The sequence below is a fragment of the Cajanus cajan genome, chromosome 5 (assembly GCF_000230855.2).
Source record: "Cajanus cajan strain Asha chromosome 5, NIPB_CcT2T_4, whole genome shotgun sequence".
Lineage (NCBI taxonomy): Eukaryota > Viridiplantae > Streptophyta > Magnoliopsida > Fabales > Fabaceae > Cajanus > Cajanus cajan.
This window is the reverse complement of record NC_138521.1, coordinates 71,986,845-72,056,987: the sequence shown is the minus strand read 5'-3', so window position 1 is coordinate 72,056,987 and position 70,143 is coordinate 71,986,845. Positions and strand designations below refer to the sequence as shown.

Sequence of the window (70,143 nt, the reverse complement as noted above, 5' to 3'; positions counted from 1 at the left end):
AATGCTTTCACATCCAAGCAGCTCTTGAAGCTTTGCATCACATAATATCACCATTGCGTTTAAAGGATCCTACAAATAAAATGGAGCAATTGTAGGAAAAACAATTATGGACGCCATGAAAAGAACTTGCTTAATGAGAAGAACAAATATTCCTTATTATTAAACTTTAATTTCTTCTTGTTTGCTGCTTCAATCACAGATTTAATTTCAAGATTTTTAATTGTTTATGCAACATTTTAAAATCCACCAGAAAAACCCATGATCTTAATTCTTATTTAAGTGTAGGAATCTTAAACTGAAGGTTGGAGCATGCAAGACTGGAGAAAGAAGCATCGCTACACACCTCCAAATGATGAAGCTTGATGTACTCCCAAACAAGTCTTATGGCTTCAGATTGTTGCATCACTCTTCCCTCAGTTCCCAAAAATTTGGCAAGCGCTTCAGATATTACCATGGTAGATGAAGTAGGTTCAGCACTTTCAATTTTAATTTCAGTATCCACCTTCACTCGTTTAGCTTGTGATTCCTCTGGAGCGACAAAATTAAAAGAATTTTAAGATTAATTAAAGAACCAACGAAACCCCTGGTAAAAAAGATAGAAACACAGTATCCTCATTATATTTAGGCTCTAATTATACAAACTCTCAATAACTACTAATAAGGGAAGGAAATAATGTATATGAATAATGTATATGAATTAAGTTTTTCTCATAAGTTAAAATAAGGTTTTAGAAAAGTTAAGCAAAAAAACTTTTATAAAAGTTGAAGTGCATAAGTTGTTTTTATTTTATAGGAGAAAATTAATTTATTTTGTCTTTTTATTTTTTATTCATGTGAGTGGTTTCCGAAAAGTTTATCCAAATAAGAAATTAGCTATTTACCACTTACTTGTAGGTCCAAGTGGGGTAATGTGTTTAGCTAGCAACTGATTCATCTTGAACATGTCAGTGCAATCTGTCTCAAATACCAAACGCAGTGCATCATCACAAATTATCTTTCTTTTGTTACCGGGATCTTGGAGGTTGTTTTTCTTTATGTATGCCCACAACTGCCTCACAATCTGGATTGAGAATATTAAAATGAACATTCATGGCTTTACAATGAAAGTAAGAGAGGTTCTAAGTCAGTTTGGTAAAAGAAAAGTACCTCAGTTCTTGGCAATGTGGGCTCACCAACAACTGCTTGAAGTTCAGGAGAAACACCACAAACTCTGTTTAGACCACCAGGACCGCCTCTTCTTTTGCCTCCAGCTTGAACACGGCTAAATCATTCATAAAGAATACCAACATACCATCTCATAAATTAATCCATAACACTATTCTTATTAGAATAGAGACGGGTTGGAGAAAATATTGCATATTCAAAGCTAATCAGAACAAGATTAGCACATGTATTGATCCCCTACCTTCAAATTAACTTAATATCCAATTCTCTAGCAACATGAATGAACCATCAATTTCATCCTTAAAATATTATCTCTCTTCTAATGTGACAAAATTATACAAGTGATCTCTCAAGTGTTAAAAAAAATGTTATATAGTCCTTCAAATGTTAAAAGATTCTTCAAAAGTTATTCCTAAACGTTAGGAAAATATGTTAAGTCAGAGACCAAACTAAACTGATGAATATTTAATACTCTAAAAGTTAATGGTCGTGTGTGTTGGATTTGGATCTCAAGCCTAGGGCTTAAATAGGGAAGAATTTCACAATATAACATTGGCTAGCATAACGCTAGTTAGGGTTCATGTATATATAAAATAGATATGTGTGTGTATATATAAATAGAGAGAGAGGAGGAATTCTTTTACTCTAGGAGTAAGTTTACCTGGACTTACTTCGTTCAATAACTCATGTTCTACATCAAATTTCAACGATCCAACCGTTCAATTTAAAAATTTTAATGCATAGATCAAATCTACAAATTTTTAGAAAATTTGAAAATCATTTGATACTTCGTTACATTAATTTAAATCAATGTATAAAATGATTTTATGATTATCTGTCAATTTGAATTAATGAAATGAAGTATCAAATAATTTTTAAATTTTTTATAAATTTTCAGATTTGATCTATGCATTAAGAACTTTAAATTAAACAGTTGGATCGTTAAAATTTAATGTAAAACATGAGTTATTAAACGGAATAAGCCTAGGTAAACTTATCCCAGAGTAAAAAGATCCCTCCTCGTATATATATAATTGGACAGTATATTATAACAACATATTTTAGATTTTGAAAAACGACAAATAACATTAAAATGTCATACGTCCTAGTCAATGGAATGTGAATAAATAGAATAGGGGCTACAAGAGGACAATAGTTTTAAATGGAGAGATATTTAGGGGGACGGGGACGGGGATCTCCCGATAGACAAAATTATTACTACTATTTAATTTACGGAAAATGATATGACATGAACAAGTTTAATTTTGGACTATTTAAAATAAAATAAAATAAAAGCTAGGAGATTTGAACAAAAAATAAAGTAGTATGGTTTCCAAATTCCAAGCAATAATAATAAATAGTCGAACTACATAGAGTTGAAGATGAAGCCGAGATCGCAACGATAGAAAGCGAAGCAAAGAAAAGAAAGAAGCTGGAACCTAAAAGAGCAAGCGAAGAATGGAACCTTTCTTTGGGCACTTGAGGAGGAGGTGCAGCAACATTTTGAGGAAAGGCGTGGACTTTAGAGGGCGGAGGAGGGTGGGGGTGCTGGAAGTTGATCATCTCATGGAGGGCAAAATGGGAAGGAAAGTGTGGTTGGGGCCGGGGGTGAGGGGTAAAATAGTATTTTTGCAGCGGAGGGTGTGGGTGCGAGCGGAGAAGAAGGTCGATCTGGTCTCTGATGAAAGCGGCCTTGTGAGAGAGGTCTAACCCTAGGTTTGCCTCCAGCTGCTGAACGACGCCGTTTACCGTGGTTATGGAGTTTGGGTCAGAGTGACGGAGAAGAGACTCCACTCCTTTCGCTATGTCCTCATCCGACACCATTTTATTTCTTCACCACCAACTCAAATCAAAAAACGGCTGCTTATACCTTCTCTCTATCTTTATGACACTCATATCACAAAAATACCCTTCCTATCACCACATACGATACGAGTAGTGGTTGAAGGGTAGAAACGTAAAAAGGGTAAAATGTTGCAGTGGGGAGGCACTTGCTTCTTTTTGACGTTAAAGATGTAGTAGGAAGGAGGAATGAGGTAAAACGGAAGCAATGTACGGGGAATCCATAGCTTAGGAGTTAGGACATAGGTGGTTAGGGATTAGGGGAGTTTGGTCAACTAATTACGATTCTACAATTGGTGGGACTTCCATAGTCAATGCAAAGTGATGGACAATTCCACTCCTAGCCAACACCCATGACCCACTTTAATTTAACACTGTTTAATTCGATAATCCATTCTCTTTGTTTCGTATTTACTACATACGGAAAATCCTTAACAACAACTCATGTCATATGTACCACAGTGTGTCACATACCTCATCTTTTTCACGCAAAGACCTCTATGTTAGAAGATAAAAATTCTTAGGTTATACTGTGTTTCTTTACACTTTTCCGACTCACCATCTCCATTCAAGTATTTTAACACTAATACAATTATACAAATAGGTACTTAGTCATGAATTTGGATACTCCTCATTTCTTTTTTCTATTTTCTAAACTTTTACAAAATTAAAATATATACATTTTAGGAAGAGTGATATTTATGTTCTCAAAATTGAAATAGAGAGAATAGAAAATGAAGACAATCTTATATAGATTTATAATCATAATAACCTGTGTAATTATTTTTGTTCATGCATTAAAAATTATGGTTAATTATTGTATTTATATCAATACTATACGTAAAAGGAGTATATAGTGATTTGGGTCTACGCATTTTTATTTTATTTTATTCCTATAATTATCCTAAGTCATTTATTACATATATAGCAAATCACGAATTTTTTTTTCAAATAATATTTTTTAAAAAAAATTACCAAAAAAACATCTATTACCAAAAAAAATCTCTTCCTTAAAAACTAAAAAGCAAAATAAATAAATAAATAAATAATACCGGTCAGAATTTGATTTCCCGAGTGTGAATAGTAAAGATGTTTATTTGGATAAATAATGTGTAATAGATATTTTTTTGGTAATTTTAAAAAAAATATTATTTCAGGAAAAATTTCGCAAATCACTTGTTATTATTTAAATTTTTTATTATTTTTATCTTTTATTTTTTAGAAAACAAAATACGTTGTTTAACTCTAACTTTTTTTTAGTTCTTTTTAGCCAGCATTTGTTATATATTAAGGGTGCATTACAGTGAATTGATTACAAGCATTTGCTAATATGACTACGAATGAATAGTTTTAGCCAGATTGAATTAATAAGTTAGTCAAATTATGCAAACACTTAAAAATCTGAATATATTAATTAAAAGAACGAGTTTATGAAGTCGTTAACATCATGCAAATCTACGTAAAAACTATTATATATATATATAAATCATCGCAAATCTCATTATTGACAGGGGCTGATCCAAGTGGGTTCCTCCCGGGCTTTGTTTGGTAGTGCAGAAGTAAGATGAAAGAGAAAGGAAGAAGAAAAAAAATGTTTGAAAGTTGATTTCAGAAGTGTGTTTTGTTGTGAGTAAGTAGAAGTCTGAATAATTTATGATGGTCTCACATCTAAAATAATCAGTAAAAAAATGAGATGCTGTTTGTGAAAGTTATTATATATCTACGGTAAAAATATTGAGTAGAATATGAATAACATATATAAACATAATCAGTTGTGTTTACATATTGATTATATATATAATTTATATTGATTTATTTATTTTTAAAAATAATAAATCTAATTATTATAATAAAAATGATAATAAGATCGAATAAATAAATAGAAACATTAAAAATATTTAATACTTTTTAATTAAATAACCTCTAAAAAATTAATTTATATTTTAATTCTTTTTATATTAAACAATTTTTATTTTTATTCTATTTTTTTATTATTTTTCTCTTTTCTTCTTTTCTTTTTCTCTCTTCCCTTTATTTCTTTCATCACTTCTAGACATATTGTTAGACATTCTATTGTTAGACATATTGTAAGTTTTTGTAAGATTATTCACTTTTAAGTCTTAAATACACATTCTTAATTAACTCGTATTTATCTAAGATCAAGTAAATATTATTTTGATATCGTTAGACACATGCATCATTAATTATTACATATGAGTTTGATTTCAAAGAATGTATAAAAATTAATTATCTATGAATTTTATTTTGAAACACATGTGAAAATTAATCTATGATTTTTTCTTTTTACAATGTATTTAATCTTTTTAAATCTATTTAATTTTTTATTGTATAATAAATTTATATATCTTTAAATCATTTATAATCTCTTCTTACAAAACTTTAAAACTATAAAATTTTATGAATTTATTTACATATTAACTAATTTTTCAAGCTAATAAATTAAATAAAAAAATATTATAAAAATCATAATATTATAAAAAGTAAATTTACAGAAAAAAAAACAAAAATAAAAAACTGCAGAAATTAATTATTAGTTAACTAATTTTTTAATACATAAATAAAAAAAAATAAAAAAGTTGGGTAAGAAAATAACAATGATAGCACTCTGATAAATATAAACTGTGAAGAGATGATGAGCTGTAGCTGAAACGGTGAATGAGTAAAAAAGATAATGATAATTGGCGTTAATAGATTGGGGCGGTGAGAAGTGAGAAGATAAAAAGAAAACAGGGTTTAGGCTTTGGAAGAGAAAGGCATGGCAGAGATTCTAAACCTAGGAGGCCTGCGAAGCCTAAGTACGAGGAAACAGTCATGGCGTTCGCATTCCCAATTGACTAAGCATGATTCCGTCAACCAAAACTGGAGTCGTTTGCAGCACAAGCTCAAGTGCAACGGCAGATTCCTTTGCCTTTTCTCCCACAACAGAAGAGAGGTATTTCTCAATTTTATGTCAATTTATCATTCCTTTTCTGCATTTCAATTTCAAGCCTTTTACTGTTTGTTTTGCCTTAACCATGCGTTTGGGAATGGGCTCTATGCAGTTCCAACCAAAAGTTTCGATTACACTTGCTCAATTTTCTTTCCTGATAATGCCACATCTGTGTGCTGCACTTTGTAGCATTTCGTCACAGTATTTATCTGGATATTATTCACTAAGAGTTACCTTTTAATAATGTTCTTCAATATTTTTCTTGGTCTCCCGTAACTTGTATTTGTAGGACTAGGACCATAAACCACACAAAAAGTATGCGTTTAGGATAATCTTTTCTATGCTCCCATTTAGCATATTAATGACTAAATTAAATTACAGAATTAAGAGGGAACTCTTCTGTAAAGCCATCCTTGTAGGAAAATCCTTATAATATGTTTTGATGGGAGGAAAGAAAACATGGATATTGATGCATTTTTATTTATTTAGTTGAAGAAAAAGGGGAAAGAAAAGGGAGAGAAAAATTGTCTTCTAGAAACAAAAGTACTCATTTAGATGGGGGATGCAAGTGATCTCACGTTGGTGATGCCAAAAGATCATAAATTTCAAAGATAGGAGTTGTATAGAAATAATTCATTGTACTAAATAAATAAAAGATGCTGATACACATGGAACTACATAAGAAAAGAATGAAGGCTTTTCAAATTTATCAACAAAAAAAGAGGGGAATGCACACTTTTTTGAAAAAATTTCCAAGTAATGTATTTATAAAAATGCAATGAAAGCTTAGCTATAATAGAATGTGCATGCCAGTTACTTCTAAATAACCAATCTCCTTATTGAACGATTTAATCATATGCAAGTTAATTCTATAATCTATTGCCCTCCATTGATGAACATCCATCAGCTTGGCAAGGGAGGAATGGATTTTGTCCATAGTTGCTGTAAGGTGGCACTTTGTTTTACAATTCTCAGTAACCCACGAGAAAAGGCCCCCATGTAACTCATTGCTTGCGCCAGTCAAATATGAAACCAGAGGAGTCATCTCCAACCATCTAAACCCAGTATATGTTCTCTTATCTTTATACTGATGAGATCAATATATCAGTGGCTGGCACCCAACATCCACATGCCATCATGAACAAATTAAATGCTGACAGATGGCAATTCAAGTTCCACAAGAGTTAGTCGTAGCTCACCTAGTTGATGTCTTTGAATGCAACACTGTCTTCTCAAACAAGGACCCTGTTAACGTGTGGCCATTTTCAGTGATAGTAAAACATTGAAAACTAGTTTCTTGCAAAACCATTTCTCTTCCATTGCTCGTGTCCCATTGGCCGATCCTATTATTAGCCTACCCCAACAATGTGGGTTTTGAATAATCCAACATCACTGGTGTTATTCCTCATTGTGTCCAGTGGGGTCTTTCTGGCCCCGATGTTAAGTTGGTGAAGCTTCAAAATGTGGAGATGTGGGGCCTTTCATCTTTCATTGATGGTTGTTGAATGTACCCATTATTAGTTGATTGTTGACGTCAGTTATGGGTCTAAAGTTGTATGTGAGTACTTGATCCAAGGCTTGATATAAAAAAAAACTAATCCTTTCTTTCTCCTAGATGAACCTTTCAACATCTTGCCTTTCCTCCCTTGTCTTCTTTTCTCCCTCTGCATCATGCTCTGAAGTGTGGTGTGTTCTTGTGGTGCAAGTGCATCAAGGTTCTGAAAGCTCCAATCCATCTTGAAGTCCTTCTCTTTGAGCATTTTGACATCTTCATTGTCAAGTTCTTTTTGGTGCTTTTAAATCCTCCAATCTTGGTTTGTTAAATGCCCTTGAAGATGATCAAGCTCTGTGCACTCAGCCTCCAGGTTCTTCATTGTTTCTTCTTCTCAGTCTGCTGTCTTCACTTCCATTGCTGCAGAAATTTTTGCTTTGTTCTTGCACAAGTGAAGCATCACTTGATGACTTCTAATTACAACAGGTGCTTCTCCAAGCTGTGCCTCCATGGGTGTTGGATCTTCAACCTCCGTCTCAGCCTCTCTCTTGTCATCTTCAGCTGTGGAATCATTGCTCTCTCCATTAGAGAGGTTTGATACCATGTCAAACTTTGGATGGGGATGCAAATGACCCCAATTTGGGGAGCCAAAGATCATAAATCTCAACGAATATGAGAGAAGTTCCATAGAAGTAACTCTTGAATTCAATGAATAAAAAAGTATGATATATAGAAAGGAACTACATGTCTATATAAGAAAGCAGTGGAAGCTAAACTATAACAGAATGATGCATGCAGTTACAGATATTTAACTGATCTCCTAATTGAACGACCCGAGCATATGCATGTTAGTTTCGGATTAATTGTCATGTGACTATTAGATGCCAAGGTGATCCCATAACACAATGCTGTGCTTCAATTTCTTTTCCTTTAGGATAATATTTGGAAGATGCCTTAATTAACAGAACTGGTTTGGTTTATTGTTTAGCATAAATATTCTGTTGGGTTCATTATGTTCTGCAGGTACAATTTTCATGAAAATTATAAAAACTTAATTATACTCTTGTTTGTAAAAGAGAATGATGTTCTGTTATGATCAGAATACATGACAAAATGAGGAACCAATTATGTAATGTAAATGATAGCAATGCACCGATGTATTATTGCTGAATCTTGCAAAAGACAACAGACAGAACAATACCAGGTAGCAACAGAAATACTCTGCAATAACAGAAGAATGTTTCCGTACCAGAAACAAATCCAAAGGAAGAGAAAATAGAATCACTCCTGCCTCCCCTTCTCTCTCCTCTAACAGAATACTTATACCCCAACCATCAATACTGAAACCCACGTAGCTTAGAATTAGTGATCTTCACACATGTGCTTCTCCTGCTAATAGTCTCACGATGATCATTTGCCATGTGTCCAAATCCTACCCCTTGCTGCATAGACGCTGATTCAGGTCCCTCACTAGTTTCATTCATTACATGTTCTCACTATCAGTTTATATTGATATAATTATAAAATTTTGGCCTCATGAAAATATTGGTTACCCATGGAAATAGTTTATCACTAAAATGATTACAATCTATCTTGAAAAATGGTGTGAGGGGGAATAAGAAACTGAAAGTGAATTTGGATTGCAGGAACAAGCTAGAAAAGCATTAGAAGGAGCACTAAGTGGGAAGAAAAATGAATTTGACAAGTGGGACAAGGAAATTAAAAGAAGAGAAGAGCTGGGAGGTGGAGGTGACACTGGTGGAGGTGGTTGGTTTGGGTGGGGTAGAAGGTTTGGCTGGTCCAATGATGATAATTTTTGGCAAGAAGCAAAACAAGCTGGTCTTACTATACTTGGTCTCATTTTAGTAGTAAGAAGTTTCCTCATTCCTCTCTTAACTCTGTTACTTAAAGTCATGAATTCATCATAAGTACCATGCAATAAAACTTATATTTTTCCTTCTCTCTCTGCATTTTCAGTATCTCCTAGTTGCGAAAGGTGATTTGCTCCTTGCTGTAATCTTCAATCCGTTGCTATATACACTTAGGGGAGTGAGAAATGGATTTAGTTTTGTAACATCAAAAGTCTTGAAAAATACTTCTACCAGCAATGAGCCTGATTTTGATGGACTTTCAAAGAAGAGTGCTTATAAGCATATTTCTGCCAAGGAGAATGTTGTAAGAAAATGGGGTAGTGACTAATGAGTAATTCGCCTTTTAAAGGTTTGTCATTAGCCCGGTTATGCGGAATGTTATTTATACTACTCTTAATTCATTCAAGATCACCTTTGCTCCATACAAATCTTACTGCGGCGATTTTTGTTGCAACTCAGTTTGTTTATTTCCTTTACACCTGAACAATAGTTAATTATTGTTTCCTCTTTTGTTATCTTGAGAAGTAATTAGAGTTAAAAAAATGCTCCTTCACAAGCCTGTAATTGATAAGGAAAATTGGTTTTATGTGAAACTGGGTTTTAACTTTCAACAGTGATTACTTTTAAGTTTTATTGTCAACTGCCTCTTGATTGGTTTCATGTTATTTTGTCATGTTTTATATATATAAAAAAGAAATATCATGAAAGTTTAAGATCAAGAAAATAGAGTTATCGTTGGCTTGAATACTATTTTAGTGTACAAAATGGCTCCCAGATGATGCCCGGCTTCAAGGTCTTTTTATTATTATTATTATTCTTAATTATTTGGAATACAATCCTTACATAGTTATATGGAATGGCCTGTCATTGAATTATTTGCTCATTTCATTTTCATCTGGCTGTTTCTCATAATTTAATCATTTACGACCGTATTCTGCTGCTTTTGTGGTTTAAGGCAGTCTCTGTTAGCCACTAGGCTTAACGGGAACAAGGATGTGCCAAATTAGGAATGGACATGGTTCGGGATGACCTGCGAGCCTGGCCCACCCAAATCTTGAAAACTGGATTGGGTTGGGTATTTGCATTAAATTAACTAGAAATCCTGTAAACCCACTCTAACCAAACAAATTGAGCTGGCTTAAAAATTGAGAATTTAAGATTTGCATGTTTGGGGGGCATATCAGTGATATGAACATTAATATTTTTTAGCTGTTGTATTGAAGGTCAACAAATTAATTTTGTTTTGTTATTGCCGTGAACGAATTCTCTCGTGAGCTTAAAGTTGGTAGGGAAAGAAACAGAATGATTTTATGCTTCTGTAACACCCCTCTGAAATGCTTATTTTGATCACTATATAGTAGATACTCTAATATCACGTCATGAACAAATTTTACCAAAGTTAAAGTTAGTCATATCATAGGTAAAATTTCATTGTCTGTCTATGGCCTGGTGCAATGGTTTGCTTATTGCAATACCATTGTTGGCTCTCAGGTTCGAGACATGACATGCCCTCATCCAAACCAAAACCATAAACAACACAACAATCAAAATAGGTCAAATTCCATTAATAGTTTTCTACTTTTATAATATCTTTCAAGACTGCAGATGGTATAATTGATTTTCATAATTTTATCTGATGTATAATACTAGTAGTGTATGGGCACATCAAGTGTTTTTAGGCACGTAAATATGCTGGCTGATTATGAAGTTGTGAAACCACCTCTCTCCAATCTCTGTGGCCAGCTAGGCTGCAGAGGACTTTTCATTGTTATTAGCAGCCGGATCAGCAAATAGAATATTTTTTCAAGTAGAGTTGTTCTTTTTGGTTTTGTTTTTTATTTTTAAGATATTTTTATTGAGGAAGGCATGTTTTATTTTCCCAAAAAAAAATCTCTATTGACATTATTGTATTAAATTAAATATGAAAACAATTTGTGTATGGTTGCATAAATACTTGAATGCCAAAATGCTCTACAAGAATATTAAATCAACAGTTGAGATTGTATTTGATTTTATCATTATTCTTAATTGTTTGATTTTATAATCAATATTGTGAAATGCGCTTGCACATTTTATTGGAATCAAATTCAATTAGTTTCAAATCAAAATTTTGAGCAAATCAATGGTTTTATGATTGTAGCAAAGAAGTTTTCAGAGCCCAATTGCTGAACGTCTACAAGCTTCCGAACAAGATGATGATCATTCTACTTTCTAACGAATCAGAATAAATTGAAAGTTACAGTGCGTTAGATGTGCGTCCCTAAGATTAGACACGCATTACTTTGAAGCAAGAATATGTAGCTTCTACTTTTTTTCCTTAAGAAAGCCAGCATGGAACACATTAACAGCACACATTTAGGCACTACTTAGTTTGTGTTATCGGTTTTCGGAGAAAAAGTAGCCATCTATCTGTGGGAAGATCGTGAAATGAACGTGCTTTCTTCATTCTGTTTTCAGCCGAAAAATGGACTTGATGCTCGCGAACCTCAATCACGTAGTCCAACAATTTCATGGACAGTTAAATGAATCTGTTCAAAAATAACTATTCCTTTGAATAGTTTGTCAATAATTATTGACATTGCTTAATTTTTTTTCTCAGCAAAATGTGAGACTACAAGCAATCATCTGCAATCATTAGAATATCTTGCATTTAAAATATTATTGTTCCACCGGAATATAATGACCGTTATGTGTGTTTCATTGGGTCGTATATATTTCAAGAACTTATTAATTATTATGGAGCTACATGAATCTAATTAAGGGCTCATTTTTAACTTCATCGTGTAAGATACATGCTAAAAGGGTTTGTTTGAAAATTTTTATGAAAATTAAATTATTTTAATAACCAATTATATATATAATTGATTACAAGTATAATGAATTTTTATTTGAATAAATTTGATAAAAGACGATTTTGACATATTTAATTTTGTTTGCATACTACAAATAATTAGTTTTCATGTAGTAAATCAGCTTAAAAGGGAAAAAATTTATTGAAAAATAATCATCATAATCTTAAAATTTTTAACTTCATAAAAAAATAACTTTTTTTCAAAATAAAAATTGTTTACAAACTTAAGTTATTGTCTCAAATACACAATTTATTTTACAAACAATTTTTTTCTAAAAAAAAAACTAAAAATTGATAATATAATAGTTATCCCAAACATGTTCTAAGCTACAGTAGAGCACATATGCTAAAGCCTAAAGTTATGGGACAACATTTTATGATGTGTATTGTTGGGTGGATAAATTACGATCCACATAAAATAACATAAAATTTATTATATTTTTTAAATATATATTAATTTTAATATTGTTTGTAATAGTTATGTTAATATGAAAACAATAGTAACAATGATAATTTGTATATTTTATTATTAAATATTTTGAATATCATTTTTTAAAATTAAACTATTCGTATTAAAAAGTTATTTTACATGAAAATTTGCATAACACGTTTAATTAATGAAAAAATAACGCATGTAATAATGAAAAAAGATTAGTCTTTGTACGATATACTATATTTATGAACAAAACAAAATTATGTACTCACATTTTATGTATATGGGTGGGGAGGAGTTGGTAGTTAGAAGTATGAGGACCTATGTTCAATCCTCGCGATCATTTTTGTAATCTTTTCTATCTTTACAAAAAAAAAATTAATAACTAAATAAGATGAATTGAAAGTGTGAAATGTTAATTAAACTTTCAAGGACTTTGGATATAAATTTATGTAAAAAATCTATTATCTAAAACGAAATATATATATAAATTTTTTATCTGACATTTTTGCAATGAGATACGGCAGAGCAAATGCAATTTTTGATAAATTTTGTATTTGTTCTTAGATATATAATTTTGGTGGGATTAGGATTATTAAAAGTGATGAAGTTAAGTTACACGATGGTACGTAGGGGTGGTTAAGGTTGATTGATATAGTTAGTAACGGTATTAGCCATGAATTAATTTTTTGGCATAGATGGTTGGTTTCCATTTAAAAATATAATATTTTGCAGTTAGTGGTAGGAGAGTGAGGTTCACGATGACGAGGAGTTTCTCCCATATTTGTAGTTGAATAATATTTGTGAATTGCGGATCACCACAGGACCATTTCCTTCTTCTCTCTTTACCTCTCTTAGTTTCCTTCTTGGGTGTGGTGTGGTGCGGTGGTGGTTCTCGTGAAGCTGCCGTTGATGTCTTTGGGCAAGCATGGGTTTTGATCACAAAGACAATAAGGAAGATGTTGCCGTCGGGAAAACGGTTCACGAAGATGAAAGTGGCGACGAACGAGGCACCATCAGTAGACACGTGAGTGAAGGTTCCATCGCTGTCACCGAGGAGGAAGATGAGGACGTCGAGAGAAGGATTGAATTGGGTCCTCAGTGCACTTTGAAGGAGCAACTCGAAAAGGATAAGGTTTTTATTTTCTCTTCCTTCTTTCCTTTCTTAATTAATTCATTCATTCTCATTCATGCATCTCTTCCTCTTAGGATGATGAGAGCTTGAGGAGGTGGAAGGAACAGCTTCTTGGCAGTGTTGACATGAATTCTGTTGGTGGTAATTACTTCTTCATTTCCTACCTACCCTCTAATCATTTCTACCTTGTTTTCTTGCCTTTTCCTTTTGATTATTCTCTTTTGACTTTCAATGGTTTACTGTTCTTTTGTAAGTTGCAACGTTTTAATTTTGTATGATGCTTCCCCTAATGAAAATCCTTTTGCTAGAATTTTATTGACCAGTTTCTTGACTTAACTTTTGGCATGATTAAGAATCTCTGGAGCCAGAAGTGAAGATCCTGAGCCTTGCAATCAAGGCAGCTGGTAGAGAAGACATTGTTCTTCCAATACCAGAGTCAGGAAATCCCGAAGGTTTATGGTTTACTTTGAAAGAAGGTAGCCGTTACAGTCTCATGTTCACTTTCCAGGTCAGCCATAATATCGTTTCAGGTCTCAAATACACAAACACTGTATGGAAAACTGGTATCAAGGGTAAGTTAATTAATTGTCAAACTCAACTCATGCATTCATGACAATAAACAAATGATTTAGGTTTTAAGTTCATTCATATATCTCATTATGGAGCCTTAATGCAGTTGACAGCACTAAAGAGATGATTGGAACATTCAGCCCTCAAGCAGAACCTTACACACATGAGATGCCCGAAGAGACAACACCATCTGGGTTATTTGCTAGAGGGACATATTCAGCTAGATCCAAGGTAGTACTTAATATTTAATGCATGCTTCCTTAACACTAAACCTCTCGTTAATATTTCTCCTCAAATGCAAGTTTGAGTTTAACTTAATCCTATAATATTTATAAATTAAGATTTATTGTCATTTATATACTCTATCTTATTTGGTTGATGATAAGAAATTTGAGTTTTTTTGCTGTTTAATATTATTAAATTATGATATAATAGATAACACTTTTAATAGATTTAAGATATAGGTAAAACTTGAAAATTTTCTCATAATTATCATATAATCTTGTTTCACAAAGAGGGCTTAAAAATTGCTTTTTCATGACTGCAACAGTCACGAGATCCAGCACTAGTGCATTAAATAAGAAAATAACTAAGTCGATCCTAAATATTAATTCTTGTCTTGTCCAACTGTCCGTGTTGATGTTGTGACTTGTTTTGGAAATGAAGTGAGCACAAATTAATTTCTCTTTGGCATCAATCACTCCACCAATAAATGTTCTAATAAATTTGTTGCCAGACTTCATGTGTATATACATTTAACCCCACACACATATATAAAATTCAAATTCACGGGAGTACATTTCAAATTAGTCCTCATGTTGTATGTGATTTTTAAAACTTTATGTTAATTCTTAAATTACAAAACATTACTGACTTTAGTTTTTTTTTTAAGTAGAAAAAGATTAAAGATGTATGCTTTTTTTTGAAGTTAAGAACTAAAGAAAAAGTAAATAAATTCTTAGATACTAAAATGTTGACATATACGATTTTCTCAGCTCAAGGATTAATAAGTAATAATGTTGAAGTTTACTCTTTTTTTATCCTCGCAAAGTCAACATTTTTTGCATCATCTTTAGTTACAATATTTCAGATGGATTAATGCATTACTTGTCCTCGTATTTTGTGTCACGTTTTTCAGTTTGTTGACGATGACAACAAGTTGTATTTGGAGATCAACTACACTTTTGATATTCGGAAGGAATGGCTTTAGGAGGAGTCAACTCACCTCTCCATGATTGATGTTTAATCCATAGTCATTGTTATTTGTGCTGAAATCGCCTTCAGTGTTTTATTGTTTCTTCTTCATAGTTTATTTATCTCTACTCGTGTCTGAAACTAGTTTATCTTAGCAATAACAAAAGTATTTAGTTTGGAGGAAGAAATTGATATTCATTTGGCGGATAATTTTGTCAACATGTAGTTTGCCTCTTTTGATGCACAATTATGCTCTGTTTATTTTCAGTCTCGCTCTTTGTAATTACTAAGTTAATAAGGAGCTTTTTTTCTTAAGTTCTTAGTGGAGGTTTTTTTTTTTTTTTGTGTGTGTGTGTGTGTTTTAGAAACATTTGAAAGACTGATGACTTGGAACTTAAGCTTGAGGAGTTGCTCTCATCTGTGCTTGGTTACTACTCCCCCGAGAGATTGGAATTTGGAGAGATAACCTTTAGCTTGCATTATAAGTCATAACCATACCTCAGATTAATGACCAAGTATAGCATTGCAAAAAAAATTAAAAGGAAAATATTGTGAATGAAAATGAACATCCAAAGCAATCAAAGAATTAACTTGTGTTGTTGTTAAAGGAACACAATCTAACCATAAAATCATAAAATAGAACCATGCCAATGGGGAAAGCATGAAAAGAGAAAAGAGGATAGAGCAATTTCATTATGCTGCACTATCGTATTGTTCTCCATAAATTCCATTCATATTTGTGTGAATACAAAAGAAATAGCAATCATATATACATCATACCGATTATTAAAGAAAAAATATGTACCCATTATTGTTAGGTGTACAAATTTTCCCATAATTAGAACAGACTCACGTATTCAATAAAATGTTACCAACTAAAGTAAGCAATGATGTTATAACTGCAAATAAAATATTTTAGAAAAAATTTACATGTATTCGTTAATACTCCTCTTTAAAACTTTTTTTTTTTTAAGAATTTAACTTTCTTCTCAACTTGTTAAACTTGGTAAATGGATGTGTCTTAGTTATTATGTCTACAATTTGTTTCTTAACTTGAATATATCAATGGAACATTACCATTTTTCTTAACATCTCTTATACCACAAAATTTGATATTGAAATGTTTAATTTTGTCATGTTTAATGAGATTTTAACATAGAAATGATTGAATTGTTCTCACACTATAAACTAGTAGGTTTCTTTTACATATTATTTTAAGTTTCTCGAGATTTTCCTAATTCATGTAGCTCAATTTGGACCATTGTTGCGACATCGTACTTAGTTTCAATTAATGATTGAGCAACTACTCTTACATTTTAGAATTTCAAGAAAACACCCCTTTTTTGAATTGATAAAAATCTAATATTCTTCTTTTAGAATCATCAATAGATCCAACTTAATCACTATTAACAAAATATTCAAGTTTGTCATCATCTTTGTAGTATCTAATGCCAAAATCTATAGTAACTTTCAATTGTATCATCGTTCTTTCGCTTACATCAAAGTGTGTTGAACTTGGTGAGCACATGAATTTTTAATGTAAGCTCCAAGAAACATCAAGTTTAATTTAGTTGTTGTCTAATAAAAAAGATTTCCAACCAAACTTCTTTACTAAGTTACATTTGCCTTTGTATCATTATTAATTATTATTATTACTAAAATGTAGTATTTAAAATAAAAATAAAAAATTAACATAAAAGATAACTCATGTATAATCATATACACTAATGTACATTCATGTGTTAAGTCTCATTTATACATATGTTTAGATAGGAATTATTGAACAATTCCACTCACCCTATGCACTCTTGCAATGCAATTGTTCTCTTTTTGATTTATTTTTTGTGCAGGTATTGAGTTAGAGAGTTGAGGTTGAAGACCCATAGGATTGAAAATTTAAGGAGCTAAGGAGCAGGAGAAGATTACCTGCGTCGGGCGTAGACTACCCGCTTCAGGCTTGAGAGACACAGAGCATGACCTTTGCATTTCAGAATTGCGCCAGGCGCAAGAGCATCCGCACCGGGAGCAATTCAAAACAGAGAGCACTCAAAACTCTCTAGAAGACATTGCGTCGGGCGTAAGCGCATCCTCACCGGGCACGATTTGAGACAGAGAGTAATTACCTCTCTGGAAGACCTTACACCGGGCGCGAAGTATAACGCGCCGGGCGTGTAAACCCTATCCTATCTCCCTCATCTCGTATTTAATCAAATCTTCGAGGCTCATTCCCTCATTCACACATTGGGAGAATTCTAGGAGCTGAGGAAGGGATTCCCGGTGCTTAGGACCGTTCGTGTGTGGATCTTTCCTTCGGTTCTTCCATCTCTCTTTCATCTCTATTTTTGTTTTACCCTCATTGTTTTGAGCAGTTCTACCCATTATTTTGTGGGGTTAGATGTAACTAACGAAACTCTTATGTAATCTTCATGTTATTAATGATATATATATATATATATATATATATATATGTTGTTTCATTCTTTGTTGTGTATGTTTCTATTATTAATGCTTACTTTGGATTGATTCTCCTTTGCTTGATATAGAGTCTATTGGGTATTGAAAAATAGCCTTTTGAACTAGCTTTGAAACAAATATCTAGTGGGAAATGTATCTAGGAATGAAGTTTGGCCCATTAGTAGTCTTAAACCCTAACCCGTAATGCAGGTGTATGTATTGGATACTCAAGGAATTAATATTCATTACTTGTACCTAGGCTCTTGCTCTAAGGGATTATGTTTGAGTAAACTTATGGGTTTACTAAGCAATGAATGTAACAAGAGAACAAAGATTCATTAGTGTGACGTTTGGTGGTATCTGACCCCACAATCTTACAAAACCACAATACCATTTCTTTCCCTTCCACACACACACAATTAATTTTATAGTTTTAACATTCCATAGGTCATAACCTTTATTTGAATTGCATGACAATCTATGAAAATGAAATTATTCTTTAGTCACGAATAGTCAATAAATACTTATTTTACCTACTAGTCCCTGGATACGATATAAATTTACTACTTGTACGGCCGGTACACTTGCCGTGTTCGAGTCCGTTGAGAGAATTAAAATGATTTATAATAATAACAAAATTAGTTTTAACGGAAATCTCAACATCATGCATAGATTGTAATGAAAGAAGATAACTTTTTTTTATCAATTTTTTAAATATTCCTTATATCTTATTTGAAATATTCTAAATAATCAACTATACAGATGAAGGAAAAGAGCACACGAAAAGGCAAACGTTAGAGTTTTTATTTTGAATTTCTTGATTTCATATGCATAAGAAACGTAAAACAGTTAAATGTAATGAAAATGTAAAAAATATTGATTTCTTATTTTTTATTACAAATTTATTTAATTATAATGTCGATAGTACTATATATATATATATATATATATATATATATATATATATATATTATTGTATCATATATAAGGATATCAAAAAAATTCGTCCCCGCAAGTAATGGATACAAATATTAATGGACGAGTACATATATTATACTATCAGTATCTATAGATACTCATACTTATTAATATTCAATTTATATAAATACACTCATATATATATATATATATATATATATATATATATATTAATAAGTACCTAACCTAATTTTTCAACTTCTCTTCAGACTCTTCTCATTTGATTTGTGAGGACTGTGACTGTGCCTCTTGATCAATATTTGAATTTTAATTTTATAATATTTAAATTTTTTTATACAAATTTTATTTTGTAAAATTGTATAACTTTTAAAAGAAAAAAAAAAGGTTATAAATAATTAAAATGTATGGTTAAAATATGTTGTTGAATATTTCTAAGGTATTTTTTTAGTAAAAATCTGTAAGTACCCATGGATATTTGCAAATATTGAAAAAATACGTGAGTACCCACTTAATGGATATTTGCACTGATATGAGAACAAATATCAAATGGATATTTATCATACAAAGAGTAAAGATGACAAAATGAATCTGAACCCTACATGTATCCGCAAAAATGGTCTCATGTGGGGTGGGTAAATACCCACTTATATGCAGATGGGTGCGGAACGAGTATAAATCCATAAAATTTAGTGGGTGCGGGTACATTGGTACCCAACCCGCGCCCACAATTATATATAATAATAATAATAATAATAATAATAATAATAATAATATAATTACTTAATAATAATAACTTATTTATTTGTTTAAAAAAATTGCTAAGGATGTTTTAGCAATTCCAATTTCAATCATAGCTTCAAAATTTTCATTTAGCACAAGAGGCAGAATTTTTAGCCTCATTATGTTCTAGACTCCATGAATTTACTCTGAAAGCATTTATGTATACACAAAGTTGATTGAAATACAAGTAACAAGATAATAAATAATTAAACTTTATTTATTTAATAAGTTATTTTATTTTTTAGTTGATTTTAATTATTAATTTAAATTGTATAATCATTCATTTTCTTGTCATGTAGTTTCTATTGATATTACTATCAAAACAATATATAGACTTGGAAGACAAGTGTTTACAAAAATATGAAGAAGATAATTCCGATGATGAGATCAAATGTCTACATATTTGGTTCTTGAAATTTATAATGTATAATTTAATCTGACTAAATTCTGTACAATTTTTCTTTGCAGGTTTTAGAGGATATTGTTAACACATGATCATGATGTTGGAAGTTTAATTACAACTTTTATTATGTTAAATTTTTTTAAAAGTTTATTTACAAGAATTGAATATTTTGTAATATTTATTTATAAGAATTGTTATGTTAGAATTTTGTAATGTTAAAGACCTAACAAATTAATATTATGTTTGATTGCGTAAAATGTTATATCTTTATTAATTTATTTACTTTATACATAAGTAAAATGTGGATCAGGGGTGTAGGTATGAGTACAGAAGTGTCCAACAGATACAAGGATGATTAAAATTGTTATCCACGTAAGTATGGGGCTAGGTAAGGGTATTTTTTTTTTAAATGTGAGTATGTGAATGAGTATTATAGAATCCTATCTAGACTCTGGCCATTGCCATCCCTAACGGAGAGGGTAGCAGGAGGTTACTATTCATACTCGTCTCACCCCGTTTACATCTTAATCATATAGATAAATAGGTTGACGTATTAAGCTTATCAAACTTTTTAATAAACATAAGCTCAGTTTTTTTAAATAATAGTTTTTTCTAAAAGTCTAAACTTGACATTTTTATTAAATAGGTCATGTTAGGTTAGGTTTTAAACAGGCTAAATTATATGTTTTTGTTCATCCCTGCTTATGATCATATGCTTAACAATAAAGTTATTTATCTACCATATCAAATCATATTCATACAATCAGGTACATAGTAAGAATAAAAAATATATTATAACATTATGATATCTTTTCCATTGTAAGAAACTAAAAATGTCAAGTTATGATGAAATATACAAAATACACGTTATTGTTAGGCAAGATTTATGCACCTTGCTTAAGCAAAGTAACGGATAATCATGAGAAGAAAAGTAAAAAAAATTACACCATGATAACATTATGATATCTTTCCCTTTTTAGGAAACTAAAAATGTCATGGCATGATAAAATATGCAAAACACACGTTATTATTAGACAAGATTTTTGTACCTTGTTTGAACAAAGTAGTGGATAATCAAGAGAAAAAAAGAAGAAAAATCGTACCATTATAACATTATGATATCTTTCCCTTTTTAGGAAATTGAAAATGATCATGTTACAATGAAATATGCAAAACACACATGATTGCTAGGCAAGATTTATGTATCTTGTTCGAACAGAGTAGCGAATAATTATGAGAAGAAAGAAGAAAAGTTACACTAATGTTATGATATCTTTCCCTTTTTAAGAAATTGAAAATGTCATGCTATATTGAAATACGAAAAACACACATTATTGTTAGACAATAATTATTACCTTGCTAGAATAAAGTGGCGGATAATCATGAAATGAAAAAAAAAAAGTTACATGTCTCATAAAAAATAAAAAATGAAAGTTGAAGTAAAACATGTTGGATAGCATTGGTGTCATGACACTCATCAAGATGTGAATGACTTGAAACACACAATTAGTGCTCAAGTTTTATTCAAAAGACCACTTAAATTGTAGACACTACAAGTTTCATGCACACATCCAACGCCTATTAAGGAACTAACTAGATCAGTTTTCCTTGTGTTGTGAAGCTATATATAATCAATTAACTTCACTAGCTAGTCCCAAGTGAGAAACAAAGATCATATCATATGCAATGGAGAGTGAGATAAGCAACTTCATCAATATATGTCTTCAAGTTATTGCATCTCTATGTTACTGCTATGTGGTTGGGTAGATGATCCCCAAGGTTTTTCCAACATTATTGGCCATACTACCAATTCTGTCCCTCTTTCTTGCCCTTCCTCTCTATTTTCGTACCATTCATCTCGTTGGCTTCACTAGTTTCATCATCTCTTGGATTGCCAATTCTAAACTCGTACTATTTGCCTTCAATAAAGGCCCTGTATCTGACCCATCCTTTTCAATCAAACAATTCATCGTTGTAGCCTCTTTCCCCCATCATCATCAACTCTCCAAACAAAACCTCATTGTGCCATAAACCCTTACGAAGCTACATAATAAAAACACTCATTCTTATAGGGTTGGTAATATTCTATAGTAATCCTAACAATTACATTCCTTCCAAAATACACTATTTCCTTTATTTCGTTTACATTTATTTGAGCCTCGAAATCATTCTATCTATACTTTCAATTTTGGTTCGAATCCTAATTGGGATTCAACCAAGGCCGCCCTTCAACGATCCATAACTGTGTTTGGGCCCACACAACAGGTCACAATGCGAGTGCTTGGGCCCAGAGGGGCTGCATTAGTTGCAGTGTTTGTGACGTTTGTGGCTTCTGGGCTGATTCATGAAGTGCTTTTCTACTACTTGGGCCAAGTGAGGCCCACTTGGGATATCATGTTGTTCTTTGTGATTCATGGTTTGTGCTTGGTGGTGGAGTTGTGTTGCAAGAAGATGTTGGGATTGAGGTTACAATATATAGTTACATCTGTTTAGGCCTACTCACAAGTCATCACAATTCTAAGGCATTTTCCTTCCTTTATTTTAATATTCACTGCATTTTTACATTTAGTCAAGAGTGTGCTTGTATTTAAAATTTTAAAAAAAATGTTCAAAATTTAATTTTAGAAATTTGAGATTTTATGTTTGAAAATGATGCTTAGACTATACAACCTAATAACCAAGACATTGATTCATAACAATTAAATAAAAGAGAACGTGATGTTTAAAAATAATGTAAAATAATTTTACAATATTATTCAATTATAAATTATGTATATAATAAATTTGTTGATTTTTATAATAATTATTTTAAAAATCAAATCAATGATAATTTTTAATTTGTTTAAATCAAATTTTACACCTAAAAATTACTCATTTTGATTTTACTATGAACAAATAAATACTTAATTAAACTCATTATTATATATGGAAAAATTAAACTTTCAATAATTAAAATATGGTTATAATGTTTAATAAATTGGTTTAAAGAACGTTGAAATGTCAAAAAAAAATTGTCAAAAGCTAAAACAAGTTAAATTATTAAATTAAAAATACTTGGTACAATAAATTGTTGAACTACATGATAAATATAAAGTAAAATAAAAAAGATAATATTTTCTTTTGCGGGTAAAAATATATTTCTACGTGATTATATGTTTTATTTATTTATTTATTACAAATTTTAAATTCTTATTATTTTTTTTAGAGATTAAATATTTTATTAAAAATAGAAAAATAGTGCTCTCTTTAATTTTTTTTTTCTATAGACATAATTCATACAATATCTTAAAATTGATAACTAAGAATTAATTTGTACTCATGAAACATGTAATCAAACACTATTTTAACACATTTCTATATTATCATAAGAAAAAAAGACATACATTTTTTTATTCTTAAATATAAACAATTTTAACTACTTTTATATTATTTAATAATATTTTTTTAAAAAAATATTATTTTCTTTAATACATGACTTCTTAGTTACATTACTTAGTTTAATATTTATAAAAAAAAATAATAAAAAATCTTATGAAAATAATGAAATTTAATATAAATAATGAAGTTTTTTAATATGCTATATTTGTTTATAATAGAAAAGAGAGATGCTTAAGTTAAAGGTTAAAAACAAGATAGGAAAATAAAACGTTATAAACAGTGCACTAAAATATCTAACTCCATCTGTCTCGTTGCGGTTGTAAACAGGCAAGACAGTTATCGACGACATGAGCAGGTAACGTAGTCCAATGCATTTGGTCTTGTCGCTTCACTCGCATGAAGAAGAAGAAGGCGACGATTGACGGAGTATTAAAGTAAACATGGTAAATAATTAATGTAGAACCAACCCTGCACAACTGAATTTGAATTTGACTATAAAACCCTAGACATTGTGTCTTGGAGGCAGAAAATGTCGATAGACCTGTTGTTGAAGCCGTCGTGTGGCGGATGTGGTTCAACCACCGATCTCTATGAAAGCAATTCCAAGCACATGACTCTCTGCTTCACTTGCGTCAAGACCATGGCCGAGAATAAAGCCAAATGCTTCGATTGTGGCGCCACCGTTACTCGTTTGATTCGAGTTCGAATTCTCTACCTATTTTCAATTTCTTTTTTTCTCAAATCCAAACTAAATTCAACTGGATGACATTTTAATCTGTAAATTCGATTACAACTAGTGTACGTTGTCTTTGATTTTGGAAGCGGGGGAGTTAACGTCTTGTTTGTGATTGTCACAGGAATATAGCGTCCGTGCAAGTACTGGCAATGGAAAAAATTACTTCATTGGGAGATTTGTTTCTGGTTTGCCTGATTTTTCCAAGAAGAAAAGTGCTGAAAACAAGTGGTGCCTGCAGAAGGATGGATTACAGAGCCGCCAGGTTACCGATGCTTATGGTTTTAAATTGCGGTTGCGGTTGCGGTTGCGTTCGCTGTTGCGGTGGCGGTTGCGGTGGCGGTGGCGGTCGCCGTTGCTGTCGCCGTTGCGGTCGGGGTTGTGGGAATTGCGGATATTGCTTAGCGAATTGCAGTGGTTGCGGTGTGAAATTATTAATTATTTTCACTAAATATAAAATTTATAATTATCAATATATATTTTATTTTTAAGGATTTATACATTTTAATTCTTTTTTTTTTAAATATTCTATTATTTTAATGAATGATTTAATTTATTTTAAAATTATAGTATCAATTTATCGTATTGCAGATGTTTTAGGTTACATTGCGGAAAAATGTGTAATTTCCTGTTTCACCACAATTGCTGTCAGATGCTGTTGCCGTTGTGGACAAGGTGGCAACAGCAATATTGCGGCTGCAATACGTGTCGCGGTCCGCAATTTAAAACCATGAGGGTATTGATCTATCCTCTAATATGCAAATGCTGTTTCCACTTTTCTAATCTTCATTATGTTTGTTTAGCATTGAGTGTGGTTTAAGTATTATGATGTTCTACTCTTTTTATCTGAGTTTAATTACTTTCTCATGCAGTTTTATTTGTTAACCCTCATGTCTTTCTTTGATGTACTATAGCTTATTGAACTTTTAAATTAAAATAAAAAGGACTGGTCTGGAAAATCTTCACATTTGGTTTTTGTTACAGACCTTAAACTTATTGTTTCAAAAAAATCCAATTTTCAGGATGAAGATGATGAGGATGAAGATAATGAAGAAGGGGGAGGTCTGAGTAAATATGGGAAAGAGCTGAAGAAGCTGCTTGGACGAACTAGTGACCTGAATGAATCTGATGATGAAGATGATGATGATGACGATGACGATGTGAGGGTTGTTTCTTCATTTTAAATATTTTTTGGTAGATGTGTCTATAATTGTTCTAGTGTTCTGTGTCCCTATTAACTGCAATGCGTGCAATCCCTTTTTGGTAAGGAGTAGATTGCTTTTTGCATTTGCTGTGGTGACCTCGTGACTTCTAAAGGGGAATGGTTATTCGAAGCAATAGCTTAGATTTCATTTGAACATATAGACTTGAGCATTTTTCATCCATTGATGGGTCAGTTTGGTTTGTCTAGGTGGATGATGATGCTGGCGTTCCTCCTGTGATTGCTATAAAGCAGAAGGATGCTACTGAGGAAGAACCTGCTGACAATAGCCCTTTAAAAGCTGCTGCAACAGGAACTGCTCGGGGAACTTCAAAGCCTTCAAAGGGCAAGAGAAAATTAAATGAGGAGACAAAAGCATCTAATGGTGCGCCACCAAAGAGGGTGAAAACAGAAAATGTATGTGATTACTTCTCCGATCTCACTTGATTTCAAACGCCCTTTCTAATGATGATTTAGTTTTGATCCGTAGGTAAAAAGGTTTTAACTATCCGCCAATTCTTGTGTTTTGATATCTTTAAAAGAGTTTGACTGTAGTAACAACTACAGTGAAGTCAGAACACTTTTAAAGATGTGGCAACTAGCAACAAATGATTTAATAGTGTAAAAAAAATTTACACCAATTCTTTTCATAAATTGTAACTGCTTGAGTAGTTTTTTTTTTTTAATGCAGAATAGATATATTAAGTTAGCCATAGCATATTGTGAGGAGCTATTTTGGAGAAACTTTGGAAAAATATATATTGCTATAGTTGAGACTCCTCAAATGGGAAGGTGTTTTGAGAAATTTTGGACCAAATGCCTCTAATTTAGCTCTGAAGCACACTTTCAAATTGATGTGTCCAAACACAATCTATCTTCTGCATATTGTATTTTTTGAAAAACCTTCAAAAGGCTTTCAATTTTCAAGTACTAAAACCACCTAATTTGAAAGCTCATTCAAGTCAAGTGTTATTTAAATTTCTTATAATTCCATTGATCAGGAACAAAAATCCTCTGTTAAAGATGAAAATGGGCCTGCATCTAAAAGTAATGCTCCTCCAAAAGGAGTACCACCAGCACCATCATCAAAAGTAGGGTCTTCCTCCATTGCTTCTGGATCTGAGTGAGGAAGAAATTAGGGCTGTTTTGATGCAGAAGGCTCCAATGACCACACAGGAGCTTGTAGCTAATTTTAAAACAAGGCTAAAATCTCGAGAGGTAAGCTCTACCAAAAGATGTGCTTTACCCTTTATTGAGCTGCTATTTTTCTCTCTGCTATTCTTATAAACCATGTGTGTATATGCCAACATCTCAACATGTTTTATGATCTTAATTGAAGCCTTTTTTTTTAACTCTATTTCTGTGGAAGAATAAAATTTGATTGTTAGGCTCTTGGAAATTATGCTATACATCACATTCTGTGAAGCTAACATTTAATACTATTTAAAACGAAACCGATTGGCTAGTGATAAATTAAAATGATGTTATCTAACGATATTTTACGGTAATTTGGGGAATGGGTACCTTGTTCTATCAGATGGATATATAAACTGTGGCATGTATGAATAGGAAATATCATTCCTTGTTCTTAGCTTGAGCACATCTAAGGAGTAAGATAAATGGCATTTAAAGATAGTGTTTTGCCTTGCTCTGCCATGCCAAGGTTGAATATACATCTTGTGCTTCTTTGGTGTGTGCAGGATAAAAATGCTTTTGCAGATATCGTAAAGAGAATCTCCAAGAGATACAGAAGACTTCAAATACCAACTATCTTATATTGAGGTGACAGTGTATGACCCCGCTGGACGATGCTGCAATGCAATAGAAAGTTAGCACCATATGGGTGACATGTGTTATTTATCGCACTCTGCCGTGTTAGTTGTCACATCCGAATACTATATGACGAGATTAGATTATTTGGAATCATTTATAATACATTACAGTATTTTACTCTTAGAATATTAAAACAAAAGCAATTTGACCGAAGCGAAGCAAAAGAAAAAGAGTTGTCTTATAAACAAATTCAACCTTTTCCCTCATCACAAGAGTAAGACTTTTGGATATTTAATAGTGGTGGATACTAAATGTAGTAAAGCACAATAAAACAAGTAAAATGGAACAGAATGAAATAAAATTAAAATTGTCACTATTATTTTAAATACTTTATACTACGAAGAAGAATAAAAACACAACCCCATTGTTTGAAAAATAGATAGAATAAAACGACTTATAACTTTAGTCATCTAATAAGTAGTGTCCAAAACCATGGGACAGCAAACATTTACTGAGAAAAAGATGAAAAAATTGTAAGGAAAATGATATACATGCCACCCATTTTTTTTATAAGTTTTTTTTTTTTTACTTCTAAATACTTTTTTAACTACTCTTTTTAAAATATTTCTTAAATATTCTTTTAATTAATTCTCTTTTTCAAATAAAATTTATATATAAAACTCTTTTATTTGCTTTATCTTTCACTACTCTTTTTTCATTACTTTATCTCTCTTTAATCATTCGATTTTTCATTTTTTTTTTCATTTTCATTTCTCTCTTTGATAATTATGATAGTTATGTCTTATCTTTATTATTTTTCAGACTTTATATTTGGATTCCCAACTTCAACATTCTTTAAATCTTACTTTTGTCATTTTATATTCATTATTCTCTACATTGAATTCAAGATACAAATGAAAGTATTAAATTATATTTTCTATAGACAATTCTATGTGATTTATTTAAAATGACTTATATGTAACAACGATTGATATCTTTGGTAATTATCCATGTAAAAAAGATGAAAATTGGTGGATTTTTTTAAAAAGATCTCCATTACAAGATACACATGAATTCAATATTTAATATTATTGGAAAGTAATTTGAATGTATAAATTAGAATTTGAATATGCATATAAATGTCTTCAGAAATGCATTTGACAAAAAAAAAACCAGGAATAATAATAATTTACATACTATCTTATTATAAAAAAAATACATTATATTGTGGTCTTATACAAATTATGATTAATGTTAATTTATTTTTTTTTTAATATGATTATCGTTCATTATTTACTTCATTTAGTGTACTGTTAATGACAAAATTAGATTAAAATAAGTATGGTTTATAACCAAACTAAATATTTAGGGTTAAAATGATTAGTCTCGTAATCACTATAAGAAATGGAATATTGTTATAGATAAAATTAGCCGGTAGCATGCACACAAGTATGTTTATTATCACCACTTAAAACATATTTTTTAAAATGCATCGTAGATACCCCACAGAATTTAAATCAACGGACAAAATTATTGCCCTCGTAACCCCCCAAAAACAAATTGGCCTCTTACGGGAATGTGGATTTCGCAACTGCGTATACAATATTTCCCTTAGAACTTGTTCAGTAGGTGATTGAGCCATACTTTCAGCGAAATTTTATCCCTTCCTCTTTAAATTCTATGTAGCAGTTAACTGGAAACACATACAGTTGTGGAAGACGCAAACGTTAACTTAACAGATTAAACGGTCACTATCCTTGGAATTTCAAAGCAATATGTTGTTGTGTAACGTGCGTGCTTCAAATTTTGGAAGAGACAGAGACATGAGGAAGAACATCCACTGCGAGTCTGATAAGGGGTTCCTCTTCAGAAGAGTCAAATGAATATTCTCTGCAGATTGAAGAGAAAAAGGAGCCTTCACTTTCACTGCTATAATAATATGGTTCCTTCTCCTCTGGCGAACTAGGCTCATCTGGTGAATAAAATGTGACAACATGAGGAAGCTTAAACCTCACTTTCTTCTGTGAACGTGATTTCCCAATTGATGACATTTCTTCACGTTCTTCATCACGCTTCTTCATGGGTCTTTCCAAACATAAACTGTCTTTGGCTTCTGCTATCAAAGGGTGCACCTTTTTCTTGAATTGCTTGCATGCATACACGTATTCTGGCTTCAAACCAGGAGAAGCTAATATCCAATCTTCTAGAGTCACTTTTGGAACCACCTTCTTCTCTCCTCTCTCCAACTCCATCTTTTGTTTCAAAATCATGCAAAAGCTTTTTGGGTCTTCTTTTTTCAGATTGGTGCCATCTCTAGCCCTTGGTGATTTGGAGTTTTCGTCTGATACTAGGCCACACATAACGCACAGCTTAGCGCCCATTATGATGTAAGAATTCAAAAGAATGAATATGAAAGAGATTCGAGAGAAGTAAAGGGGAAGAATATAATGAGATTAGTGAGCTGATTCATCAGTATCTTTGCAAGTTTTTAAGGGGGTTATGAGACGGAGAGGCCTAAAGCAAGAAATGGATCTTCACGATCATAATTGCCTCTTGGTTATTATCAGCTAGCGTTGTATTTTTCTAAATACTCCAAAGTTAGGGTTATTGGACGTATGTTTGATACTTGGAATTAATTTGACTTCGTTTTTTATGGGTCTAAGTTTTATTTTGGGGGTTAGCATTGCCATACGAGGACAACAGAAACGATAGTTTCTATTATTTATGTTCAGGATTACAAGAAGACAGTGTCTAGGTTGATCCTCCATCTGAGAAGCTAGATGGATTCTAGTTCTGACAAAAATCTGGTGTTAAAAATGATGATGGATAAACGCAAAAGGACAGAGATGCCAACAAGAAATGGGCTATCCATTTTTGTTGTTATTGTCTGCCATTGCTATGCTGGATAACCTAATTTTAGTCCCTCTCTCAATCTTATAGACATTTATTTATTTTAATTATTATAATGACATAGTGTACCTTGCAAATTGATATGCCATTAATTATACAACATTTACGTAATGACGTATTACCAAGAAATATCCAAACGAGGATTTATTAACTCGTTAGCTTCACTCCCTATTCAAGACCGAGTCCCACACCTTGTTAGAAATAGGAAGGGATGTGTGTGTTTAATCACTCTTTCACACTCCTATTAACATTATTTTAAATATAATGATATATTACCAAGCAATATCCAAACACTATGCGTTCGCCGTTCACCTAGTTATGCAACAAAAAAAAAAAAAAAAAAACAATACTATCGTAATAATTTAAATATTATCTATGGTCCTAATTTATAAATTCAAAGTTGTAAACAATTAATAACTAAACATACATTTATCAAAAGAATGACTAAATGTACCAGGAATTATCCTCATAAGCAAATATGCAATGGAAAAAATGGATTAACAATTGTTGGGCCATACAGAAACAAACTCAACCTGGTTTATCCCATTGGTCCGTCAAGTTGGACTTTACCGGGTCATTCTATTTTTTAATATTTTTATATGTAATTTAAAAGGAAATTTTTTATAAAATATATATTGGACCAAGTAAGCTTATTCTTTTTAAGCTTAGATTTTACTAGTTGCCTTAACCTGTTTGATTGGTCAGCCAAGGCTCGAATCAAAAACTAGAGCTCAGTTTGCTCTATTTCAACAATCCAATGACTCAGTTCGAAAGACCATATAATTTTAACTCCTATAATTACAGTGAAACAGCAGAGATTCAAGAGAATCAGAAAAATTAAAGATAAAAGTAAAAGAAAGAGAAAGTTCAAGGAAGATTTACAATAAGAGAAATAAAAATAAAAATAAAAAGTCAATGATTGGTCACTTTTTTATCTATTTTTCTTAAATTATGAGTAAATTTTACCAAAATTGCAGGTAAAAAACCCTAGTTTCAGTCCTGTGAGAAACTTTAACGATAGCCATTTTAAAAGTATATTCATATATGATAAAGTGTGGGGTACACAAATTAAATATACCAGCCCACTTTTTTCCTTGTTATTTTGTTTATTGTATATAAACAAACAGTAAAAAATCAACTTGGTAGTTTTAATTCTTGTGGAGTCCGCAATTTAGTTGTTATTCTTCAGCATTAAATTGGACTCCATCAATTATCATGTTTTTCTTCAGATTCTACGCAACTGCATTATAGCATATACACCTATATATGCTATTGCAGTCATGCGTGCTGAAATCCTAAAAATGATTAATCCAAGTATTTTAAAGGTGTACCAACGGGTGCAGATCATATCATATCAACATAAAAATGTTCGTATCACAACGTCATTGTACTCTGCAAATAAGCAAATATCATCCATCTGGGTCACGTATTAATATGTGCAGATAAATTGGAATTTAGCTCCTTTAAAGTAAGTCACGTAGTTAAATGAGAAATTATAACAATTGATTAGAAACTACAGACAACTTTCTTCTTACAGAGATCCCCGGTGAGAAGCAACAGTAAAATGTGCATGACATTTAAAAGCGCTCCAAAACAAGTTAGTAATATACTCAAATGAACGTGAATAGGGTTACACAAGACATTACAAGTAGAATGTGGGGGATTGATTCAACTGGGAGCCCAACAACAACCAGGACGGCAAAATTATGTTTTTGGTTGTCATAATAATTTTAGAGCTAAGGTCTAGGCTCAAGAAAGTACCGACGGGATAATTATGGTACATGTCCTAGTACTACATCGAAATATATAAATAACCAATCATAATTTTCAAGCCAATCTAAACCACAAAAGTGAAAAGGAAAAAAAAAAAAAAAAAACTAAGAAGACACATGGTTTTCTAACAGCTTATCTTGCTAAAATGTATCATCAGAAAGAGGCTTCCTTCTTTTCCCACGAATTTCTGTCACTGGCTTTTTGGTTTCTCAATCTTCACATAAGGTAATGCTCCCATTAAATGAAGAACTTTTGGCGACCACCCCCGCTGTTGAGCCCGGCAAAACATCAAGAATGTGTTGGCAAAGTAGGAATTGAAACCCATGAAGACATGCCACAAAGCATGACCCTGAGGGTTAATAGGCCAACGGGATATCTCCTTGCAGAAAATACGGTCACAGAACCCAAACAAACTGCCAAATAAAAAAGTAACTAGAAATAGCTTTGCAAGCCGCTTGGCAGAAACATCTTTAGTGTAAATGTAATACTTGTACATTCTCGGAACGCAGAGGAGAATGAGAATGATATAATGCACTTTGAAGCCAATACCAAAATGAAACACTGAATGGGCAATGGCAAAAGCAGCACCATACACGAAGAGGAAGATGGGCATTGTACTGCGGTAATGCCAATCTGGAGAGTAGAGGATGTACATGTACAGCAGCACCTCCCATACCATAGGAGTTTCATCACTTTGCTGTTGCCTAAATTAAAGCATAACATCTGAACAATAAATAGTCATCCAAAACAAACATACATTGAATTATTGACAAACAAATTAAATAACAAAACAACCCATTTTTACAAGGGACAAAAACTCAGTACTTGAACAGAAAAAAAAAAAACGTTACCAAAGATCAATTCCTAGGGAACAATCAGGCACTTATCAGCAAAAGCAACTGGTCCTGGAATTATTAACCTTCTAGTCTTATTTAAATGTGAAGTTAGCCCCTAATTTAATAAAACTCGTATCACAATAATCCTTCTTATATCTCACTTAAGTCCTTGAGAGTGACTAACTTGACATTAGTTATGTGAATTTAGGAATTAACTCATACATAATTAAATGAAAAAGACTAAACTGCAACTGAAAGTTCGTTATTTACACTTTTACATCAGTGAACACAATGATATTATAATGAGTACACTCAATTAAATTACAATTAAATGGGGGATTGATTACCCAACTTAGATCCCTTTATAAACCTTTTATAGTTTTTGTATCTAAGCCAAATGAAGAAACAACTGCATGGGGTGTTGATAACCCAACATAACTCCTGTTATAAACCCTACCCTTATTGTACCTAAATCAAATTAAGAAACTAATTATTCAATCTAAGTGTCCCTTAAGTGAACACGTTATGTATATAGAAAACTCACAATCTCAATGACGGCAACTAGCTTATTAGTACCAAAATGGTTCAACATTCAACATAATCATCAATTATTTTATAAGACAGCTTCATATTCAGTATTCAAATACCACACTGGAATCTATATCCTTTATCCAAGCAACGAAAAGGATATAAAATCTCATCCACATGCAACCATACAAATAAGTGGGAAAAATAGAGATAAAATCATAATAAGAAAAAACTGTCCACTTAATTTAAATACATTAGTGGCTTGTTAAAATAACTAGGTATAGCATGCTTGGAAATGATTATTCTTTCTGAGGAAATAATTATTTTTTCCTAGAACTCTCTAGTTAATCGTTAATTAAAAAACCTTTGTTGACTCCAAAATAAACTAATCCAAACATTTGTGGCTTGTTATAATAACTAGATACAGCATGCTGAAGTATTTTCGTTCTGTTAGAAATTGTTTAATCATGTTCACCCTCTCCTGTGTCTTTGTATCCCATTTTCTATGTTATCTCTTTCCATGCTTAAATTGGACGGCCACAAAATCTTCAAGGATGGTATTGGCATGCTAATAATATTTGTTATGTTATACATTTCTTTAAGATTAATTAATAAAAATAAAAAGAGATAGATTGACCTGTTGAGTGTTCCAATAATGTCAAATAGCTGCCATGACAGCATCACCCACCACGGTATGGACAAAATTGAGCAAACCACCACCATACATGAATGGCGTTGCAGAATCTGGCGTTGCAGAATCTGGCGTCATGTAGTTATGAGGATCCAAGGTAAAAAAGGCAGATTGGGCACTTTTTTAACGGCACTTTTGTTGCATTTTTTAAGAGGGGTTATATGAAAATCACTATAATGTGCAACCACTATCACACTAACAACCTCAACAAACAGAATGAACTCATTCATCTCTAGCAAGTGTGTGAGCTGTCCCACCCATTCCCACTGAATGATCCATCTGTAAATCTGAACAGATCCCATTCTCCATCTGCATGTTCTCTCCTCCCCCACTGTTTTGATCTCTGAATATCTCAAGTAACCTCTCAGGCAATTTATGCCTTCTCCATCTCTGTTGTCTCTGATTCTTTGTTTCTGTTAATTTCTCCAGTATTTTCTACCTCTCCTTACTTATCTTGTTCTCTTTTCCTCTGAGTCTCTGATGATATGTTATCTCTCCCCCGACCCTTCTCCCCTTTCATTTTTGTTTGTGTTGTTATAGTGTAGATTCTAAATCTAAAGCTGTTATGGCAATATCCCTAAAATGTGTGATACTTTAGGTGGATTTTATTTCCTAGAGTATGTTTCAAAGTTGTAGCTATTAATATATGTTATTAGTTTTATTATACATAACATTCAAAAGTGTCCTTAGTATATGCATAGTTTTATTATAGTCACCGTGCTTCCACTATAGGCAAGAATCAGAATCCCCTCCACCATAACTATAAGGTAGATTTTGGTTTCCAGCCATCTACCTATTAACAGGGGTGTTCAGGTTCCCTTTATGATAGTTTGGAATATAGATAAATTTAGTTGCAGAAGTGGGATAAAATTATGAGTAATGTGATTTTTGTGGGGTCAGACCATTGAAGAAAGCAACACTAATTGTCCGCAAATATGAAAAGCAATTGAACCAAATGCAAGTGAAAAGAAGGCCATATTAACAGTGATAAACCAAAAAAAATCCATACTTCTGGCTCAATATTTTCTCATGAAAATGTGGCCAGGGTATGATCACATATCCATTGCAAATACTTCTATAAAATGGCAACCTCATTTTGTATCATGCAAAATAACTTGAAACAAAATAAAACACACCATAAAAGCAAACAGTAATTTATGTAAAAAAACAAGAAAATGATGGAGATACTTACACATTTTGCAGCGTGGCATGGTACAACATGCTTCCAATGGCAAGTGTCATATTTGATACATGAAGAACACTAAATCTTTTCTCGAACCGTTGTCTTAATGCATTTATAAGACCAATCAAAGCCAAAAGTATTGTCGGAATGTTGGATATTGTGTTATAAAATTCAGCAATGTAAGACGAATGAGCATAGTTTACTTCACAACACTCTTTGGTGGATGTGACCGGACCCCAGAAGCTAGATATGGATTCTGCCATTATCCTCTACTGTCTTATGATTGGTTTATCTATATTTCAGAGCTGCAGAATTCAAAAGATCCTGAAAAGTCATTTAACAATAATATAAGACAAGCAGTTCTCAAAGATCACACAGTTGAACATTTTATTTCACAATGAAAGATAAAAGCCTGATAAATGTAGTGGGTCACCAACAGTGTTACAATTTCAGATTGCAAAAAACGGTGATAAGCCAAAAATTCGCTATAATACTGGATAGCATAGTGAACAAGTAGCATGCATATCAGTAGAAATAGAAGACTGAAATGTAAAATTAGTTCCAAATGCAGATACAGATTCGATTCTTATAGCAATGTGTTAAAAATATCAATAGAAAATCTATAAGGATCTATAATTAAGATCACTACATGTAAATTGTTACATAAAATGCTTAAGATAAAAAACAAGAGAAAAACCTCAAAAACCCCTCACAATGGAAACTCCATACTTGAAAGGAGTTACCGAAATAAGGACATACGATTTATATTACAAGCATAAACTTCAGAAGTCTGAATTTGAAGAGGTATTCAGTTTTTAATTAATGCGCACACGGCGCGCCCTTGACTATAGTTCATGCGTCGTTTCAGGAAGAAAAAAAAACAGCAATGCAATTGATTAAATTCAAATGGAACCAAACTCTTTCAATCCTAATAGACGACGACAGTAGGAAAAAAACTCTGAAATGCTAAAGCCGTGATCCATTATCCCTAGATGAAAACGAATTCCGTCTGAAATGTATCAAGTACGGAATCCATAACTATGATTCGTTCACAACAAGTGATAAGCAGAGCGAATCTCCGATCGGAAATGGAAGATTGATTAGAAAGAAAAAAAAACGGCAAAAGAATGTTGAGAGTTTAAAGTGAGAAAGGTGAAGAGAGTAATTAGGTCTAGGGTTAGGGAAACTGATGTGACACAGAAAAAAACCAGAAATAGAAGCAGTTTTGGTGACAGTGTAAAATGTAAATCAAGTGAGGAAGGGAGAGTAAAAAAAAAAATACCTGAAGCCACTAACAGAGGCAATGGCCACCGCAACACACAAGTGGTTGATAATGCGTGCCGTCGAATCTCGAATCACAAATCCGTACAACCCATCGGAACCCAACGACACCAACCCTTGCCCTATGCGATGCGATGCTATGGATTTTGATAGTTTAGTTATGTTTTCTTTCAAGCAGTATTTAAAATTATATAAACGTATCTACGTATATTTTATCCCGGGTCACTAATTATATGGCCCATTTCATTAGGCCTCATTTCGGATGGGGCCGAAATTTTCACGTCAAACAATCCTACCTAAGTTCTTACCCACGACTCAATGCTCTCGTGTTTCAAATTCAAATCGCGTTCCTTGTATTAAACAGATTTCGTATTTTATTTTTTAAATTTTATTAAAATCAATTATAAAATAATATTGAGGACAAAAAACAATAAATAATTGCTTCCTTTTTTCCTATGATTTTGGGATCATAATTGATTCTAGGAAATATCCTAATACCCTATTAGGATCTTGTCTACAATGTATAAACATAAAAGGTAAAAAATGTGTATATTTATTGTTATTTTAAATTAAAATATTCAATAATTGGAATTAAATTTAAATTGGTAATAATTATATTCATGATTTGTTCACTCTATAAATTTACTTGATTTAGAATAAATAAATCTACCTAACAACAGGATGTTATTTGAGAAATTCAATGAAGGAATAACAAGGGATAAACAGGAGGAACTTCAAGTATTTTGTGATATTCAGGCTTATTGAGAGAAAATGCCGTGAATGGAGTGATGGCATACCTTATGTTCTATAGAGTAAATGTTTAAAGAGAGAGGATTTTAATTTTTTTTTTTTTTTAAGCATTGGAGCTCATAGTTCATGGTGATATTGATTTACATCCTTTTCTTGTTATTGTCAATATTCAGTCCTTCAAACAAAGTAACAGGCAACTTAAGTTTAGCTGGTGTGACAAGCAAACAATGTGCTGATATTTTGGCCTGTACAGACTCCTCTTCCAATGATGTTTTTATATATTTCGATGTTTCTGTACCTGATCAGCTTTCATATGCTATTTTGGCTTTTATGTATTAGGGGTGGCTTTCTCTAGATTGTAATCTGCTTCTATTTTTATTTTTCTAACAGAAGCTTTTAATTTCTTAATGATAACAAAGTTAAAATAATTTTTTAAAAAAACTAAAATTAATTTATATAGAAATTAATTTATATAAGTTTTCTTGTATTCAAATTTTTTTTTATTTTCATCCATCGAAAGTATTTTTTTTTTATAAAATTAAATTATTTTATACAGATTTAAAATACATTTAAGTTTTTAGTTATATCTCATATCATTTTTTCTCTTATATACTTATAAATTAAAAATAAAATATAAGACTGTGCTCAAAGGATTTCAACTCCTATTTTTTAATTTTTTTTTATAAATCACATGTATATTTTATAGACTATTTTTTTTTTTTAAAAAAAACTCTCTATCTTAGTATTTGATATAATTAAATGCTCAGAATTTGAATTCTAAGACCATCGATTAACACAAAATGGTTGTACACAAGTCACTCAACAATTACTTCATTGTTTTAAATTGATCATCTTAATTTTTAAGTAATATTACCTCCATTAACTAATGTTTTTTTACTTGGAAAAAATAATTTCTCCATTTTCATACGTGATGAATCAATATACGCAACTCTTTCTTTGTGTTTCTCTAGCATTTTGCTTCATTACTCTGACTTCATGAACTTGGACATTAAAGCTGCTAAAAAAATAAGTGTAGTCAACCGTTTACCAATAACCATCCAATGAGAGGAAGTTGCACATATCTGACATGAATGAGATTTGGGGTTCCAACCCGGAAAGATGACAAAATAAGAGTGTAGATTAGATGGACAACGCTTGAATACATATATATTCAAAGATTGAAAAAAAAAATTGTATATATTGATCATGTAAATTTGTCTGTATCCCAGTCAACAGGTTGAAGTACGTGAAAATCTTGTGCAAATGAAAGATTGCTTGTACATGAAAGTTCTACCAACTGCTTATACAAAAGTTGTACTAAATCAAAGATTCAATGCATGGGGACACTAATTTGAGATTCATTGAACCTAGTCTAAATTTCATGTGAGACAAAACTAGATTACTATCAGCTCTTGGGATTTTTGAGTGAAATCATCACACACAGCCGCCAGTTTTTCACAATGCATGAGAGAAAAAACACTACGAGAGGAGCATGGATTTGGATAAAAAGTAGTATGAGACGTACCAATTTGGACTTCCTTTTTTGTTGAGATTATTAGGATATTCGTAAATTGAATTGAATTTTTATTTTATTTTATTTTCTATACCATGGTATTGATTGAATTTGTTATGAGGTAAAAAATTATTTTTATTTAATCAATCACTTCAAAAAAAAAAATCTTAGTTATCTAACTAATATGAGCTTCAAATCAAATCAAATTACCCAATCCAATTTATTTTGATTTAATTTGACTTTTTTGGGTTTTCAAAAAGAGTATATAAATATCAAAATAAATGATGAAATATATATATATATATATATATATATATATATATATATATTAATCCAACATTAAGTATCGTATTTAACATAGGTCGACCTAGTATAATCAAACGGATGAAAATAAATTAGATGGGTTCGGATTTAAAAATTGAAAATTCAATCAATTTATATTGAAATTTCATATTTTAATTTTTACGAATTGAATCTAATCTATCGATTTAATTAAATGAATAGTATATTATATTAGTATTTATTATTATTAGGAGACTTAGTTTATGTTGTAAAATTTAAACTTTTAGTATAAAAAATAAACTCATTCAATAAATAAGAATTTATGAATGACTTGTTTTATAATATTGGCTTAACGAAAAATTTTACTTTGGAGTTTGTAATGTTGTTTAGCATGTTGTATTTGTAAATTTTGTTTTAAACTTGTAATGTTATTGACACATGAGAAAAGTATATTTGCTTATTGATTTGACTTTTAAAATAATTATTGTAGAAATAAACAAATTACCATTCAAGATAATTTGTGGTTAGAAATTTTTTGAATAAAAATAATTTGTAGTATATATATATTTTTTGGTGTCCACAATTTTGTACCTATTTTGTCTCTTTTTTTAATATTTTTGTTTAGTTATTTTTTTCTTTCCTTTTTTGTACTTGACCTTAACTCTTTAAATAACATCCAATACATTTAATATTTATTTCCTTCTAAATAATAGTGATTCATTTATGCGGCGAGAAGTGAAGAATAAGATTAGATCTATTCCTAATTGGATGACGCTTAATAGAAGCTAGCTTGTTGGTGTACGTAACTAAGTTAATAGAAGGCATAGAATGAAAGTGAACTTGGACGGTTTAGCCGCTGGGTTCAACCAATAAGGTGGTGATTTGGACCACATTCATTTATCCTGCAAATAAACTAAATATTTTCCATTGGTACAAGTTACAAGTCAAGTTAGGTGTATAAATAAGGGTCGTTTCCCTTTTCTCATGTGTGCATCATGGGAAGGAATATTCCGGTGAGGTTTCCGAGGGTAGCGGCAGCCTTCGACGCTGATGTGGCACGCACGAGGCTCTGCGGGAGCACAGAGAGTGACTCGCTCCGAGGCTCAGCTGATTTGTCAGATCTTGTGAATTCCTTCATGGAGGAGAGAGAGGAAGAAGGAGAACAGCATCTTGTTGGAAATGATTCCTATCAAAAAGTTTCCAACAAGAGGGAGATGTTGAAGGAAATATTCGTCCAAGGTGGGGATGCCAAACAAACTATTATTAAACAAGTTCAACTTGCATGGAGACTTCTTGACCTAAACCAAAAATCATCCCAATTCAAACGTCAATTCATGTCTCACCTCAGAGAGAGAGGCTTTGATGCTGGTCACTACTCATCACCCAATTCACTCATCATATTTTCTCTATTCATATGCCAAATTACTAATTCTATGCTTTTCTTAAAGTTTGTTAATTTATGCCAAATTATTAATATGCGCTGATTATTCTTACTTTTATGCATAGGTCTTTGCAAATGCAAGTGGGAGAAAAATACAAGATTTCCGGCTGGTGACTACGAGTACATAGACGTCAATTTTGCAGGAAACCGCTACATTGTTCAAGTTTCCCTTGTCTCAGAATTCGAAATAGCTCGTCCCACAAACCAATATTCTTCGTTACTTGATGTTTTTCCTCCAATATTTGTTGGTAAATTGGAAGAGCTGAAGCAGGTTGTGAGGCTAATGTGCACTGCTATTAAGGGCTCTATGAAAACCATGGAAATGTATATACCTCCGTGGAGAAGAATTGGGTACATGCAAGCTAAGTGGTTTAGTGCTTACGAAAGAACAACTGACGAGGTTGTAACTAAAATGACATCATCACCTTTTTCCACTGCAAGGTCCATTGAATTTGATGCAAGACCAGTGAAATCCTACAATTGTAGGGATGATTATGGGAGTAAGCCTCCATTTAATGTTTGTCATTTGACTAGTGCATTTTGTACAGAAGGCCCTGGGATGCTATTATAGTCAAATATGTGCATCTAATTGTTTTTTTGGTGTCTGGTGTTGATAAATCTTTGTGTCAAATGCAATTAGCTCAGCGACCAAGAGTGCTAACCAGAAGTTCTAGTACAGTGTTCTGGCATAATTTTGTCTTTTTGGGTAGGGGATATACAATATCAGTCTGGTAGGAGATAATAATTAGTGAATACACTGTAAAGTGGATAATTAGTTCATTACGTGGTTGCTTCAAAATGTAATTTCTCTTCAAATGATAGAGGTGATGAATTGGTAGTGCTTCATTCATGCAAAAGCTGCTCAAAGCCTCAAACCAAGGTTTTGAAATTTTGAAAAACCAAATACACCTTATGTATACATTATTGATTTTGGATCCCCCCAAATACATATTCTATTTTGTTTCATAAATTAATGTACAAAAGAGAAGAAAAAAATTCTGATGATATTCCCTTCGTTTAGACTCAGAATATTAATTGGTGTGGCCTCTTCGTTCAACTAACAATAATAAAAGTATTTGTGGTCATCCTTGGGACATGCTGCCAAAAAATCAATGCAAATGCTTGGAAGATTTCAGGAAATCACAAAGACCCAAATGTTTGTTGTAACAGAAGGGTCTAAAAGAAAGCAAATTCTCTCTTCTGCCCTTCTCACCAAAAGCTCCAAAAGAGAAGACAAAATTGAATTTTTGAAGGGTCAGATGTAGAACAAAGAATAATAGTGATTTTATTTTATTTTATTTTTAATTTTTGATGACCAGAATAATAGTGATTTGAGTACAAATGAACTTGCGGGAGCAAATTGGTGTCAGAACCTATAACTTTACAAATTGGACCTTTGTCAGTTATAGTAGCCACAACTGGCCTCTGAACATTCTATTATAAAAAATAAAAAAGTATATTAATTTCTTTTACTAAATTTTTAATTTTTTTTATATCTCTTCTTTATTTTTATCTTATTTTTTAAAACTAAACATTTTAGCAAACAAGTCATTGAAGGAGGATGAAGTTAATTTACAGCAAGTTATCAAATCCTTAAATTAGGACTGCGTGACTGGAGTAAAATGAATGAAGTATTAAGTTTGAATTTTCATATCATTATAATATGTATGAATAATAATAAAATTTCTTGAATTAAATGTTTTTGTAAAGTATACTAGATAATTTGAATTTTGAATTTAAATTAAATGTATTTATAAAGTATACTAGATTTAAAAGATTTTATGAACATAAAAAATTTAACAGTAATTAATACTTCGATGATGTTTTCCTTAACATATTATTTAGTGGTGGAGTTTGAATAATATTTACAAAATTTTATACTCAAATATTGTCTTCATCATTTAAAATTTTGTATTCTTCCAGTATTAAAAAAATGTATTTTTTTTATTATAACATTATAGTAAAAAATAAATTTATCAAAATATTATATCCTAAAATATATTTATTAAAGTGTTATGTTTATTATTTATTATGTCGAGAAATTGGTTCTCTATTAACTAATTTTTCACCTAAATTTTTCATAACTTTTTTTTTTAATTTATATGTTGAGAAATTGGTTAATCACTAACTGATTTGTCAGGTTTTCTTTTACAATTTCATTTTTTATATAATATATACAGATTAAAATTAGTTAATATAAAAATTTATATTTTTTATTTTATACCTTAAAAGTTTTGTAAAAAAAATTATAATTAATTTTAAGATGTGTAATTTTATTACGTAATATAAATTAAAGAATACACATACAATATAAAAGAAAAATTTTAATTGCTAAATTACATGACTCAAAGTAATTAATTTTTTGACACATTAACATAAAGTAATTAATTCCTAATACACAAATAGTATTTACGAATCACAACAAAATGACAATCATGAAATACAAATATTCAGTATGTATTAAAATTCAACTTACAAACATTCTAAATAACAAGAATTATATATATCATTGTTGACTAATGTAAAATATAGTTGGAGCTATGATTGTTTAGCACACTGGTATAAGAAAATGTGTAGGATAATTTATTCGATGTCCAAAAAAAATGGGGGATGTACATCGCTACTTGGAAGTTCTTTTGAATGTTTGTAAGTTTAATTTTATTGTATATTGAATATTTGTATTTCATGGTCGCCATTTTTTTATTTTTATTTTGTTGTTATACGCATTACATATGCATTGGAGAATTAATTACTTTACAATAGTGTATCAAGAAATCAATTACTTTACATCATGCAATTGATCTTTTAAAATTATTCTTTTGATACCGCATGTATACTATTTAATGTATTGCATAATTAATTTATATATTTTTAAATTATTTATAATTTCTTCTTACAAATTTTTTAAGTTATAAAATAAAAATTATGAATTTATTTATATATTGACTAATTTTATATTAATTAGTTAAATAAAAATTATATTATATAAAAATAAAAATATTAAAAAAAGAAATTATAAAAGAAATTACATATGAGAAACTAGTTATTGGTTAACTAATTTCTCAATGCAAAAAAAAAAAAAAAAACTTAAGTGAGAAATTAGTTGGTGAAAAACTAATTTTTTAACATAAATAACTAATATATCACATTGGTAAATATATTTCAAAGTATGATATTTCAATAAATTTATTTTGTGAAACATTTATATTGAAACAATTTTTTGAAGTTTTACTTTTTATCTATACAATGTTCCAAAATTGATAACAAAAGACTAATGTATATTTGTGGGGTGTAACTTTCATTGATTAAGTATTATTTTAACACAAGTAAAAATTTCATGATGGACCTTATAATTACTAGATTAAGAGACTTAGTTTTCTTCTTTTTAAGTTTAATGCTTTGTTTGGGAGAAGAGAAACAATTGAATGAATGAAAGAGAATATGGAAGAATTAAGTTACTAAGAAATAATCAAAAAATAGTGTAAAATTTGTAATTTTTTTATAGTATGCAATTAGGTGAAAATTAAAAAAAAATATTTTAAAAATATATTCTACACAATTAAATTTGTATGTATAAAATATATTATTTAAACATTACATTTTTACCATTTACTAATTAACTATTTAAAAAATAGTATATAATTAATCTTATACATATATTTTTAGATAAAAAATTGACACAAATCTATTTTTAAAAGAGTAAAATTAAATACACATGAGTTTCATCATAATTTTCTTATATCTCCTCTAAAAACACATATTTATTTTAATTCCTTATAATCTTTTTTTTTGTTCATTCTCTATTAAATGACCTACAATTATAATTAAAAAAATGTAAGAATTTGTTAAATGAGGGGGTGTGCACATAAAAAGGAAAAAGTGTGGGAGAAATTGAGAAAAGTGAAGTCTGATTGAAGATGGAATGGAGGTGAGAGGAGATGAAAGGCAGTGTTGCGTTGACAATCACATTAAGTAGCGTCATTCTCTTTGTTCTCTTATTCCCTAAAACCCCCTCTCTTCTGGAATCACAGTCAAACTCAATGTCCAGAGCGCGAAGCTTTGTTCTGTGGCTTCACGGTTTGGGTGACTCTGGCCCCGCCAACGAACCCATCAAAACTTTATTCACTTCTCCCGAATTCGGAACCACCAAATGGTCCTTCCCTTCTGCCCCTTCCGCGCCCGTCACCTGCAATTGTATGTATTTACTATTTACCTTATCATCGCTGCTACCCACTTTCATTTCACATCTTATCTCGCCTTCTTCCTAGATCGCCAATGTTATGCACAAAATTGAACTTGTCATTTACTCAACTGTTATGCCCAATTGAAATTATATAAAGTAGAAGTCAAATCTCAACCCAATTTGACAGTATCATGTTAGGGCTTTTGCCCTATGTAACTGAGGTGCTTAGGATCTTACAATTCGTTTTTGTTTTTAGATATAATGCTATCAATGTGTCGTATGCTTTCCCACTATTTGTTTTTATTATACTCATTTTCTCTTTTTTGTAGATGGTTCTGTAATGCCTTCGTGGTTTGACATTCTCGAGATTCCTGTGACAGCTGTAAGTTTAGCTTTCTCTCCTCTCTTTGATCATTTCTTGTATAAGTACCATGACTTTGAATTTTAATGCTGTATGATCATTCTTGAAGGGAAAATAACAAACGATCCAACACACTATAGTTTTTATTTTTTTTTATTTTTTATTTTATTTTAGAATGTTATGGGCTTCTATACCTTTTCCCACATTTTCTGTGTTGCAAAGCGCTGTCAGAATGTAAATTAGAGTATGTATATTAAACTTGGTTGAATTATAATTTTACTTTTATTTACAAAATGTGAGTGACTGGGTTCAAATGTCCGTTTTGACATCGGGCATATTGTGTTGAATGCATCACTCTTTGTGTACATTTAGAATTTTACTCTAGTATGTCAGAATTTTTGACAGCGGATGATAGTTATGCTTAGCCTGTAATCTGATCAATTATGATGTCTTGTTATAAAATTTTCTCCTTATTTAATTGCCAATTTCTGTATGATGCAAGTTACACCCTTCTCTTATATATGGTGCACTGGTGTGCTTTCTTATCATCTGAACCATGAAAATTTCAGGTCAACAATCCAGGGATTATGAATTTATGAGCATGATCAATTTTATACAATAATTTTTATTGATAGCATCATATGTCACCATATCTTGTAACTGTCATGTGACAAGATTAAAATGTGTCTTTTCTTTTCTCTTCTTCCTTTTTATGTTTAGTTCAATCACTTTGATTAACTAAAAAACTTAGTTTGCTGGCTGAGCAACTTGAGTTAGGCAATATTATTATCTTGTTCAGGATGATGTAGTTGATCTAATCAATTTATGTTGAAAAATGCTTTGCTTATATTTGTCAGGATTCTCCAAATGACGAGAGTAGTTTACTTAAAGCTGTTCGAAATGTGCATGCTACTATAGACAAGGAAATAGCTGCTGGCGTAAACCCTAACAATGTATTTATTTGTGGATTCAGTCAAGGAGGTCTCTCTTTTATTTCCCATGTCCATATGAGTGTGTCAGTGCATGTGTTTGCATGTGTGTGTGCATTTCTCATCCTTCCCACCGTATCATTGATAGAAAAACATATGAATACAGTCTGCTGATGGTGACATTCTTTTGCAGGTGCCTTGACCTTGGCTAGTGTTCTACTGTACCCTAAAACTTTAGGTGGAGCTGCAGTCTTTAGTGGTTGGGTTCCATTCAATTCGTCTATTGCAGAACAAATTACACCCGAGGCAAAGCAGGTACTAATCTTCAATAATAGTAGTAGTATTCACCAGCTTAATATTTTTTCTCTCATGTTTATTATTTGTCAAGCTTAGCTATTTTTCATTTATTTTCTTCTTATCGTTTGGATGGGAGAATAAAAGGGTTGCCGCAACCAACTTGGATCCATACTAACCGCCTCTTGGATCCAAGGTATTTGATGTATGTCCAAACAAAAGTGCACCGACCCAACATAGAAGACTACATCCATGGCTTTATATACAAAGAACAGCTTAGATTTCTATTTTCATCCAGTGTCAAGCATGGATGCCAGCTATGTTGGTTTTCCTAATCGGGGCATGTGGTTGTTGATATTCAATATTCCTAGGAACAATGACGCTCGACAGTCTTTAACTGTTAGTCATTTGAATTTAGAATAAATTTCATGTGTGTCATGAGCCTAACTCTAGAATAACACAGTATCAATCCATGGGGGTATTTTTAATGTGAAAATACATTAATATAATTTGAGAATTATTAACAACACGTTCCTTCTAATATATTCTCTTCTATTGATTGAAAATTAAAAAATCAGGAGAGGTTCATTAAACAGGATGTGAGACCTACAAAATTGTGATTTTCAGTTAATTTCAACTGATAAGAAAAAGTGTGTTAGAGAATGTTTTCCTACTTTCTAGCATTTTTCATTTTGAGGAGTGTTATAGAGCCTGTCCTAATAATATTTGACTCAACTGAATTTTACCGTATGCAGTTGTAATCTGTTTTATTTCTGTTTACCTGTTATATATAAATCTCTACAGACACCCATACTATGGTCCCATGGGCTGGTTGATAGAACGGTATTGTTTGAGGCCGGACAAGCAGGTCCCCCCTTCCTTGAAAAACTTGGTGTTAGATGCGAGTTTAAGGTAAATTCTAATTTTTCAATAATTCGGTTATTTATCCAATAACTCCTTTTTTGTCGTCCCTCATCGACATTGACATTTGTTGTATTGGTAGGCTTATCCTGGTCTTGCCCACTCGATAAATAATGAGGAGCTGCGGTATCTCGAGTCATGGATCAAGGCACGCCTACAGAGTTCTTCGCAATAATTATTTCAACCTGGAAAATATATTCTAAATATATGCTTGTACTTGCGTAGACCCCACGATCAGTTTATTTATTTTCGTTTTATTCATGGTAATGTTTAACAGGAGAAATGTTCAATATATGCTTGTACTCTTAACATATGTTCAATGTTTTACATCGCAGTTTGGAGAAGTTACTCTCTGCAATTTCAATAATTCATGTTAAATACACATGCCTCATGTAATATACCAAATGCACAACCAAATACACACTTATTATTGTTTAGATTCATACTAGAGATCACTTAAAATTCTGTTGAAATAGCGATTTAATGTAAACAATTGCATATTTGGTCCTACATTAAGGAATTGACTATAGGTCTAAAAATCATCGAGTTAAAGCAATTTTTAAGTAAACCTTGCATTAAACAAAAAAAAATTGTATTAAATTTTATGACATATTTAATCAAACCGTTTTACTTTTAAATCAATTTTAACTCAAATTAATTTTGGAAACTCTTAAATGCCTAGTATCTTCTTTCCATCAGTGGAACATACTGATAGCTTTTCAGCATTTTTGGAAACGTTATACATTGATGTAGAAGACACAAAAGTTAGACCTATTAGCATTCATTTTGATGTAAAAAAATCTCTTCTTCCAAGCATGCATTTCAGTATTATCTTCCCACTTTTTTGTTCTCGTCTGTCTTTACTATTTGTCTTAATTTACTAGTAACTTGTAAGTTAGAGATTTTTGCTTTTTACATAATTATTATTTATGAAAACATGGGTAATAATGATTATGGCCATGAATGGATTGGGGACATGTTATCTCCGAGTTGAAATTTAGCGTAAATGTTGGAATTTGCAACTTTTTTGACTTTAGACAGGTGTGACGATGAATAATTCACCGCAAAAATGCGATGCCGTGTGGTAAAAACAGTCGATTGTCTAAATTTCCTTTTTGAGCTGAGGAAACAGCCCCACCTAAAAAAAGCACATAGTGTTTACTCCCTGCATCCGGTGGTCGAATGATTTTCTTCCCAAGCAACTATGTAACTAAGCTTATGCAGCATTTTTTTCTGCGTCTTTTCTATGCTGGGACCAATTCATATGCCAATTATATTGTTATTGGCTGTACCAAACTATCTTTACTAGGATGCTTATCGCCCTTGACCAAACTCTTATTTTAAAACTCCTTGTAACGAGTAATTACTAGGGAATTCTATGGACCACATCATATCTAATTACAATCTCTATATAACACATAATCAAATATTTTTTTTATAAATTAAAAAACTTAGATAGTAATATTTGATCTAGGAACTCAATCTTCTTTAAGCCAATATTTATAGCATAGAGAATATACATTAACGAAACCCCAAGCGCCAAATTTTACGATATACTATCTAGCATTGGAGTTGAGCTAGTTTTGATTTTGTTGCTGTTGCCTTTAACTCGAAACGCTAAGAACCTGTCTCGTGAGTGCTGTCCCTAGTGGGTTGTGTTACCTTTCTTCCTTCTCATTTTCCGTCTTTTGTTTTGTATACTTGGGCCAAAGCCAATCTAGTTTGAGGATTGTACGTTGTGGGCACTAGATGGATTGGGCAGGAGGGGCTCACTAGTTGGGATAATGAAGACAGATGAAGTACCTGACACATATGAAGCAACCAAATGTTCAACGTCAGAAGTGCATCTTATGGCAATAATGTTGCGAGCATCCAATGCCTTTTAAGCACACATAATTTACGGTGGTCGCTCTCTCACTCATAAAACTCTAAACTCCACCGCTGCTTAACTCTTAATAGTTTCATTCTGCCAAAAAAGTGCATGTGTGGACTTGTAGTAATCAACCATGTTTCATGTTTGCCCCGTCCCCACTTATTATATTCTAAAACTGCCACTTGAATCATCACCCTTTCGGAGCTTTACATGATAATTGATAATGCTAACAACTTTATGTTTCTTGTATTTTAACTAATAACCACAAACTTCTAAATTTTGTTAGGTTGAGTTCAAAAAGACTCGTAGAAAATTTTGTTTCGTACACTAAAAAACTCGGCACTAAATTTTTTCAGCTATTTTTTATTTATAATTTAATCTCTCATAGATACAAGTACAACGCTGGTCATATTATGTTCGGAGACGCTGAATGTAAATTTCGTCGACCAAATTGGTCACATTACGTGATGTTTGCATTACCCATCAATTGTATGACTTCATGTACAGTGATAATATGTTCATCAATGTTTTAAATACTCTTAAAAAAAAAAGTCTCCATTTTCTACGTGAACAATAACCTCTTAACTCACGCCAAAAAGTAACCAATTTATAAATTTGAAGCAATAGGGGCAGTATTATTTTACTTTACCCGGTAAAAATCAACATAATAGGAAGAAAGTTAGAGATAATAAGACGTAAATAATAACTTAATGATATAATAATATTAAAAAAAAAAGTGGGAACATCCTGACTTAGTACAAGTCCATCTCCAAGGTCAAGTAATTTAAATTTTTCAGTTGATCAAATACTAGCTTTATAAATTATAAACATAGAGAGAAAGACTAAAAAAAAATACTATTTATTTGGTTTAAATAAAAACTAGTGCTTCATACGTATATTATGCCAAAAGTACAAAGATACATTTTATCGTAGTCGGATTTATAAACCATATTTCATGGTTTATAAATTTATGAAATACAATTAAACAATGATTCAATATTATTTTTTTTTTATCGAATTAATAATATTATTATCAACTCCTGTTTAATGCATTTATTTAAGAGATGTTGTCTAATAAAAACAACAAAGTAAAATAATGGCGATTATGAAAATATAACTTAATATACTCTCAAATTATATTTTTCAATACCAATATTGGAGAAAGATTATATAGGGAATATTCAAGAAAAAAAATATGAGTATAAAATATTTAATTACAATAATTTAATTCAAGAAAAAATATTTAGTTAAGATAATTTAACTCTTAAATAAATTTTATTTTTGGTATTGACTTCAAAATATATTTTAACTTGTAATATAAATATTTATTAATATGATTTTGTTTTCACTATGTAAGATTCAAATAAAATTATGTTATTCAAAAATATATTGTTTTTGGGCACAATCACCCACGAGTCAACGAATCTGTCGCTGCGTTTTCTAGACGTTGATTTGAATTTCAATGTAAACAATTTCATATTCTTTCCCATTTTACGCTTTTCTCCGGCTTGTGACAACAGAGGGGAAAAGAAAAAAATAATAAAATAAAGAAACATAATTTTATATTTATTTTTATTCATAGGAAATTTTATATTCCAAATTTATTTCCTCTTTCTAATTGAAACACATGTATATACAGTATTTGATTCTGATTTTGAATTTTGAATTTTTCATGCATACTGCTTGGTCATGGTCAACTGCAAGCATTGAGAATCGAAAATTTCTTTATATGCACCAATTGAAAATTTGAACCAATACTTCAAAAATATAACTTTGTGTTACATCTTGTTGGTATAATATAGTTATTCTTTGAGTATTAGCAACAAGTACTTTTAGAATATTAATTGAAATATTTTAATTAAAAATTATGATAAAACATATTAATAACATATTTATATTTTTTAACTACTTAATTTAAGCGGTAAAAAAACTACTTAATTAAGAACTCGAAAACAGTCATTAATTTGAAAAATTAACTTTTAAACAGAAAAGTTTGCATGTGGCTGTACAAACGTCAAATTCAATAAATAAAATGTGTTATTTTTGTGGCATTGAAATCAATAAGAGATTCCCATGATGAACCCCAAAAAAGTATAATGTGGTCATTTACTTAACACAAAGTTTTAACCATATCATTTATTTCTTTATCAAATAATACATTGTTTATTTCTTTATTATAAATATGCATCTTCATTTGAAACTAATAATATTTTTAAGAGATGTTTTCATTTTCAATAAAAATGTAACTTTTCTCTATATTAAGCTTAATTTAAATTTAAATTTTTTAAAATTATTTCTTAGTTTTAATTTTATTTGACCTATCGACATGTATTTTATCTTTAAATAAAATAAATGTAATGTTATTGTAACGTAATCTATATAATAAAGATATTGTGTCTAGATTTTAATAATTTATTTTCATAATTTTATTCAATTTTAAAAGTCTTTATTTCTTTAAAATTTTATTTAATATAATAAAATATTAATTATTATCAATAAAAACTCCCATTTTCTTTTTTATAAATGTCATTTAAATGTAAAATTATTTCTAAGTGAGAGAAAATTTTATTAATTTTCGTAGAACTTTCAAGTTGTACCGTCCGCTTAGCATATTCCTGTATTAGTATATCATACGTATGGGATTAGCATTAGCATGTATTCCTGTTTAAGTAAATATTACGAGGGACCCATTGACCCAAGGCCAACAGTGCAGAGTGCAGAGTGCAGAGTGAAGAAGAAATCAGAAGCGTGAAATGGTATAGGGAGCATGTCCCGCGATGCAGTGGAACCCAGCCCACATGTAGGAACTTGAATTGAAAGTTGAAACATTTTCATATTCATATTCTCTCTCAACTCTCAACTCTAAACACAGAATCAGAATAATAATAAAAGGTGTTGAACCCTTGAAAGTTGAAAGCCCAAACTTTTCTTCTTCCTCTTCCTCAGCCATGAAGAAGCTCTACCGTAACCGGAAAGGAACCGTCCACCCTTCGCCGCCCACCATCTCCGACCACCTCTCCTTCCTCCCCGCGGCCATCCTCGCCCTCACCCTCTCCCTCTCCCAGGACGACCGCGAAGTCCTCGCCTACCTCATCTCCGGCAACCCTCGCCAGAACCCTAAGCTCGCCGTGGAGGCCGCCGATCATCCTCCTCTCTTCGACTGCAGCTGCTTCCGTTGCTACATGAGCTACTGGGTCCGCTGGAACTCCTCCCCCAACCACCAACTCATACACCAAATCATCGACGCTTTTGAAGACTCTCTCGCACGCTCCTCCTCCAAGCCCTCCAAAAAGGATAAGAGAAACAAGAGAGCTTCCAGGCCCAAGTCTCCCCCCTCGCCGCCCCCATCGCCGCCGGAGAGTGTCGCTGCCTCCCACGATGCTGACGTTCCTCATGTGGGGGAGGATCCGGAGAAAGGCTCTGTCAGAAGGTTTGTTAGTTTCATTGGAGAAAGGATTTGGGGTGCTTGGGCTCAGTGAGGAAGCCTCGCTAATTTAATCTCTCCCCTTTCTTCCTCTCTTTTCTTTCTTTTATTTTTAAAAAACTTCTTTTTGTACATTAATCACTTCTCTGCAATGTATACAAAAACGAATGCCAGCTCCGTTTTTGCTTTCCATGGAATTACTTTTTTATAGTTTCACTTGTTTTTACTTTTTAGGGTTTTCATCTCAATACGTTTCAATTTAAATCTCACTTGTTTGAGCTGCTGAAGAATGGGAAAAGAAAAAAAAAACTTTTTTAGACATACACGATAATATTGGTTTGTAAGGTTAAGATGGATTCTGATTTTGCGATTTCCAGAACTTTGTCCCGTTGTTAAGTTTGACGCCGTTAACGCTTGTTGAATGGCGTCCTTTGTTTTTTCAAAGGAGGTCTTGAGTTTTCTTTTTCCACGAAGAAACATAGTTAAGGCAATACACAAAAGATGTCTGGGAAACTTAAGCTATTATTGTTGTCCTTTTTATTTATTTTTTCTCGTTTCCAAATGGTGGGCCTGGTTGTATATGATTCATTTCTTTCTTTTTTTATTCTTTCTTATAAAAATGATGATTAGCTATTTCTATATCTTTTATCGCCAAGGTTTTATTTATGGAAGCGAGTTATAGAACCTTTAGAAAGAAACATAACTATAGTGGCCTTTATTTACATTCCTTGTATTGTATATATAGGGAATTGATAATTGTTTTATTCCTTGGATGCCACTTGCTAGAGTTTTAGAAGAGGCAAAAGAAAAGTGGGTGTAGTAGGATTTCGTCGTTATTTAATGGTACGAGCTCTTTCACTACGGTTATTTTATGGTAATTTTAATATAATAGCGAGTAAAAGACGTTGGTAAGATTTGTGGTGGAAGATTTAAAAGCAGCGCGGTACAAAATAATTGGGCGATTATGTCAAGGTTGCAGTGGCTACCGGTGAAACACGAAAGCCGGTTATTGGTCGGTTTGAGTTGGATACCAAAACTACCCTCTGTCTGTTGTGGAGTTGATGGAAGAGAGAAGGGTAATATGGGAAAAGTGATTTAAGGTTATTGGAGAGGGTAGGTGTCACGGAGAACGAGGTCGGCGAAAGCAATGGCTTGGCTTCGATTAAAGCAAAAGTTGCAGATAAAGACTAATGCCAATGCCAATGCCAATGCCACTCTCTCTCCAAACTCCTTCTTCCTTCTTCTCCAATTTAGTCTCCCAAACCAAATGTTTCAAGTCTGCATACCACTTTTTTAATTATCTATGTCAAGCACTATTTCATATTCTTATATTATAATATGAAATGGTATTATGGAATTCAATTGGTTCATGTTAATATATTTAAATTCATTTTTTCTGCATCTTACATTTTTAATTTATAATATTCTCTTTCTTCCGTTGTTTAATTAAATGCCTCCAGGATATATATTAGCAAAAAAATATTACTGTACACGTAAAGTTTAGTCGATGGATTAGTTGTTAAAATTATTATTATTATTATCCATCCATGATCTATGTCGCAACAAAGATTGTTTATCATATCGTATGTCACGTTTTGATGAGATGAGGTATTTTTCATGTAGCTTGCAACTTGTACTAAAATTTGTTGCAATATTCATTGATGGTCCCAAAACAACCCTCTTATGTATTATATATATTGTTAATTTATATTTAAATGTCAAAATTAAAAGAAAATATGACTTTCTAAAAGATTAATTAATCATTCACTAACTTATAGTTGTAGTGTCCAATAATTAACGAATTATAGTTATTTCGTTAAAGATAGTTGCATTCAAAAATGCATATACGACGGCACATTTACAGTTGCAACTTGTAATCCATCAATTGTCGAGATGATTCATTATTTCATTTATATGTATGTTTTTCATTTTAAATAAAAAATTTAATTAGAATACATTAATAGTATTGCTGGTGCATAGGTAGTGATGTTTCTTAAGTGTGTTAAAGGTAGTGTTGTGTTGTGCAATTTTGTTTTGAATGATTAAAGTGAGGATTTTGTCATGTAAAGAGAGTGAGAGAAAAGTACAATTACAAAGTGTGTGATTTGAAAAAAGCACATCAGGCAGGATATAATAAAATTGAGTAAGAAGTCAAATATGAAGAAATTTAAGTTTTGATTTCTTGGCATCGAAAGATTTTGACGTGACAACATGAGTTGCTTGAACAAGAGAGAAAGTTACTTCTTTAAACAACTATTTCTTACCAGATTTTAAATAGATCTTATTGAACATATTTGGAAACGTTTCATAAATAATAATAATAAAAATTAATTTCGTATAATATTTATGTATTTACTATTATTTTATTTTATTTTTAATATTTATTTATTGTGTATTTTTTCTCGTAATTTTTTTTTATTGTAGTGCAATTATTTTTTTTAATAAAAATTTAAATTTGATTCATAAATGATTAGAAAAAAGATTCTAAAAGTTGAATTTCTTAAAGTTTCTTATCATAGGAGTAAATTTGTATTTGAGTTGCTTAATGCTGACATGGCACACTGAAGACCACTTTTTCAATTTTTAATGCATGAAGCAACTCAAATGAGTTGCTTCCATTGAAAATGCCCTTAGATTCTTTTAAAATCATATTAATTCTCTTAAAAATGCTCATAAGTTTAAATTGTTTGCTTTAAATCGGTCGCAAACATGTTATAAGATGATACTTATATTAATAATTTATTTTTCATAACAATACTATTATCTTATAAAGAATTGTGTGACACTTAAATAAATAAATAAATAAAATATTTAAAAATTAGATGGAAATATATGTATCATTTATAAAGATATCTAATTTTTCTAAATGAGTATCATTTTAATTTTTTAATATAATATCAATTCATTTTTTATTTATATTTATAATAATACAGAATATTTAAAAAATTATTATTGTGTTGCATATTTTTATAGAAGGAAGAGGTAGAAGTTTGAAAATACCTATTCACATTTTTTTTCTTTTTATGTGACAACTTTTTACTATTTTAGTACTTTATTCTCTAACAAGTGAAAAATTATTTTCATTCCATTACAAGTAAAATTTTATTAGCATTAGATAAAAGCAATTTTCGGAACTTTGCAACTCTATTTTCAATTTTTTTATATAGAAATTTTATAAGACAGTTGTGTATAACTTTTACAAAAGATTGCTTGGATGGTTAATAAAACAAAATAAAAAGTTGGTGTAAAAAAAAGATATTTTTGGTTTATGTATTTTTATAAATATGTAATTTTAGTTTCTCTAATTCATAATATAAAATCCGTTGCATTTAATCATTCAATGTAAAATTGTTTTTCTTTAAAAAATTACTTGTACACAATTTTAAAATGTGCCTGGCCATAATAATTATTTATATCAAATTCATTCATTAATCTTTCCCGGCGGTTCCCTTATCCTTATTCTAATAAAAAGAACACCTTTTTTTTTTCCGTCTCTTAATAAAGTGACACTTAGTTATGGCGCTTCCAATATTATATGCTATTGTGGAAAGAAAGGTGAAGAAAATTAAGTACAAAAAGTTTATATTTAACTATGAGCTTCAAACTGAGTAAAGGTAGGTTATTTGTTGTTTTTAATTTTAGTAGAAAATGGGTGGGGATGAGATCCAATGAAGAAACACATTTAAGTCAGATTTTCCAGTATTAGTGTTTGATCAACTCTGCCAACTTTTAAAAAAGTGTCTAGTGGTGAAGCTTCTAGGCAAAAGATTGAACTCAAGGACGTGAATAATGGCTACTATATATCAGTATCTGGTAAGCTTTGATTTGGAAGAAGATTGCAATAATTGTGGGAAGTTTTGCTTAAATAGGAAGTGGTACAATGTTGAATACGAGGGTGTTCACATGCTATGTTCTAATTGTGGCTGCTAAAGTGGAACGTTGTTTGGAGGTAATAGAGACGGTTCATAAGACATCTTTCTTTGCATGCTCTGAAGGAACTTTTGCATGAAGTGAAACAACTATTATCTACATCTTGGAGAGTATATATATCTCACTCACATCCACCGTCAACTCAACATTAAATTATATATTATGATCACCATGCAAGGTAAGATTTTTTATTTTTGAAATAAAGATTTTAAAATTATATTTAATGTAATATCTAATTAATTGTCGGTATAAGTTTTTTACGCAAATTAACTATTTAAAAATTATGAAACTATCTAAAAGGTATTCAGATTATTTTTTTCCTATGTTACCATTTGTGTGAAAATTTCAGACAAAAAATGTTTACCACTAAAGACTAAGACTATCCATTAATAGTCTCATCCACAATATATAAAAAAAAACTGTAATCTAATTACTTTGCTCTCCCGATTTCATCCCGTAAAGTTAAAGCTCATCTAACCTCCAAGTTTTATGACATCTTTAAATTATTTTCCTTGTCTTAGTAAAGGAAAAAGAAAACGGTAAAAATACATGAAGATTATACTTGTTAGCATATATTATTGACTATTCTATTGTGTAAAAAAAGACATATTATTGACTAAAGTTTATTTAAAATTATTAAATCAATAAATATTTATTAAATAAAAAATGAAAAATATATTTTAATAAACTTCAATCGTTAAAATAAAAATATTTAAAAAAGTGTATTAGAGAATATATTATCAGTATTAATTTCTCAAAAAAAGGAAAAATTAACTAATTAAAAATAAGAGTATAATTTTGATATATTAAAATTAACAGTATATTATTTTGATATACAGTATTAGTATAAATATTTTTCATTGTTAATAAATTAAAATTCATTCTAAACATATTTATTAAAATAATTATAAAAGCCAACTATTTCATTACTTATAGATGATAGTTTATCATAGTTCAAGATTGGATAATAATTATAAAAATAAAAGCAATATTCTGAAAAGAGAAAAAAGTTGAGAGTTTTTTTTTAATAAATTAATTCGTTCAATTTATTTTAGATTATTTGAGTTTCAAATAATGAGAATTCCATCAACAACACAAACACTGGTTTTGGGATTAGATTTAGAGGGTATTTAAGGGGAGGGAGATGAATTGGAGCGGGTGAATTTGTATGGAAGGTGGGTTTCTCGGGTTGAAAAATAATCTTCTAAAATGAGAGGATTGTTGTGGAAATTTATGGCAAAGACAAAAATAACTATCTAACACTCTGTTACTAAAATAGTCTTTATTTGATTCTTCTAAAAGTACAAATAAAAAATGGGTCTCAACATATTTTATTTTCTGAGATACTAATTTAATAAAAAAATAAATTGAAAGATAAAATTGAAGCTGAAAAATTTAGAGAAATTAAAAATAGCTTTTACCCATAAAAACATTAAACCTTATTTTAAAAATAGATAATTAGATATAATAAATTTATAAAAATTTCTAAAACCTTTTTCATTAAAAAAGCTTGAGATCCCTTTCGTTGGAGAGAAACTCAAAAAAATGTTGTGATTATTGAATATATTAATATAATATTTTCGATAATGGTAAGATAGACATAGTCACAATCACGCGCGTTAAGCATTCTCCGCGCAGGATTGATATTTGTTCTTCTGCGTGACTGATGCTATAATGTAACATGGAATTTATTTTTATTTTTATTTTTATTTCTTTTTCTTTCTAAATGGTGACAAGTTGATAACGAGAAAAGGACGAAATGTAGTGGGCTTAGGTATTGAGTCCGCTCTATCTTCTCACTAAGTCCTCAACTATGATTATGATGCTCCGATTAATAAAGCTATATAATTACGAAATAATACAACAATAACGGAAGTTTCATTTTAGAGTTTCCAAACGAAGATTTAATTAATTTCAACTCTAATAAATTAAAATTATGATAAATTTTAAATTAAGTTAAATCTTTTTTAATTATTTTGTCATTATATGAGTTTATGCATAATAATATCATTCTTTGCGCATTACAAAAATAGTTAGTTTAGATAAAATATTGGAATTATTCACCCAAAAAAATATATAATGTTTGAAGTATTCGCCAAACAAAAAAAAAGAGATAAAATATTAGCACGTGTTTGCTTGCATTTACATTAAAAAGTCCATATTTATACTCATCCACACAGTAATAGAATCTTATATTTTTTTTAAATATTTATTTTTGTAACCACTTCACTGAAATGAAATTTTATATATAGTCATACTCATTTGTTTTATTAATAATTGTAATGTCGGGATATCTTGTAGTAGAAGTAATAAATGCATGAATGAGAGCGATGCCGGTCTAAAGTGATAGTGGCATCCTAATCCTAAGTCCTAAGTTGTGCGGTCAAATAATATTCTACTTTTAGAACATGGGCAATATTAGTTCCAGCCTTGATATAGGTGAATTATTACTTCATACATAGGCATAGGATAGCCGCTGACGAAAAAAAAACAAGAGTTCATAGCCGAAAGTTGCCTTCAATAGTCATTCCGGATAACAAGGAGGATGTTTGTTTGGGCACATGAAACCGCTAACAATAATCTCAACAATTAAATGATCCATGTTTGCTACTGCTAAGGATAACTTTCAAGTTTCAAGATACTGGACACTTTTAGTATGTTGCGGCACACATTTTCTATAGTCATGTGCCCCACCACCCAACAACTCACCATATTTTTTCATCCTTTATGTATACAGGATAAGAAGCACAGCCTCAAAGAAAGCGAACACAAAGGAAGGCGTGCATCTAGAGTAACAACCCACACTTCTGTGAGTCACTCACTACTACTTATGTTATTCATGAAATTATAATTGCAAATAACCAGGTACAAAACTTATTGACTCCATGCGGATCTTAAATTATTAACACAAAAATATCAACTGGGCTGACCTGACTGAGTGAATTCTACAAACAATATTGTGTAACACTTTCACAGTCTATTTTGCATTTAAAGTTGTACTGTAATTCGAATCTTACCCAATTCCTTCAATAACTATTGTAGAGAAAATTTAATAATTCACGACTAACTGTCAACACAAATTCACTAATTTGGCTACCTGATACTTCTAGTGCAATTTTTTTTTTAAATTTATTTATTTATATTATTTATATTTAGCTTGCAGGATGTTTAATTAAGGTGGAAATTAACTTCTAAGACATGGTTCCAAGTTCCCATTATAGTCTAGTTTTAATTTAAGACTAATGTCAGCATTTGAGGTGGGTGGAATTTACGTAATACAGTAATAGTTGGCAATGTATGTATTAATGAAGTTGTACTTGGCTTCTCAAGTTGTTTGGTGGATGGATGCTGTTGCTGGGTTTGGTTAACATCTGGTAGTTGGTGGTCGGTGAGCTTCATTCTTGTGCAAGCTAATTATATGTAATCGCACATTTTTTGCATGCACAACATAGTAGCATATAGTTGGAAGTGATAAATTCCACTGTGGTGTGTACTAGAGTTGCGTATGTTTGGAAAATAAGAGTTGCGCAGATGACATTATTGAGCTGTACCCGTTTTTAATGAAATAACTCATCCCTTAGACACAACTGAAAAAGGTACATGCAGTTACATAGTACAGTTGAAAGAACATGAAGCATGTGTAAATATATATATATATATATATATATATATATATATATATATATATATATATATATATATATATATTCAAGTTATAGGAGCTTCATTGAATATGGAAGACAATAGAACAGCGATACCTTAGAGGGAATCAAGCCTGTACAGGTATGGAAGAGGTCATAGAGACGCAACCTTTTAAGCGTTCAATGATGACATTTTTGCTGACTAGACCAGAATGATGAGTCAGAGGTAAGCCCTCCTTCACACACTCATCGTACTTCTCCAGAGTGCACACAATGTCACTGAAATCTGGCCTCTTCGAAGGGTTTGCTGACCAACAACGCTTTATCAGATGTGCAAGTGCTGGTTGACAACTAGCAGGCAGTGGAGGCCTTTCATTCTGCTCAAATTCATTCTAATCAGTACTTATTTTAATAATATAATTATACCATACATTATGCTTACTTAAGGGGGAAATATTCCAAGTACTACAGATTAGTCACATATAGCCATATAGGCACCGTAATGAACAACTGTTTACTGCTATATTTTCAAACATATTGGGCCATTTAGGAAGTGTTTGTTGTTGGACTAAGGAGAGAATACGTTTTAGGCCCATCCATCCATGCTATTATCCATTATGGGGCTCAAATAAAGCCCCATTTTGGTCTGTGGATCCCCTCCCCAAAAAATTCTAGACCCATGAATTTGCATAAATTCCTACTTCCGACAATACTAATCAAAATTCTAAAGGAAGTTTTGACCAAAAAAAATTAAAGAATCTCAAAAGGAAGTTAGTACCATTCCTCACGTGGAGTGGTCAAATAATTCCAAGCTTTCATGGCTGGAAATGTGACAAGATGAAAGCAATCACTCGAAGTGTCTACAGGAAAATTGATGAGCAAGTAAACCTTGATAATGGGACTCAGATGATCTTGAAAAAACTATTGATGTAGCGGTTGCAATTTGTTGTTACCTTACCTTTATGTTTTACAGTTACAATAGCATGTTGCCAAATATTTTATATAAACATTCAAAAAGGTAGCCAACTATCCATGGCTCTGAAATAGAATAAGATTAAAACTCTAAAATCCATAACTAAACTCTGAACAAAGGTATTTATGGCTCTGAAACTATAGTGAGCCAATTGAAGGAAGCCAACACATTGCAAGTCAGTCGCCTATACTATTAACATTATTAAGTAAATACTGAGGATAAGCATTGCCATCTAAACCTCTTAACTGACACATATCTGTTAGTTGAGTATAAGATTCAAGAGTAGCTTTCAAAGCTGAGCATTGAATCGTTACATGATGTGTTGCCTAATCGTTAAATGAACATTGAATCGTGTCCTTCACCTTGTTTCAAAAAATGTGTTGCCTTGTTGCGTAGTTAAACCAAAGCCACTGGCAAAAGATATTTCCAAGACAAGAAGGTTATTATACCATTATCGTTAAATGATGAAAATTTCCAATATCTCGAAGTCAAGGCAACTAATTCTCTCGACCTTCTGTATATAAATTGAGCCACTTTTATATAAAATTTCGATTTAGTAATGGTGTTCCTTCATAATCTCATAAGGCTAACCAGATAAAGCAAAGCAAAATTGTATATAACTTGGTTCATCTAAGTTTAACTGCCCAGGAAATGTCCTTTTCCAATTGACAACATAACAACTTGCCATATATGGTCAACATGACCCTAATTATGGCCAGTGTTGAATTATATACCAGAATAATAGTTTTATTTATCACTAGGCATGAAGAAAATTGCTAATATTAGAGAACAGCAAGGGACAAGAGGCTATATGATACAAGTAAAAAAAAAAAAATTAAGCAGAGAACTATAAAAGTGATGCCGTATTATATATGTAAGCCTTTATTATGATAGTAAACATGACAATGATGACATATATAGCTTTAAATTTAGGTATAGGCATCTGACCTTCTCAGCAACAGCAAAAGCAGCTTGCACAGGAGTCATTCCTTGGAATGGAAGTAGAGCAGTTGTGAGTTCCCAAAGCACAATTCCAAAACTGTAGACGTCAACTTTACGAGTATAAGGTTTTTCCTTAATCATCTCTGGTGCCATCCAACGATATGTTCCCATGTTTCCCTTGGTCTCCCTACACCTTGTTTCAAGACACGATGTTCCAAAGTCTGCCACCTTAACCCTCATCTCATCATTGAGAAGCAAGTTATTTGACTTGAGATCTCTGTGAATCACACCTTGCGAATGAAGGTACTCCATACCCCTAGATATGTCAAGAGCTAACCTTAGTATAGTTTCTATTGAAAGAGAGTACGGCTCTTTCTTGTTCAGATACATCCTCAGAGTTCCTTGTGACATGTATTCTGTTATGATACAGTATACTGGCGGTTTTTTACAAGCTGCAATAAACTGTAAATTAAGAGTCATGTAAACATCAGACCTTAGTCACCCTTTCATTATTCATGTATATAGAATAATTACGCACTCCCGTGCAGTTCAAAATACTCAATGCAATAAACTGTACTACATAAATATAGTACTATACATGTTGCATCCAGTAAAAATACATGGCAAAAGTCAAAAGGAAAGAAAAAGAAATTTAGAGCAAGTTGGTCTTGTTATTAAGGCAATTTATTAACTAAGATTTCATAAGTTCCTCCCTGCCCCCCATCATTCATGAAAACACTCCTCTTTTTTCATTTTTTCCCCACAAAAGTGGTAATTAAATGGAAGTGGCCAGTGGGTATTTATATATATAAAAAAAGAAGATCGAAGACCATACTTCTAAGATAGGTATTTTCGCCTTTTAAGATAAGGAGATCTTAAATACCAATATCCACTGGACAGATATTATTTAAGGTTATTACCCTGACATGAACATCTGACTATACTGTTAAAAGACATGATTATTTGCCAAGTCTTTTAGCATGTGGTGAGGATTTGATCTCAAGTACTTATGCATTAAAATTTTGAACTCTAAGACAGTTGAATTCGTGTTTTCCTTCAATTTCCAAACTGACACAAACAAAAAGCCTTAAAGCTAAACAAACAAAAATCATGGGGACAAGGTGAAGAAGGTACTTGTCTGTTCACAGGCTCACAGTTGAGTGGTAACAGTATAAGAGCTTAATTACCTGCACTATGTTAGGATGAAAGAGACTTGAAAGTAAAGCCACTTCAGACTTGAATTGCTGTTCAAGCAAGGCTCTTCTCTCCTCATCCTGTGTGGGAATCCTCACCATTTTGACAGCAACAGCTCTCTGCTTGTAAATTCCGCGGTAAATCCTGCTGTGAGCACCGGATGCAAACTTGTTACCTATGAAAAGTTGTGAAAGATCAGCGGTCCATTCTTCTTGATCCTCCTTTGATGCTTCCCATGTCTCCACATTCTCAGAATCCAATATCATGGACCATGATTCCAAGCTATCAAACCTTCTTCTCTCCATGTTCTCCAAGTCAGAATCTAACCGGGTCTTGGAAGATGAAGAGGGTTCTGGCAGAGGCTTACTCTTGAACCTCCTCAAACGAAGCACATGGAAACATGAGCCCCCCATTGAAGCTCTAGCAAAGTGCATGCCTCTCAAACTAAGATATCTAGTAAGTGAGTGAGTGATGCTTGCTTACTTGCTTTGCTTTGCTTATCAAAAGAGACTGTCAAAAGTATATTTTCTTCTGAACGTGTGAACCGATTTCAGGAAGTGCATAAACCGATTCCGAAACATAGGCTCCAACAAAAGATGAAGAAGGAGAAGAAGAAGAAGAAGAAGAATATGTGTCAAAATGATTCATTTAAGAATTCAGGGAATACCCTTTTGGTTTTGGCTTGTGAGAGAGGAAAAGAAAGACGTGTTCATGTCAGAGTCAAGCAATTGTCTTACTTGTTTTATCAACTCAAAGCTGTGACGAGTGAAGGATGGAAATTTTTACAACAGATAGGAATTGGAGACTAATCAGAGAGAGAGAGAGATGAAGGGAACGTTCATGAATGAAGATGAAAATTGTAAGGAGAAAGAGAAGAGAAGAAGCAGTTTTCACGGTTTCTTTGTCCTAATAGGACGGGTCAGGAGGATTAGGTCGTGTAGCAGCATAAAGATGAATTCAAAGGGTGAAGCTTCAAGGGTGTCTCGTGAGTGCTTGGTTCAAAAGTAGAGAGAGGGGCTTTTTGGTCGATTTAATTTAATTGAGCTACCTTGCTTTGCTTCTGCTTGGGTTTCTTTTCTTGCATTGCATGCATCATCACATCATCGTGGCCACAGTGCAAAGAATGGTAGATTTGAGCTTTGCGTTTTGCTCTTCCAACAAATTGTGTACTTTGCATTCTTTCTTCTCATAGTTTGGGATATGTCCCATATCCCATCCTTTAACAGTAGCACCAAAAAAGTCCTAGAATACATACATGTGGCACGTAACGTACCCAAAAGATAAAGGTTAAAGCGTACACAAGTGCCAAGTCAAGAACCGTTTGATCCAAATGCAAGTGATGATTAAACTGTTTGCTCAGAAAATGAACTTTTCTATGACGAGGTACTGAAAGGTACAGAAAGTGTAGTACCTTAATTGACGGATTTGGATGAACTATATTTGTAGTATTGGCAGACATTTCCTTTATTCGATCTGCGTTAATCAATAGAGCACTAAATAAGAAGATAACAATGTCAATTTGATCGAGGCAACATAATGTTCTTTAAGCATTTTAATTGTCGATCATTTAAGTTTATATTCCAATCCAAGCACTGCATTCAAATTTTGCAAAGCGGAGATTCTAAGCGTGGAATCGAAACTCTTAAAAAATAAAAAAATTGAAAAGCATGGAATCTGATTAAGATTAATGTGTAGAGAAATAAATTAGAACGAGTCTGGAAAACAAAACGTATATAGATGAAAGAATAAGGGAACATGGTAATTGGTAACCATACCAAACCCTCTATTTCACCATCCAATGCGTCATTCCGAATCTCCGATCTCTCAATATTGCCCAAAATAGTTTTATTCCAATCAACCTATAGCGACGACCACACCGTTGGCTGATGAATTTTCGTTATTTTGTTTATTTTTAATTAATATAAATTATCATTTTATTACTCTACTTATTATTTTATACTTATATTCACATATATGTAGAACTTCATTAAAATAATATTAAAGGTGAGGATGAGAATTGGGTATGTTTAGCATGCCAACTCATCCTTTCCAACAACGTTACACGTTATTAACTAATGCAAAATTTATAATTTCATATACCACTTTGCTATTTTGTTAATTTTAGGAAATAATTTGGCTAGACAGTATATTTTTAAAAACTAAATTAGTAATTCAATTAAAATTTAAAAACATTAGTTTTGAAAACGTACAAATTCTACTATCACTTTGTAAAAACCTACAAATGTTAAATTATTTTAGTTTTGGGGCCAAAATGTCTCCTTAGTCCATCATCTAATTTTTTAGTTTTAGTTTGATTTACTAAATTTGAAAAATTTTACTTTAGTATCACACATGGTTATGATTTGATTCATTCGATTACTAAGGTTGATTGTCCTTTGTTGATTATTAGATCAAAGACAAAAATAATTTTATACATGTAATGTGTATGTCTAATTGATTATCATTCATTCATATACTTAATGTGCTGACTCAATCTTTTTAACAAAGTCAAATAACATTAACTAATAGAAAGATTATATTAATTGAAGATATAGAATTCTTGTTTAGAGATCAAAATATCTGATCTTACAATTCATGGATTAAATTAGTGATTCACTCTTCAAAATTTTCAAGAATAAATTTGAGAGTTTATGTTGTTTCCTCCCTAAAAATGAGTGAGTATTAGCTTTTGGTTTTATTTACTCTTCAAATTTTACGAGGATAAATTATGTTTTATAATTACAATTTTATATTTTGCTAAATTGTTTAATTTTTGAATTAATTAATTTTTACAAAGTTAATCTTTAATAGCAAAAATAAATGGTTTTTTTAGGGGAGAAAAAATACATGGTTGACAAATTAATTTAGAACAAATATTATATGCATGGACAATATAAAGATTTTTTACATTGTGATTCTATCACAAATTATATATAATAAGTTTGTTGATTTTTATTCTAATCACTACAAAAGTCATGTAAAACATGAATTTTAATTGGTTGTATTTTTTTTATGCTAATAGTGTGTATATATTAAACACGTTAATTTATATATAATATTTTTTCAAAAAAAATATTTTAATATAATAAATATTTATTCAAAACTTGTCTTTTCAATAATTTTAAAAGTATTATGCCTACACAACGTGAATAAAAAAAATATAGGTAAAGAACAACAAAATATATGAAGTGAAACATTTTTTTTATTCTAAGATATGAAGTTGAATATGGTTCTCCAACAAAAATTCCATTTTAATTTAGACTTGATTAATCATTCTAATTTGGTGTCCTGAAAATTGAGATTTTTTTGTGGTTTATTTATCTGTGAAACGTGCTCCATAAAATATTGGATGAATAAGATGATGCTAAATTTATTTTCAAAGAGAAAGCTAGATGCTCGTTATAAATAATGGTGCACAAGGGGCAAACTGGTGACAATATTATCGATTAGATGATAATATATGTTGTGTGTATTCAATAACCTTTTGAGCATATCATTAATTCATTATTATCATATAATAATAAACATCTTACAAGATTGAGATGCCTTATGAGATTACCTAATGGCAACGTAAACATGAGAAAGCCTAATGACCACCCACCTTCCTTGCATAAAGCAAACTAAATCGATGGGATTTTAATTAAAATGTTAGGAAGTTGTTGTGAAGGCTTACATTTCTCTATTTCAGCCAAGGTGTGCAATGTCTACATATTTTCCGCTAAGAAACTAAGCAAATATTAAAACAGTAAAGAAAAATAAAAGAAAATAAAAATAATTAAATATGTTTTTTTATTTTTTTTTAACATTTTTCAAATTTTACTTTTCCTAAATAATTTTTTGACCCATCTTGGTCCTTGAATTTTTTTCCGTTATAATTTTTTTGGTTATGTTAATAAGTATCTTTGTTAAGTGATAATGTGATAGATAAAGTATAATTTTTTAAAAATCATATGTTGTCTTTCATTTTTAGCCTTCAAACAATTTTTTTTTGACTTATCTTAATCTCTTATCTCATCTTTTAATGAAATTTACTTTTAATCTCTCAATAAATTTTTATATAATTTTAGTCCTTCAAATATTATTTGTCATTTGTGACAACCATAGGAAAGGAGAAATTAAAATTGATTAATAAAATTTTTTTAAAAAGAAGTTAACTACTCTAAATTAGAAGCAGTACATTTTAAAACAAAAATATAATTATCATCAATAATTTAAAAATTAATCATTAAACTTTTAACAATTTCATGCTTTTTATAATAAGCATATTTATCACAATCTTAATCACTAACTCCTCTACCAAAAAAAAAAAATCTTAATCACTAACTTTTAATCAATAATTATAACCATACTATGTTTTTTAAAATTTTTGGCCATCCGTTAAAAAAACCTAAATCTTAAAAAAAAAAGTTATTGAAAGGAATATATAACACATTGCACTTGCAGTGAAGAAGTTCTCTTCAACAGTTCCGTGCCTTTTGAAATAGTGGTAGACAAATTCCCGTGAAGCGTGACTTGCCACTTGCCAGTTGCCAGTACCCAGTAGGGAACTTTCCGATAAATGCACGTGTTTGATACTTTTTCTTTTTCTACCATGTAATTCCCTCTTAATGTGCATAAGTTTCTTTCTTATCCCTTTTTAAAAGTGTTAATTCATAATTTCATTAGTAATCCGAACTTTCAGGAACTAGTTCAAAGAACTTTTTTATTATTTGTGAGGCCACTTGGCATCATTTATAATATTTAAGAAATTATTTATATAATTTTTTTACTTTAAAGATAAACATGATGGTTTATTCCCTTGGCTGTATTAAAAAGAGTTCATGACTGGTATTTAATCTAACAAGAACTTGAAATAAACACTGTTCCAACCCAGTAAATATATATCCACCGGGGCTTCAAGTATGTGTTGGGCTGGGCCCACAACAGATGAGATGACAGTAGAAGCTACAACCTGGAAGGCGTTCCCCCAGCAACCACTATGGTCTCTCCTGTTACATAAGCAGCATCATCAGATGCCAAAAAAGCTGTAGCAGCAGCCATGTCTTCTGTTGTACCAAGCCTACCAAGTAATGTCTCCGCTACTAGCTTGTTCCTCTGCAGTAACACAAACATCCAAATGACTAAATTTGCAATGAGGAGGGAAAAGGAAAAACATATTTGGGTCAAAACTACTCGCCAAAGCATCGTTAGTTGTAAGGAATGAAGCAAAGTTAGTAGGCACAAAACCAGGAGCAACACAATTTACACGAGTGTCTGGAGCCATCTCAGCAGCCAGGGCCTATGCAAAGGCAACATATTACAAATAATTAGCAAATAAAAAAAAAAAAGATAATTAGCAGTTTATAATCTTTTGAAGGAACAGTTGCAAGTAAAGTACTAACTTTGGTAAGTCCAAGTAGAGCAGTTTTGGTCACTCCATACATAGCCAAAGAAGGTGGCGGGTTATAACCAGCAATTGAGGAAATGATAACGACAGAAGAACCCTTCTGCATCTGAGGCACTGCGTCCTGCACAAATCATAAAGTGGATAAGGATAACACATGGAGATGGAAGAAAAGGAAAATGCAGAAACATATATCAGATTCTTTCTTTCTTCTCTTTGTTTTGGCCATTCCACAGAGTTAATTAATTACCTTCAGAAGAAGTATGGTGGCTTTGACATTTATCTCCCATAGCTTGTCAAGGACCGAGTCTTTTGTTTGCAAAATGGAGTCAACGGAAGGATTTGCAGCAGCATTGGACACAACAACATCTATCTTTCCATACTTCTGTAACAAACCAGAATGTTCAACCACAAATTAGAACTGCGTTCAAATAGTTGGAAGGCCAGATTTCAATGTTATAGAAACTAATGTATTGAAGAAAAGAAAACCAAAGCCAAGTCTGGGTCTAGCCTCCTGATCAAGATAACAAATAATAACGGGGCATCAAGTTATATAGTTATAAATTATGCAATTTATAATAAATTTTAACTAAGGATAAATTAAATGGTGTGTTGCAAAGAATGGATTATAACTATTAAAAGTCACGAGTTTAAAGTCTTAAAAAAAAATAGATATGAAAATTAAAGGGATGTATTGAGGTTGGAGAAGATGATATGAATAAAATTGATAGTAACCTGCACAGTTTGGTCAATCAAATTCTTCCTTTGTTGAGCATTGGAAACATGGCAAACAAGCCCCGACGCTTCGATTCCTTTGGCCCTGAGTATTTCCACAGCCGCATCGACATTTTGCTGCGGATGATAGGAATATGAATGAATGAATGAATGTAGGGAAAGGGTTAATTTATGAAAGGAAGATAGAAAAGAGTGAACCTGTCTGCGAGAAGAGATGACGACAGATGCACCCTCGAGGCCAAGTCTCTCGGCGATGGCGAATCCGATTCCCTGTGTGGAAGCGGTGACGATGGCCACCTTCCCTTCAAATCTCTTCGTCTTTACCATTTTTACTTTCGATGCAATCAAAGAAGACAACAACACTCTTCCCTTTTCTCCCCAACACTATTCGTTTCTCCCAAATGCACCTACCTTTATTTTCCCAACTAGTTTATACGTTTTATACAGGCTAAAACCCTATTTTGATCTCTTATAATCTTTTTTTTATTTCAATTTAGTTCTTCATTAATTTTTTGTCTCAAATTGGTCCCAAATTAATTAATTGGTTTCAATTTAGTCCCAAATTAATTAATTAATTTCAATGTGGGACTTCCGTCCAAATTATTTAAACGGAGTTAACTTTTGGCCACGTGGATGCCACGTAGATGCATACGTGGATGAGAAAATTCTTTTTAATACACCTGGACCCGGAACGGCCCGTTCTGAAACCGGAACAGACCGTTCTGGTTGCAAAATTAAAACACCATCAGTGAAGCAGAACTGGCCGTTCTGAAATCAGAACGGACCGTTTTACTTTCAAAACGGGCCGTTCCAGAACTGTGAATAAAATATTCTTTACTTAATTGTGTTTTTGATATTATAATTATGCAATTTTGATCTCTAAGGTTTTAATTGAGTAATTTCAGTCCTTAAAAGATTATAATTGTGTAATTTTAGTCTCACAATTTTTAATTGAACAATTTTAATCTCTCAAATATCATAATTGTGGAATTTTAGTCTTTCTCATTAA

General features: G+C 31.4%; 9 protein-coding genes and 2 pseudogenes across 13 annotated transcripts in view; 7 read left to right on the top strand and 4 right to left on the bottom strand.

Moving 5' to 3' along the window:
* LOC109808505 (SWIB complex BAF60b domain-containing protein) overlaps positions 1-3,259 on the bottom strand; it is a 3,864-nt gene extending 605 nt beyond the window's left edge. Inside the window, exons 1-5 of the mRNA XM_020371536.3 lie at positions 2,630-3,259; positions 1,147-1,261; positions 889-1,060; positions 344-528; positions 1-69 (exon numbers count right to left, since the gene is read on the bottom strand). The exon at positions 1-69 is cut by the window's left edge and continues 91 nt beyond it. Of these exons, the coding sequence (XP_020227125.1) occupies positions 1-69; positions 344-528; positions 889-1,060; positions 1,147-1,261; positions 2,630-2,988 (900 nt within the window). The 5' untranslated portion in view covers positions 2,989-3,259. The remainder of the gene's footprint in view (positions 70-343; positions 529-888; positions 1,061-1,146; positions 1,262-2,629) is intronic.
* A 2,441-nt stretch (positions 3,260-5,700) lies between these two features.
* Positions 5,701-9,959, top strand: LOC109807443 (sulfate adenylyltransferase subunit). The gene is made up of 3 exons (XM_020369958.3): positions 5,701-5,959; positions 9,095-9,316; positions 9,426-9,959. Exons 1-3 carry the CDS (start codon positions 5,783-5,785, stop codon positions 9,645-9,647), a joined length of 621 nt encoding a protein of 206 aa, XP_020225547.1. The 5' UTR covers positions 5,701-5,782; the 3' UTR covers positions 9,648-9,959.
* A 3,411-nt stretch (positions 9,960-13,370) lies between these two features.
* Positions 13,371-15,817, top strand: LOC109809407 (rho GDP-dissociation inhibitor 1). The gene is made up of 5 exons (XM_020372713.3): positions 13,371-13,738; positions 13,813-13,879; positions 14,092-14,310; positions 14,415-14,539; positions 15,447-15,817. Exons 1-5 carry the CDS (start codon positions 13,532-13,534, stop codon positions 15,516-15,518), a joined length of 690 nt encoding a protein of 229 aa, XP_020228302.1. The 5' UTR covers positions 13,371-13,531; the 3' UTR covers positions 15,519-15,817.
* A 4,073-nt stretch (positions 15,818-19,890) lies between these two features.
* LOC145958165 (putative long-chain-alcohol O-fatty-acyltransferase 5) lies at positions 19,891-22,932 on the top strand (annotated as a pseudogene).
* Positions 22,933-23,726: 794 nt separating this feature from the next.
* Positions 23,727-27,393, top strand: LOC109809073 (transcription initiation factor IIF subunit alpha-like; annotated as a pseudogene). Its single transcript, XR_014434276.1, has 7 exons — positions 23,727-24,156; positions 24,314-24,612; positions 24,781-24,925; positions 25,212-25,349; positions 25,601-25,807; positions 26,392-26,608; positions 27,091-27,393. The product of XR_014434276.1 is annotated as a transcription initiation factor IIF subunit alpha-like (transcript).
* A 4,256-nt stretch (positions 27,394-31,649) lies between these two features.
* LOC109809091 (alkaline ceramidase) lies at positions 31,650-36,543 on the bottom strand. 2 transcript variants are annotated; one of them, XM_020372315.3, is made up of 3 exons: positions 36,367-36,543; positions 35,094-35,389; positions 31,650-32,550 (listed from the first exon to the last, which is right to left on the bottom strand). In XM_020372315.3, the coding sequence occupies exons 2-3, from the start codon at positions 35,345-35,347 to the stop codon at positions 32,037-32,039; spliced, it is 768 nt and encodes a 255-aa protein (XP_020227904.2). In that variant the 5' UTR covers positions 35,348-35,389; positions 36,367-36,543; the 3' UTR covers positions 31,650-32,036. The 2 variants fall into 2 exon arrangements, with proteins under 2 accessions (XP_020227904.2, XP_020227903.2); XM_020372314.3 differs by having other exon boundaries at positions 35,094-35,408; positions 36,367-36,542.
* A 3,319-nt stretch (positions 36,544-39,862) lies between these two features.
* Positions 39,863-41,321, top strand: LOC109809184 (uncharacterized). Its single transcript, XM_020372426.3, has 2 exons — positions 39,863-40,278; positions 40,417-41,321. The coding sequence occupies exons 1-2, from the start codon at positions 39,906-39,908 to the stop codon at positions 40,920-40,922; spliced, it is 879 nt and encodes a 292-aa protein (XP_020228015.1). The 5' UTR covers positions 39,863-39,905; the 3' UTR covers positions 40,923-41,321.
* A 2,906-nt stretch (positions 41,322-44,227) lies between these two features.
* On the top strand, positions 44,228-47,383 carry LOC109808643 (putative carboxylesterase SOBER1-like). 2 transcript variants are annotated; one of them, XM_083075925.1, is made up of 6 exons: positions 44,228-44,545; positions 44,864-44,916; positions 45,753-45,930; positions 46,018-46,139; positions 46,923-47,030; positions 47,122-47,383. In XM_083075925.1, the coding sequence occupies exons 1-6, from the start codon at positions 44,290-44,292 to the stop codon at positions 47,212-47,214; spliced, it is 810 nt and encodes a 269-aa protein (XP_082932051.1). In that variant the 5' UTR covers positions 44,228-44,289; the 3' UTR covers positions 47,215-47,383. The 2 variants fall into 2 exon arrangements, with proteins under 2 accessions (XP_082932051.1, XP_020227296.1); XM_020371707.3 differs by having other exon boundaries at positions 44,231-44,545; positions 45,753-45,876.
* A 4,292-nt stretch (positions 47,384-51,675) lies between these two features.
* On the top strand, positions 51,676-52,533 carry LOC109809612 (uncharacterized). The gene has a single exon (XM_020372964.3). The coding sequence runs from the start codon at positions 51,861-51,863 to the stop codon at positions 52,389-52,391; it is 531 nt and encodes a 176-aa protein (XP_020228553.1). The 5' UTR covers positions 51,676-51,860; the 3' UTR covers positions 52,392-52,533.
* Positions 52,534-59,291: 6,758 nt separating this feature from the next.
* On the bottom strand, positions 59,292-64,833 carry HT1 (Protein kinase superfamily protein). 2 transcript variants are annotated; one of them, XM_020369935.3, is made up of 5 exons: positions 64,428-64,768; positions 63,010-64,258; positions 61,829-62,284; positions 60,025-60,284; positions 59,292-59,853 (listed from the first exon to the last, which is right to left on the bottom strand). In XM_020369935.3, the coding sequence occupies exons 2-4, from the start codon at positions 63,448-63,450 to the stop codon at positions 60,036-60,038; spliced, it is 1,146 nt and encodes a 381-aa protein (XP_020225524.1). In that variant the 5' UTR covers positions 63,451-64,258; positions 64,428-64,768; the 3' UTR covers positions 59,292-59,853; positions 60,025-60,035. The 2 variants fall into 2 exon arrangements, with proteins under 2 accessions (XP_020225524.1, XP_082932050.1); XM_083075924.1 differs by lacking the exon at positions 59,292-59,853 and adding an exon at positions 64,792-64,833 and having other exon boundaries at positions 59,928-60,284; positions 64,428-64,489.
* A 2,913-nt stretch (positions 64,834-67,746) lies between these two features.
* LOC109808996 (tropinone reductase-like 3) lies at positions 67,747-69,551 on the bottom strand. Its single transcript, XM_020372204.3, has 6 exons — positions 69,333-69,551; positions 69,135-69,251; positions 68,650-68,784; positions 68,398-68,523; positions 68,193-68,294; positions 67,747-68,110 (listed from the first exon to the last, which is right to left on the bottom strand). The coding sequence occupies exons 1-6, from the start codon at positions 69,459-69,461 to the stop codon at positions 67,961-67,963; spliced, it is 759 nt and encodes a 252-aa protein (XP_020227793.1). The 5' UTR covers positions 69,462-69,551; the 3' UTR covers positions 67,747-67,960.
* Positions 69,552-70,143: the final 592 nt, after the last annotated feature.

Coding starts and splice junctions, on each gene's coding strand:
- LOC109807443 (XM_020369958.3), top strand. CDS start 5,783: ATGGCAGAGATTCTAAACCTAGGAGGCCTGCGAAGCCTAAGTACGAGG. Junction 5,960..9,094: donor TCTCCCACAACAGAAGAGAG/GTATTTCTCAAT, acceptor TTTGGATTGCAG/GAACAAGCTAGAAAAGCATT. Junction 9,317..9,425: donor TACTTGGTCTCATTTTAGTA/GTAAGAAGTTTC, acceptor CTGCATTTTCAG/TATCTCCTAGTTGCGAAAGG.
- LOC109809407 (XM_020372713.3), top strand. CDS start 13,532: ATGGGTTTTGATCACAAAGACAATAAGGAAGATGTTGCCGTCGGGAAA. Junction 13,739..13,812: donor AGCAACTCGAAAAGGATAAG/GTTTTTATTTTC, acceptor TCTTCCTCTTAG/GATGATGAGAGCTTGAGGAG. Junction 14,540..15,446: donor CATATTCAGCTAGATCCAAG/GTAGTACTTAAT, acceptor CACGTTTTTCAG/TTTGTTGACGATGACAACAA.
- LOC109809091 (XM_020372315.3), bottom strand. CDS start 35,347: ATGGCAGAATCCATATCTAGCTTCTGGGGTCCGGTCACATCCACCAAA. Junction 32,551..35,093: donor CATGCCACGCTGCAAAATGT/GTAAGTATCTCC, acceptor GCTTTAATTTAG/GCAACAGCAAAGTGATGAAA.
- LOC109809184 (XM_020372426.3), top strand. CDS start 39,906: ATGGGAAGGAATATTCCGGTGAGGTTTCCGAGGGTAGCGGCAGCCTTC. Junction 40,279..40,416: donor AGAGAGAGGCTTTGATGCTG/GTCACTACTCAT, acceptor TTTTATGCATAG/GTCTTTGCAAATGCAAGTGG.
- LOC109808643 (XM_083075925.1), top strand. CDS start 44,290: ATGAAAGGCAGTGTTGCGTTGACAATCACATTAAGTAGCGTCATTCTC. Junction 44,917..45,752: donor TCGAGATTCCTGTGACAGCT/GTAAGTTTAGCT, acceptor TATATTTGTCAG/GATTCTCCAAATGACGAGAG. Junction 47,031..47,121: donor GTGTTAGATGCGAGTTTAAG/GTAAATTCTAAT, acceptor TTGTATTGGTAG/GCTTATCCTGGTCTTGCCCA.
- LOC109809612 (XM_020372964.3), top strand. CDS start 51,861: ATGAAGAAGCTCTACCGTAACCGGAAAGGAACCGTCCACCCTTCGCCG.
- HT1 (XM_083075924.1), bottom strand. CDS start 63,450: ATGCACTTTGCTAGAGCTTCAATGGGGGGCTCATGTTTCCATGTGCTT. Junction 62,285..63,009: donor TTCATCCTAACATAGTGCAG/GTAATTAAGCTC, acceptor CTTAATTTACAG/TTTATTGCAGCTTGTAAAAA. Junction 60,285..61,828: donor CTTTTGCTGTTGCTGAGAAG/GTCAGATGCCTA, acceptor GAATTTGAGCAG/AATGAAAGGCCTCCACTGCC.
- LOC109808996 (XM_020372204.3), bottom strand. CDS start 69,461: ATGGTAAAGACGAAGAGATTTGAAGGGAAGGTGGCCATCGTCACCGCT. Junction 69,252..69,332: donor TCATCTCTTCTCGCAGACAG/GTTCACTCTTTT, acceptor TATCATCCGCAG/CAAAATGTCGATGCGGCTGT. Junction 68,524..68,649: donor CCACCATACTTCTTCTGAAG/GTAATTAATTAA, acceptor TGATTTGTGCAG/GACGCAGTGCCTCAGATGCA.